The following is a 72,089-nucleotide window of genomic DNA, read 5'->3' as shown; positions in this document are numbered from 1 at the left end:
GCCCTTACCCATGTTGGGTATTGTGGGGGTACTTTCGAAATTGGAATGGTATCGCATCCGAACCCAACCATCAGTTTTATATCAAAAATCACCATCTTCTCTTGGTCATATTCACCTTCAAAGTTATTCAATGGAATGAACCATCATTCCAAGGTTTCAACTTCATTTCAAAGTCACAAGTTCCCATCTAGAGTAGTCCACTTTTTAATTGATTAGCACTAGCGACTATTTCATGAGGGGTGCTAAGTATCTTGGAGCTTGCTAGGCTAAATGTGATTCTCTTGTACTACTCTATAATTCGACCAAGTGAATCATAAACCAAAAAGTAACTTTGATAGATAAAATCAAGTAAAGCTTGTAAAGTAAAAACTTTGGGATAGGTTCGGGAAGTAAAATGTAATGATGCCTTGCTCTGGTAGAGCTTTGCACCATGATGGTTAACAAGTTTATCAGCTTGCATTAGTCTAACTTGCAAGAATATTAGCTTGCCTTGGTTGGTGAGGTGATCAAAGTGTTCTTCTTCTTCCTCTTGGTAGAATACCTCCTCCTCTTGATAGTCTCCGGTACTAGCGTCTATAAACGAGTACGAGAATACAATCACCAAACAATACTTAAGTACTCTTAATTAGCCTTAGTGGCTCACACAATGCTCTAGCATCAATACTTAACATTTATTACAAGATTATGATAGGGTTTCCTTATTTAGTAGAAAAATAATTTCCTCTTATTAAAAATGGAGTTAGGGTTTCTCTTTAGTTTGGGAGAAAATAATTTCCTCTCATTGAATCTTCTTAAGATTTAATTTCTCTTATGAATAATATATGACCTAGGTTGACCAAAGTCAACCTCTTCATACTTATCATTTGAGACAAGGATTTAAATGAGGTTCCATACCTCATGTTATTTAATACTAACCTGGTAGTGATTTAATGCCACCAAATAATTCAATATGAGGTTACATAGACCATGATTACTACCTCATGTTGAATCACTTGAGGACAAGATTTAAATGAGAGGAGTATCTCTCATATGATTTAACACCTAGTTGTAACTAATTTAAAGGACTATTATTGAGGTGATTTAATATTCTCAAATAACCAGGGATGATCCCATGTTGACCAAGGTCAACACTTCACACTTAGTATTTGAGAAAGTGAGTTAAATGAGATTCCTCATCTCATGTGATTTAATTAATCTTTGGAGAATTTAAATATTATTTAGATTTAAGATTTATAAGGGAGCAAGTATGAGCTTAGGAAATTAAAAGTCAATACATTACTTCCTATTATTTGAGAAAGATAATTTAAATGAGGTGAGCACCTCATACCATTTTAATAACACCTTGCAATGGTTTAATATTATTAATTAATCTAAGGTGAGTTTTAATTGACCATGGTATCTACCTCATATTAATTTGGTTGAGGCAAGATTTAAATGAGGCCTAAGTATCTCATATGATTTAATAGATAGGTTTGACATTTTTAAATACTACTTATGAGAATGATTAATTATTTTCAAATAGGAACCTATGGTTCATTAATACATGTGTTATCAATTCTTATTGAACTATTTGTGACTAATGATTTATGTTAGAAACTATACCTCATATAAGTTAAACTATCATCTAAATGATTTAAAATCTCTAAGTAACTAAGCATGAGACTTACTTGACCAGGGTCAATTCCTCTATTTGAATTACTTAAGATCACAATTTAAATGAGAGATAAGCCCTCATACTATTTAAATAATTCTATGTGTATGTATTAAATGAACTAGAAATATCTCCATAGCCATTATTTAACTTTAGTCCATGATCATGCAAGGCAACTATGCTATAATTTTACATAAACAATTCTATTATGTCAAATGTGATTTATTAGAGTTGGAATCAACTAAAAATCATTTCTAGATAATTTCTAATATTTATTTGAAGCCAGAAAAGGTCCTGCCTTGTTATTTTTATCATTTAAAATTAATTACGAATTTGGACATAAGGCCAGTGGCATTATTTAGATAATTTCATGAGCTTTCCAAATATATAAAATTTGTTAAATTTGGTGCAGTAGATTTCCAACTATTTAATTTTGAAGTTGGCACCAGTATTGAATTTAGCTAAAATGATTAAATCGAATTTGAATTACTGGGCTTGGCGGGAAAAAGACACGGGCTAATTAGATTAAACAGACTAGGCCGGCCCAACTAACGCTGACCATGCAGCGGGCCGCCTGACAGAGGGTCCCACGCGTCAGTCTCTTTTTAACCCGAAACGGTACCTGTGAACGCGAGCCGATGGATCAGATGGAGATCGGACGGTCGAGCGTCGTCGTCGTCGACGGGGGAGAGGACCTTGCTGCGCCGGCGAGGTAGGGGGTCGGAGGGCGCGCTAGGTCGCCGGCGGTCGTGGGAGGGGGGTGAGGCGAGGTTGTCGAGGGTGTAGAAGACCCTGGTACCGTGGCGAGGCTCGGGGCTGCTCCAATCCATGGCGATGGTCTGCGAGCTCCGGCGGGTGTGAGCTTGCGATTGGGGCTGCTCCGGCGATGTGGGGCTAAATTGAGGTGAGGAGAGGGATCAGTGAAGGGAGGGGAGCAAGGTGTGTGAAGAAGTTGAGTGCTGAGGTGCTCTATTTATAGCCGGCGAGGGTGGCCGTGAGGTGCTACAAGGGAGCGTCGACGGCGTGGCTTCTCCGTCGATCGAAAGGGCAAGCTATGATGCGCGTGGTGTAGGCGACGGCTAGGAGATGCTCTGGGTGTAGCTGTTGCGTCCAGGGCATGATAGGATCGCTCGGGCGCATGTACTTTGTACCCCAGTACTCGCGGCATGATTCCGGCGAGGACGACGGTGACGAGGCAGCTGCGATCGTTCGAGTGTGTCTACGCGTTAGAGGTGAGGGTGGTAGTGCTCGTTTCAGACGTAGGCATGCAGGGGAAGGACGGCGTCGATCAAGTGCTCGGCGTACTGGCGCGTTCCAGAGCGTGGTCACCGCGTGCCTGGCACGTCCTGGCATGGTGCTGGGCGTGCTGGTGCTGGCCAATGCCGTGTAATCTTTGAGCTAGAAATGGTACTGGCATGTGTAGGAGAATGAGAGCTACCTATTTGACATGGTAGGGCTGGCCAGAGAGAGGTAGAGAGGATGAGTGGCAAAGGGGGTGGCATGGTGCACGGCATGGATGAAAAAGTGACCATGCCCTTGCTTTCAACAGAGCCAAAGTGCTTGGCTTGATGCAGAGAGGGTACAAGGGTGTTGATGATCACAATTGGACAGAAGTTTAGGCTAAAATCTGATGGATAATAGAGTGTAGGCTAAATTCAGAATCCTGCCTGCAAGGTGTTCGATGAAATGGCCGCATGAAGAAAAAGTTAGAATTTTGCAATTCTTTTTGGTGGAGTTCATCTAAAGGTATAATTGTTGCACCCTCATGGAGCTCTCACAGACGTCTGGATTTTCGGCCGTCCGATCGAGCTGACGTGGTGCGATCTCGGCCGGCCGTTCCGTCCAGGGCGTGAGGCCCTCGCGCGAACCCACGTTTTATCCATGGGTCGCGAAAAGCCCCGCTCGGCCCGATCTCTCGCTAGCCCTCCACCAATCGCCACGCCCCCAATCGCTCCCCAATCCCCACTCCTCTGCCCGTCTCCTCCCCTTCCTCTCCCCTCGCGCCCCCCATCCCGCCGCCACCTCCATCTCCTGCGCGGGCGACGGGCGGCGCGGCCGACATCGGCGCCAGCGACGAGGGCAGCGCGGGAGACCTCCGCAGGAGCTGGCATGGCGGGGCGGCTTGGGGAGGAGGAGGAGGTGGAGCTCCGGCGGCCGAGCCGGCTGCAGCAGCGCCGCCAATTTAACATCGCGGTGGGTGATGCCAGCGCTTGGCAGTAGATCGATGATCCCGGAGGCGAGATGAAGGAAGGCGCGTCGCGCGAGAGGCGAGCCTGGAGAGGTTGGGGGAAGCTCCATGACGAGGAACCAGCACCGCCACGGATCCTCCTCTCCGGCGACGCCCACGGCCTCCTGCATCAGCTTTTCAAGCGCATCTAAAGGTGGAGCACGTGCTGATGAACAAGGACAACGAGCCAGGGTAATTTGCCTCCCACCTTGATCTCTCTCTTCTCCCTCTCTCCATTTAATCCCTTAGTTTCTTATCTCTATTTTCGAGTGCTCCTCGTCTCTATTTTCGTGGTCGCGGCGGCCGGGCAGCATGGCGCGTGCGGCGGCAGAGCGCATGGTGCCTGCGGCCAGGATCGCAGTTCCCTGCGCTGCTGGTCCGGTTTTTTGCTAGATTGATTAGCTAGCTAGCTCCATATCTAGATCTGTGGCTTGTAGTGTGATTTTTTTGCTAGATCGATTGCTAGCTAGCTTCATTACCTAGATCCATGGCTATGTGATTCTTTTGGTAGCACATGCTCAAGCTCTTGGCTAGATTAGGTTGCCGTGTGATTTTTTTCCTAGCACATGGTCAGGTTCTTGGCTACATCAATTAGCTAGCAAGATCCATTATCTAGGGCCGTGGCTCTATGATTGTTTGGGTAGCACATGCTCAAGTTGTTGGTTTGCTTGGTCTAATTTGACTCTATATTATGGACAGGTACCAGAGAAGATACGTGACTTCAAGTTGATATTTGGCATGATGGCATCGACACTTGAGGTGATTTATCTTTCTTTTCTAGATTTCCTCTTAGATGACCGCTGCAATGTCACTTGTTTATTTTTTATGCAACTACTAATATCGCTGAATTGTTGTTTTCTTTTTCAGTGTCGAGCTTTCTAATTATCTTTGACCTTGGAGGAATACAAACTGGCAAATACAAGAGCCAGGTGAACATTATTCCTAACTGAGCATTTTTTTTACTTATTTTCTCCCTCTTTGGATTTTCTCCTCAAATGTTATTTATTTCTCTGTGATGAAGCACTTTTACTATTGAATGCAAAGTTAGTTGATGTAAAGGATCTTATTTTCCCCTTTGGGGTCGACGGTGTACTACAAAATTGCTCTAGAATATTGCTGGAATAGTTCTTATTGTTATATAAGAAGTGCAGATTCAGCGACATGTTTTAGCAGTCTGTGGTCTAACATGTTTTGGAAATCTAAATGTTTCTTCTTTGTGGTGTTCTTTAGGTGAGCAACAGTGTTTTAGCAGTCCAATTATGTAGTAGCCTATACAAGTTCTATAGATCAGCAGAAGGTTATGAATTTAATGCTTTGGCATGTTACTGCTAATAGGAAATGCATACGGTGAGATTTACTTTTCCCAACTTCCTTTGCATCTTCGCATATAACTGAATATGGAGTATTTATTTTTTCAACGTGCATCAATTAAATTTGCAAGTTAATCAAGTTTTCAATTTATTCGCAAAAGAAAAATTTCAAATTGTTGCCAAACTGAGGATAGGCTTGGGTACCTTTCATTTCACTGCTGGACATGATGCACATTCCATTAGAGCATATCTACAAATAATTTCAGGCTACTGTTTGTGTTTCCCGTTAATTTCAGGTGCTCACGTGATGGTGCTCACAGGTGCGGTATTGCAATGGTCAGCGGCAACATTCCATGCCGTGTGCAGATAAAAAATCTCCAAGCACCCATCGGTTGGTTCCCTCGAGCCCTGGGTATTGTTTATACTACACAACATGAATAAATTTTATCATGGATATGTAGTATATCACATTATTATTTTGGCAACTCAACCCTATCTCCCCGCTAGGTAATAATCTGTTGCCTATGATCTAGGTTGTTATGATGAATATATTGCTTAGATAAGGGGACCATGCTTTTTCCAGGATATTACTAAATATTTTTCTCTGAATAATTGGTTGTTTTTCTTATGAAAATTAGTGTAGACTATATACTCTGTAAGTGTAGAACTTTGGAACATTGGCGAGATAGACTAAAAAGGAAGTGCTACTTCTCCGTAAGTATATTGTTGTGAAAAATCCACTTACTAAAACAGCAGTTCTACCTTCAACCACAATTGTGGGCGCTGGGCACATCAACACTGACCTTCAACAGCAGTTAGTTAAAATTAATCAATTATATGTACAGGGAGAATCCAAGAATTATTTGCTATGGTAATAATTGTTATATTGAGATGTCAGAAATGATCTTTAGCTTACACACCATAGAGATTAAAATGTCACTTTACCTGGCTGTTTTCTCTTCTATTACAAGTACGTATAGTACAGGTTATGTATACCAACTTGGACTATTCATGTGTACTAAAACTTATGCTTTTCTATTTCAGAGATTAATTGAGACTAGAGCTATGAAGTGTTCTCTTTTATTTCTTGGTCAGATTGTTGGATGTCAGGTAATATAATTTTTCTATTTCATCGATTGTTATGCTTGTTTTCCTATAATGAAGTTGATCAAACATATGCCTTAATATAATTTTTCTGCGTGAGTAATTTTTTGCCTTTGGATAACTTATATTTGGTACCAAATTAAAGTTTTGCTTTACTTTTAGCGGTCGTATTTGAGAATATTGGTGTGCTTTACTTCCAGTCATTATAGTTGTTGATCTTCAATATGCTTTGTGTGTTCGTGCATTAGCCCTTTTGTAGGTTGAATAGTTGTACCCTAAATATTTAATTCTCCTACTATTTCAGCGTCAACTCTCTAGAGCAATCAATGATGTCCTATGTTCATGTGTTTCTCGCCTTTTTGTTCTCACCTTGGCTGGTCCGTAACAAAACTCAATACCTAATGATGAACACTTAAGGTAACCCTTGCCACCATTGAGGAATAAAATAATGAAGATCGATAGTGATTCACATGCTTTTGATATTGAACATTAATTATTTTACTATATGCATTTCCTATAAATTTCCTTACTGATCAATGCTAAATCTTTCTCTCTGAAGGCCTCTTATTAACACCTTTTAAGATCAACGAATGAGCTCCTGAACTGGCTTTCTGTGGTACTGAACTTGCTCGTCTTCAGATAAGGTGATCTTTTTATGAGTGGTATTAGTAAGTATTATTCCTGCATAGTAGCATCAAGTCTATAGAGGAGTTTTTAAATGCTCGTTAGTAAGGGCTGCTTGGTTTTCCTTAGCTAGGTGTGGAATGCTATTGTCGCTCATTCGAAGTTGCTTGTGTATCTCATCATATAGGAACGCCGAGCCTGTTCTGAGACATTGGTCCCATAAGTGCAACTTCTTGGAGGTTTGTGCTTCTTCAAACTTGTATTGTTTCTAAATTTGGTACATGTATTTATGACAAATGAATCTCGGTTCACAAGATATATATATTTACTTGGCAGCTTTAACCTCACGTGTTCCGTTGTTTTTACGCATTATATTACCCGGTAGTACAAATTCTTTGTTGCACTCGCATATTTTGCATCTGATTCAATTAGCATAATGATGGAAGTGCAGGTTCAATGGGGGCTTATGGTTGGTCTTCTCGCAGCTCTGGACATGAGCCTCATGTTCGGTTATCTTAAGAGTATAAACCTCAAATCTAATAGGGATATATCATCTAAAGGCAAAGCCCATCATCATGTGGGATTTTTTTGTGACTGAAACTAATGGTGCATTAATATATCATTAAACTATGGCCAGTCAGCCATTTCTTGGGTATAATGTTATCTCATCTCAATCACTTGTATTCCAACAGGTTGAGGAGATCAGAATAAAGGCCTTAATAATGTGCTTTCTTACTATCCACATGTAGGTATACTAAAGTTTTAGTCTGGCTCAGTTTAGCAATGGCCTTGATGGAGCTTTGTTGATGGTCTTTTTGGATACCTGAATTACTTCTGAGTGATGAGCGATAAGTTTTGTCCATGCTGCAAAAAGAAGAAAAGGTAAATTAGTTGATAGCATGCCTTGAACTGGGGAGTTCATGATGCTAATCAATTCCAGTATGTACGCCACATTGCCTCTTCCCTTCTTTTCTGGTATATCAATCCATTTCGCATATATGCAGCCACCCACTGAAATAGCATATTGTTATTGCAATCCATACATGAAGATCTATAGGAGGTGTGCAGCAAGGACACGCCACATAATTTTTGCTGATCTTACAAAAGGTATCTATGAAAAAGTAACCAATTTGTGATGCAAACACCCATTCTAGGCCTTGAACAACTTCTCTTGAGTTGTTCCATTTCTTAAAATCTGCTCTGCCCTAGGTTGGCCTCAAACTACCTCATTCAGCCTATTCCAAGATCTTATTTACTTTTACCAACTTGCTGAAACTGTAATCGTGTATTTTCCTATGTGGTCAGCCATGTCCTGGCAGCACCAAGGGACAAACCATCGATGACTGCGACCTTGCTGACTTTGCAATATCCTAGGTGTAGATTTTAAGTAGTGGCACGGGCATATGTATCCATTATGAGAGCTGTTTATAAGCAGTTGTAGTTCTGCTGAAAATCATGTTACATATCAGTGTTGCAACATAATCTTCCACCAATATTTATCTCTGGTTAGTACAATTATGTATGTACATGGTGCTCACAGTTCGCATGTTTTCTGCAGGTTTGTAGCTCGCGTGGTTATGACCTATGCTTTTACATTTTGCACGTGCTATGTACTTTTGAAGGAGTATGAAATAGCTGCGACCATGATGCTATGTTTTCTTGCTTCAGAGAAACGCCATGGATCAGATCAGTAAGCATTCACAAACGAAATTAAATAATATATACTTCCAAAGAGGAAATAGTAGTAGTCTGAAAATGATAATGTTGTTAACTGCTGGACTTTGATATGCTTGATCTTATGATGATAGTTATGCCAATGTATTTGTTAGAATTAGTTCATTGTCTTACATATAGGTCTATGCTGAGAGGACTATTCCACAGACGATGTCATTGGTTGTAAAAAAAAGCATGGACCTAGGTAAATGCACACAGATCCAAGGCTCCCATGCATTTTTTATAGACTGGGAATTCTTGTGATTTCATAAAGAAGTTCTCTGTCGTTTTGTACAAGATGCCAAAAATATTAGGGATTCATCTTGCAGAGAGATCTGTTCCAGTAGTTGCCTACTGTGAACCTGAATGAGACCTCAATGTATTTAGTTGTTGTTATCTCGGAATCATCTATAAGTACATCTTTAAATATATTTCCTATTTTCGTTGCTTGTATGTATTGCATTTATTTGCTAAATAATTAGTGTCCTCTTTTTCTAGATTTTTTTGTTTCACTTCATTAATAAACGATTTCTCAAGCAAGCCTTGTATTTTCAGTTCTTTAAAGAGTAATTGCTTGCTTATTTGTTGATAAAAGGTGGGGAGAGGAACTTGAGAGACTCTTGGCACATATATTAAAGATTCGTTGCATACAGTTTTAAGGTAAAACCCTCTTAAACTATTTTCCTTTAGTGGCAAGATATATGATTTTGGTGTCTGCATTACTTTGCGTGCAATATTGTTTGTTTCCTTTTTCTCATAAGAAATATATGTTGCCCCGTTTAAATAATCCATTTTGTATCTACATGGTAAAATTTTAATTTTCTTTCTTTCAATGTATAGTACAACATACCCATCTTCTCGTTTTCTCGTATTACTTTGTTCTCTACAATCCGACAATACCGATCGAAGGATATGTATATAACCTTAAAAAGTTTTGTGCATAATGTATTTCTATTCCAAGTTATTGGCTTTGTTAGATTTATGTTGTGGGTGAGAATGATGGATAAGAGCTTACAGTGGATTCGGTGTATACATTTTTTGGTTCATCATGTCCACTATATGTGATGGTTTTCTAAGTAGCTTCCGAGATACACCGTGAATGCATCTTCTTAACCTGCACTTTGAAGCTTAAGAATTTTCAATTTGCATAAATGGATAGTTTTGTTGTACTGAATTTCTGGTTATGTTGTCATTTACTTAAACGCAGAGATGCCACCGCTCTAAATTCGCATGATTGTTTATCCGAAAAAATATACACCGCTAGGGTTGTATACATGCTCGACCAGCCACTTTATCCTCGCATCAGATTGGAGCTCTACTCTGCATTTAACAACGGACTATTTAAAGTGTGTACATGCCTATCGGCTTGGCGTGGGAAACGGTAGAATCCCTGTCGCTGCCATCGTCTAAAATATGTGTGTATCTAAAGGTAGTGCACACATATGGTTTCAGCATGCAAAGCGAGAACCTCAGATTTAATTTATAGGGTCATATAATTGCTATAACGAGTCATCATAAATATGCAAATTTCTTGGATTATATAATTTTACCTCCTCGCTTCATATATTCTCTCGTAGTTTCATAGTTGGAGAATCTCTCTCGCTTTTGGGCTGTTCTAGACTCGCTCTTTCAACATTGAATTTTCATTCTCATGTATGTGCTTGCCATCTCGTATGATTCACCTGTCGTATCATGTAGGTTGTTGGGGTTCTAACAATTTGCATGCTTCAGGCGATGCTGAAGCCCAACCACAAGTACATGACTCACATGGCTGAGGCAAAATATTGGCCATCATCATGTTCTGCGCGTCAATTCACCGTCCTTATCCTGCTTATGGGAGTCTTTCAGTGTGTTGAAGTCCTATGGACAGTTTGGTGGACGCAAATAGCATAAACGTAATGATTATAAATACTCCAAGATTATAGCTACTGCAAGCTTGACGCAAAAAGGGTTGTGAGAAAACTCTGGTGCTCATCTACTCGCTGACTAATCACCGATTTACGTTGATATGCTTAATATAGCATTTTAGAAATTATGAAAGATGGGTTCATGCGAGAGAAGCTTTTTTTGCCGTCAAACATGTCTTCGTTCTCCTGAACAATTACTAAATATATTGTATTTTGGAGTGGTCTTCTTTGTAACGTTCACGGTTAGTGGTTTAGGTTTATTTAAACATATAGGTGCCTCCTTGGGGAAGCATATAGAGATGAGAATGAATACAATAAATGAATGTTAATTGCTATATTCTCCTTTTTTCCAGGTTGTATAAAAAATGTTATTACTCCGTTTGAAATTTTTCATATGTTTTGTAAGACCTGAGAAAATTATTATTACTTTTTCACTTATACAAGAATTTTACGGGATCGTGCGCCAAGGCGCACATAAAAATCTAGTTTATATAATTAATGTGATGGAATGGTGGTGGTGGTGCTCATTTTGGTGAAGGTTTACAAGAATTCCAAAATGGGGTCATCTTCACATAGTTTCAAAGTCTCCACTTGTCCAAATCATACTGGTCAACCTAGTCAACATTAACCCTGATGGTCAACATGAAAGTTGTTGACCTTGATATGGTCTTGGATGACATGGCCTTGGTTGACTAAGTTAGGTTTGAGAATTGAGAAATACAGAGGGGTAAAGTGGGGAACATTTTATAAAATGGCCAAATGACCATTATCACATGTATGTTGATTTTGAGTTTTGCTTTGATTTGATTTTGGTTTCTTTGATGCAATTGTGTTTATTTATCATATCTAAACATTTTACAAGCAAGAGATCAAGCAATGGTGGCCTTGGTTGAAGATTTGCAATTTGGCATAATGTGTATGTGAGTGAAATTTGGGAATTTTCTCCCCATTTGAATTCTCCCATTTTTATTTGACTTTTGTTGACTCTAGTGTGGTTCTCATTAGTTTAGAAACATTTTAAGAGCATTGAACCCAATTCAAATGGTCTTATTCAAAGATTTGCAAATTTGGCCTTAATACATAGGAGATGAGGTGTCACTTTTTACTAAATTTGTAAATAGTTGATTTTGCTTCACTTGGTCATGGGTTAGGGTCCATTTAGTGTTATATTGGGTTGAGAGATGGTTTCACACCATTTAGTCAAGGTTTAGAGACATAGGTCAAGGTTTGGTGAAATGACCATGTGTCACCTATGCTTTTATGCATATGGTGCATTTGAATTTTAATTTGACTTGGCTTGATTCAAAAGGTGTTGTGGATTTTTTAAATGGTATATGGAGGTGATCCAACCATCCACACAAGTCCTAGGGTTAGTTTTCTTAAATTCCCATATTTACTATTTTACTCTCATATGCCTCCATGGCATTTTTAGTTTCTTTTTATTTTATTTGGTTTCAACTTGGGAATGATTTAAGAAATACTATATAGGGTTTATGAGGCTTTTCCAATCCTCTAAATAAAGTGAAAAGGTCTAGGGTAAAGATTTATAATTATAGCCATAGGCACATATGCCTTTTTTCTCTCTTTTAACTTCCTTTTATTTTATTTTAATTAGGATGGTGAGGAGAGGGGTGAGGTTCTAGGGTTTAAGATTATTCCAAATACTAATAACAAGCAATCATGGCAAGAGCACAAGAATTATGCAAGATTATTATGTACCACTCTTAATTTAATAAAAGTTTTTGTTGGTTCCAAAATTTGGAACTAGGGGAATTTATTTATGTTGAATTTCTGGGATGTTACAGCAATGTGGAAGTATCTCTCTTAGTTGGTTATCTATGTATCCATTGGTGTGAGTTATCGTTATGGAATATTAATGAGAAGTCTTATCATTTACTTTTTGCACACCTTATTTTATTTTGCAATTTCTTTTATATGATTACTCTTGACATTAGTATTTAAATCACTTTGGGAGCATCAAGTAAATCTATTTGGTTTTGGCAAACTTAGCATTGGTCAATAGCAACAACACCATGATGTTTAAATAAAAAAGGGAAATACATTTAGATATATTACTCTATGTTAATGAGTTTAGTATTCTGAAGTTAAAATTGCGTGTGCTTATGAGAAATATGCATGATTGTCTCTATCACATGTATATTTGTTTGTTTCCTTCAACCTTTATGCTTGCTATCAAACCTTGCTAGCCAAAGACCTGTATTGAGAGGGAATGCTTCTCATACATCCAAAACCTTAGACCAAACCCATGCCATTTGTGTCCACCATAACTACCTACTATGTGGTATTTTGCGCCACTCCAAGTAAATACTTCATGTGCTACCTTTAAATAATTCAAACTATATTACTCTTTATTTGTGTCAATGTTTCATAGCTCATGAGGAAGTATGTGGTGTTTTATATTTCAATCTTGTTGGGTGGACTTTCACCAATGGACTAGTGGCACATCCGCTTATCCAATAACTTTGCAATAAGAGCTGGCAACGGGGTTCCCAGCCCCAATTAATAACTTTCACTAATAATTCTCTTCACATGTTTTGCCCTGATTTATCAGTAAGCAACTTAATTTTGCAATAGACACTCCTCCATGGTATGTGAATGTTGGAAGGCACTCGAGGATTCGGTTAGCCATGGCTTGTGAAAGCAAAGGTTGGGGGGAGTGTCATCCACAATAAAACTAAAATACATGTGTAAACAAAAGAGAAGGGGGATGATATACCTTGCTGGTAGAGATGTCGTCCTCCATGGGAGCCGCTCTTGGAAGGTCTGTTTGGCAAGGGGGTTAGAGTACCCGCTACCATTCGTTGACAACAACAAACACCACTCAAAATCTTACTTTTGTGCTCTTTACATGATTTCAAAACTTGAAAAGCTCTGGCACATGATTTAATCCCTACTTCCCTCTGCGGAGGACCTATCTTTTAATTTTATGTTGAGTCAGTAAACCTATTTCCCTGTATCTTAAGCAAGCAATTGAGTTGTTGTGAACCAACCATTTATGCTATGATTTAGTTAATCATGTCTTTTATGCTTTCTTGTTTAGTACAAATTTTATCTGAATGAATATGATTTTGAAAGTTATCAATGATTATGAGGAGATTGTTATGATTGAGAATGAAAGCCCTGCTATATAAATTCTAATATGAAAGCTTTGCTTAGAAAATAAGAGCAATCCGTTAGTAGTTCTCTGACCAAGAACAAAGTTTGCCATAACCATTTGTGATTTCCTATGCACCTTTACTTGTGATTTCTCTTTACTTATTTCAAGTTGAGTTATATGAAGGGAATGTTTACTAGAATGTCTTGTGTGAATCAATATGATGCTTCTTGTCCGTATTTTATTTATCGACTCCTCACTCCATAAACATGTGGTCTTGTTTATTGAGCTCAGTTTCGCTTGGGGACAAGCGAGGTCTAAGCTTGGGGGGAGTTGATACGTCCATTTTGCATCACTATTTTATATCATAATTTGTTGTTATTCATTGATATATTTCATATTTAGAGATGATACTTATGTTATTTCATCTATTTTGCATGTTTCGTGATCATTGGAGAATTATTCACCGGAGCCAGGATTCTGCTGGAAAAAGCACCGTCAGGACGCCATATTTCTGAAGATCAACAATTGACGGAAATTACACAAAAATTCCTATTTTTCCAGAAGACGATGGGAGCCAAAAGGGGTAGCCGGGAGGAGCCACCATGGGCCCCCCCATAGGCCGGCGCGGGCCCTGGCCTGGCCGCGCCGCCTTGTGGGGAGGGGGCCCACAGCCCCCTCTGGCCGCCTCTCCTTCGCGTACTTCTTCGTCCCGAAAACCTAAGCCCCGGGGAGTTACGGAGAATTGACAGAGCCGCCTCTGCGGGGCGGAGAAACACCAGAGAGAAAAGAGCTCTCCGGCGGGCAGGAATCCGCCGGGGAAATTCCCTCCCGGAGGGGAAATCGACGCCATCGCCATCGTCATCGAGCTGGACATCATCTCCATCGCCATCACCATCATCTCCATCATCTACACCGCCATCTCCACCGCTGCATCTCGTCACCGCTGTAACGATTTGGGTTGGATCTTGATTGTTTGATAGGGGAAACTCTCCCGGTGTTGATTACTACTTGTTATTGATGCTATTGAGTGAAACCATTGAACCAAGGTTAATGTTCAGATTGTTATTCATCATCATATCACCTCTAATCATGTTCCATATGATGTCTCGTGAGTAGTTCGTTTAGTTCTTGAGGACATGGGTGAAGTCTGGATGTTAGTAGTGAATTATTGTTGAGTAGTATTCAATGTTATGATATTTAAGTTGTGGTGTTACTCTTCTAGTGGTGTCATGTGAACGTCGACTACATGATACTTCACCTTTATGGGCCTAGGGGAGTGCATCTTGTATTCGTTTGCTAATTGTGGGGTTGCCGGAGTGACAGCAACCTAAACCCCCGTTAGTATATCGGTGCAGGAGGGATAGCAGGATCTCAGAGTTTAAGGCTGTGGTTAGATTTATCTTAATTACTTTCTTGTATTTGCGGATGCTTGCAAGGGGTATAATCACAAGTATGTATTAGTCCTAGGAAGGGCGGTGCATTAGCATAGGTTCACCCACACAACACTTATCAAAACAATGAAGATTAATCAGCCGTATGAAGCGAAAGCACTAGACTAAAATCCTCGTGTGTCCTCAAGAACGTTTGGTCATTATAAGTAAACAAACCGGCTTGTCCTTTGTGCTAAAAAGGATTGGGCCACTCGCTGCAATTATTTCTCTCGCATTTTATTTACTTGTACTTTATTTATCTGCTATATCAAAACCCCTTGAATACTTGTCTGTGAGCATTTACAGTGAATCCTTCATCGAAACTGCTTGTCAACACCTTCTGCTCCTCGTTGGGTGATACGCGTAGATGCACACGTCCGTTGGGAACCCCAAGTGGAAGGTATGATGCGTATAGAAGCAAGTTTCCCTCAGTATGAAACCAAGGTTATCGAACCAGTAGGAGCCAAGAAGCACGTGAAGGTTGTTGGTGGAGGAATGTAGTGCGGCGCAACATCTCTCCTCTCCTCTCCTCTCCGAGCAAGAGTCAAAGTCTAAGTCGGTCGCACGCGCCAGCCGCACGCGGTGGGTGGCGGTAGGCTTCTACTTATAGGAGAGATGTGGAAGGGTGTGTCGGAGCTTGGAGTTTGAGGGGAAAATCGTACGGCGGCGTGGCGGGAATTAAGCTGGCGTTTGGACGCTGGCGTGCATGCAGTTTCTAGTGATGCCTAATTTCGTTCAAACTTGGCGCCCATATTTTTAATCACCCGGCTCCTAATTTTCGTTTCAATTGGCACTCCCTTTGTTTACCTACATAGTTGAAGCACCACACCCAGCCCGGTGATTAGTTGCCAGTCTCGTAAAACCATGAATTAATCAGGGGATAATTTATTGCCTAATTTATCAACCTCGCCTAATTTTTGTTCCATGCATTGGCGCTCCATTCTGTACATGCAGAGTTGAAGCACAACAACCAGCCGGGTGATTAGTTCCCAATCTCTTAAAACCATGAATTTATATGAGATATTTTATTGCCTACTTTATCACCCGCTCCTAATTTTCGTTATCATTGGCCCTCCCTTGTTTATAGCAAATAAACATACCTATAAGTAGGAACTGCTCAACGCATCGCTCCTCCATTTATTGGGTGCCGATAAAAGCGTGATTTGTTTAGCCTATATCAACTCAACATTTATTGGTTTTCTATAGAAGTGGGATTCGCTAACCTATCGCACCCTTGGGGCCATGGATTCTTCTGCATGCAACAACGTATCCCAGTTGATAACATGTCAAAATAACCCACTACTCCCTCCACAATTTTTGGGAGTACTTCCTCCATAGTAGTACTACTACCAGTTTATTTCTCTCAATAAATGACACGCTGGGACCTAGGTGCTGGCTTATTGGGTCAGAAAAAAACGGTTGACGTGTTGTTCACGTTGGATTATCTCTCATTTGTGGCGGTAACTAAGGTATGAAGGCCAACGATCTAGGACGGAGTGGCCCGTGTCGCAGCTATCTCATTCCTTTGCAAGCAATGATTAGTGGGTTATAAATGGGAATAGGATCGGCCGACAGCAAATGTAGGCACATTTCGTATTAACTACCGATAATTAAGGTTGTGTTGAGTCTAACTCTTTGGGATTCAGTTCTCGTTCGGCAAGCAATTATTTTTCACCATCGCTTCGAAGGAAGAACAAGGGACATTGTTTAATCTTTCACAATAATAGCGTGGACAATTCAGTAGAAAAAGCAAGTGGGCACGTATGGTATCAAATCGCTAATTGGATGTGCGCTCGTGGTTATGGGCATTGGGAACAAAACATACTTGTACAGTCTAAGTCGGTCGCACGCGCCAGGCGCACGCGGTGGTTCTACCCCTCTCCATATTTATACACACGAGGCCAATGCCACAGTCCAATTTCATTCAAACTTGACGCCAATTTTTTAATCACCTGCTTCTAATTTTCGTTTTCATTCGGGCTCCTTGTTTAGATGCAGAAATGACGCGCAATAGCCAGGCGAGCGATTAATTGTGGACTTCGTAAAACCAGGAATCATAGGATAATTTATTGCCTAATTTATCAACCGAGCCTAGTTTTCTTCTACCTTGGCGCTCCCTTGGTTACACGCACTTGAAGCACATCAGCCAGCCAGGTGATTTGTTGCCAATTTCGTAAAACCAGGAATTAATTACGAGATAATTTGTTGGCGCTCCCTTGGTTACATGCATTTGAAGCACAACAGCCAGCCAGGTGATTTGTTGCCAAATTCCTAAAACCAAGAATTAATTACAAGATAATTTGTTGCCTAATTTATCACCCTCTACTAATTTTCGTTTCTAGTTAAGCTACCTTGTTTGCAAGGAATGGAAGACATTTGTGCGATTTAACCCCATGAAACCAGGAAAGTATTAAGTGGAGTCGGTGAACTAACATCCCTAAAATAAGAAACTGCTCAACGCTTGGCTCCTCTCGTTTATTGGGTCCCTATAGAAGAAGCTTCATTTGTGAGCCAATATCACCGCACCATTTGTTGGGTGCCTATAGCACCCCTGGTGCCATAGATCAGCCTATCCTAACTACCAATTTGAGCTGATATCAGGCCAAAACAATAACCCACTAATAGGAATAACATATTTGCTTCCATGATTTGTCAGTGTACTATGTAGGCCCTCCATACCATACCATTTTTTTGTCTCAATAGATGACACGCTGCGACCTAGGAAAAAACCTTTTGAGGCTTTGTTAACACTGCATTTTCTCTCGTTTCTGGCGGTAGTTAAGGCAGGAAGATCAACAATCTACGAGTGGCCCACTCTTAGTGGGTTTTAAACACGAAACTTGTACACTGATAGTCTAAGTCGGCTCCACGCGCCAGCCGCACGCGGTGGTTCTACCCCTCTCCATATTTATAGACTAGAAGACACCTCGGATTCATTTTCGTTCGAATTTTCATATTTGGCGCCACTTTTTTTCAACCCTACAACTCGTACCGTTTTGCCGCTATTTTGATTTCCGTGGCCATCAGTTTCAGGAGAGAAGCAAAACGGACACGGAGCGGGCAATTAATCACCCTCCAAACTACTAGCAACTGCCTTATTTGGGAGAACGCAATTTGTGAGGCAATATTCCTTCTCCTTTATTTTACCTGGTTGGTTGTTCAGGGCACATGAAATCAGGAGTGTACTACGGCGGAGTGGCATGCTTTGTTTCCTCTCAAGTCAATACACGTCCAACAAAAGGAGATGCCTTATATCGAATGGTTTCTTGGGATGCGGCTTGCCTGTTGCCTCTTGGTGCGACGAGCCGTGCGACCTTCCCTTCGTTCATCGTGCGGCTGCTCCCAGTTTTTTCAATCCCGCCAGATATTTTTTCTGTATTTACTCCGTATGTCCACCTCCCGCTCCACCCCGATCTCCACCTCCCGCTCGTTCCCATCCACTTCTTCCTCCTTGGCTCGGCGTCTCCGCGGAGTGCAAATGTCGTCATCTTCCTCGCTCGTGAGTTGTGACCCCTGGGTGTGGCAAGACTCCGTCGTTGTGCATGGATGCGTTGCGCATCACGAGTCGGAGGTTGTATCTGATGGAAAGCATAGGTAACGTTGTGCTTGTGGGGTGGTAGCACGGAGCGCGACGAAGATAGACCGGACCTGGAGGACGTGGCCATGGCGGCGGGTGTTTACGGAATAGGAGGGCGGAGTCGTGACTCGCGGCCCGGACCGTTCCTCAGCCGCAGCGGCCTCGTTGGGGACTCAAGATGTAGAAACGGTTCAATCTTGCTACGATTACAAATCAAGATCCCCAGGGCCAACAATCCAGATTATCTTTATGAACCAAACACGCAATCGTTTCAACAAGAAAGGTTTGCAGAAAGACTATCGACACAAGAAATCAAGCATACTATACAAGTGTAGGTGCACAATATCAAGTGCTTAATACATCTACCAAATCTTGAGATGTTCAAATTGTCTTTATGAACCAAGCAAGATTCAAGATAAGCATGTACAGTACTACATAATTTTGTTCATGGGGAAACATCAGGAGTGCATCAAGGATCATGTACGCCACCTTAAGTAAGAAACACCAGGCGTCCAGCACAAATTAACTTCAAACATTGTCAAAAACTTGTATTTGGATTTAAAATTCTGTATCAATACAACTCATGGACCACAGGCAAGTCTGGCTTGCCAAAGTACATGTAGCTTACAAAACTAAAATGGAGACAACGCACCAGGTTCACGACATCAATAAGCTAGCTCATGTCTCTAGGCAACAAACATCAAACACGGAAAAACTGAATAAATAGTTACTCCATCTGTTGAAGATGCTCTAGGTCAGCATTTTGACATAACCAACTGCAAGCAACATCAAAGAGGAAAGCATGTTAGCCGGGCTGTTCCGACGTACATCGCCACTTCACACCTTCACAAGCGGCACGCCAACCTGCTGCTCCGTCGCCTCCAATCGCCATCTGGTTTAACAAGCACACCTCCTTTCTCACCCGCATGACAACGGACCATCGAAAGTAACACCTCCACATAAGGCAACCGGGCATGCATAAGATAAGATGGCGAGACTGAAATAGCAGGAAAGTAGCGAGTGGTTCGAGCCAAGAACCACAAGAAGCTATAACATGTACGAGATAATTTTACAGCCACATCGGAGGTACAGTGTCCGAGTCACCATCTACATGAAAATGCCCATATCTAAAAGGAAAATCATATGCAACTCAATGGCCATATGGTACATTCAAAAGGAGCCCATGCTTAAGCAAGGAAGGCAACTTGTTCTAGGCTTCTAGCCAAGAGTGAACCCGGATGCTTTTCATAAATTCATCTCTTCCAATGTAAAAATAGATGGTTTAAATATAATGGATCACATCGACTCCATAGTTTCTCCTAACGGTGGAAAAGTGCTTGGTAAAGCAAGAAACGGAAGTCACCTGGGATTGTTGCCACTGTCGAGTATTTAGTGGAAATATCCCATCCAGACCTACAGAATATCAATTAAACGTTTCCTCTCAGTACCAAACATACCATCCGGATTGAGAGGAACGAGACACAGATTAATGCGTATATGATGCCAGGGATATAGCGAAATACGGTGAGTAGCAAGAAGATGCAGAACTTCATATGTCTTGAGATATATACAATAGGAAGATCAATATTGATGGTGGTATGCTACCAAGATATAACATGGTACTATCACACTGTTGTTACCAAAAAAAATTGGATCACCAACACATTCCAGACGTCTAAAATGATCAAGGAAAAGCATATGAAGTTTAAAACGGCTGCCGCATCTGGTGGGGAATAAATCTCGCTGGTAGGATAAGTTGTGGTAAATATGCATTACTAGAGCATATTCTTCCAATTGGTACAAGGTGGGTTAAATTAAAAGCTCAATCATACCCATAATGACAAAGCCAAATCAGCCATAAAAATGAAGAAACCCCTGGCCATGCATCATGTATTGATGAACTATACCAGGTGCCAAAAGTTAGAACTATAAAAAGGGGGCCCAACAGACAGCACATAACATAGTATTATTTAAATTAACATGGGAGCTGCACAGTAAAGGAAGTGGAGGAACTATTTAAGGGAAACTATACCATCTTGAAGCCGCAGCGACCTCAGGGTCACCAAATGCAGACACCGGGACCAGGTGCACCTCCATCTCCAGGAAAACCACCACCCATTCCCTGAGGCATACCACCACCCATTCCTCTAGCGAAGCCAGCCATTCCGCATGGCGTGCCTCTCGAGAAGCCCCTGGAAGATGCATCTCTAGATGAGCGGCTTGACAACTACTCCTTCCTAGCCTTCTTATAATCGGTTTGTTGAAAGAACATGTCATGAATTCAGATCTGACCATGAAAAAAGGTACGCCCTGGAGTGCGCATTTTAGTACGGAAATAACCTCTTCCTCAACATGCCGACGAAGCTGGTCACACTCAAATTTCTTTCTTCCGTCTACCGTAACCTTTCATCGTTCCTGTGGTGCTGCACAATCTTCTGTGGATCGGGATACACCTACAAGATCACCAACATCACACTCATATAAAAACATGCAATTTACATACATAGAGAACATAGTTATTGAATCATACTCGACCTTCATAGCTACTGAATACACATAAACCTGAATTGAAAGCAAGACAACCAGAATAAAGCAACCAAGATAAAACCAAAAGTACATGCTAAATCATGCCCACAATAAAGCCAAACAAGCCATAAAAATGGAACTTTGCAATGCATCAAGTACTGAGGTGACTATGCCACATGTCAAAAGTTATAACAACAACACGGCAATCAATAGCCAGTCAATCACGTCATATTAACAACTTCTTCCGTTCTCTAAAACGAACAACAGAACATAATTCGCCATAAAACTATACTATCAACACGTTTAGGAAGGACTGCTGTACTATCAACACATTTAGCACATCGCATTCAAACTTGATTTTCATATTCAAAAAGAAATGAGATAAACTTATCAGCGCGATATACAAATTACTTTAACACAAATACTGATTTTGTAAGTAGTAATACAAACAGAGGACACCAATCACTAGTTCACTCTATTTACCATCATCATACACTTCACGCATATATACTAGTTGAGTTTATCAAACTGCCATGCTGACATGAAGTTAAAATATGGTGGATTTAAGGAATCCGTTACCAACTTTTTTTCAGTTACTCATAGCAATTGCTCGGGGACGTGGTCGTGAGAAGACGCCTGCAGCAGCTCCATGTGGACCGAGGCTGACCAGCGGGGATTTGTGGCTGAGACTGCAGTTGTTGCTGTTGTAGGTGATCACTTACGCCTGGCAGCAGGTTCCATTGGCCTTGACCACACAACGCACCCTTGCAGCAGGAACAACCTGAAATAGAAAGAGGCCAGATAAGGGAAAAAATATCTCTAGGATAGAAATTTGAAACGAATCTTTTAGAAGTACAGTTATCTCGAGCCGCAGATATGTGTTCATTGGAAGTACAAGGAAATAATCAGAGTTGTGATAATCATCTCTAGTGCTAGCATAAGGATAATGTCCATTAGCCTCTAGTGATCCAATATGGTCAAGTCGACAAGTTTTCAAAATCGAACATAATTCAATGGTAGAAGGAGAATAGTCCAACTCATGTTCAGAACTCACAATTAACAAGTACATGGGAGAAATGCAAACATACAGAAAGTGCTCCATGACCAAGTCTTCCTTTACCTAATGTGAAAGAGAAACGAGTAACTTTGTGTATCCGACAAAAATGGACTTCAAGCCAAGATTAGAAGTGGACCCTCCAGTTTCCCTGCCAAGCAACCCAAATAGCTAATGTGGAGGGGGAAACAGTAAGCAATAATGCCAGAGGCCAAAATAGAGAAAAAAAATCTAACCAAATTAGAAGTGTCAAACCATAATCAAAAGTATAACTGACAAAAATGGACTTAAGACCAAGTAAAATTAGAAGTGGAGGCACTCAGTTTAACAATTTTGAATGTTGTGAGTATTCCTTCATATTAGTAAACATCACAGAAGCCACCAAGTATAAGCTTGATCGGACACAGAGAAGGAACATGTCAGAAGTCTTTCTATGCAACAAAAGTAGGAGCTGATCAGTTTAATAGTTTTTGAATGGTTTGAGTTTGTCTTCATTTTAGTAAGCATTTCTCAGGTTAGCGACACCATAAGTACCAGCAAGAGATTCTACAAAAATATAGTAGCAAGAGTAAAGGTTTCTTTGAACGAGAAAAAATTTAGTAGTAAATGGTGCACACACAACAACAAATCTAGTGTGTGTCTCTGTCAAAACTACATGCTGCTGATATCAGTGGAAAATTCTCAACTAGAAAACACCAAAGCAGCTATCCAATAGATGCGTAGCACTACTTGCTGGACATTTTTCTCCTACTCATAGCCATGTCTAGTAATCCAGACTTATCACTTTTACAAGGCCAGTTCACTGTTGCACAACACATACACAGGAGGAAGCACGGAACAATACTAATATGAGGTGAGAAGAATGTACAGTGAACTCATAAGGGCAAACAACAAACCTTTCAAAGAAAGGTTCGCTCATCCAAACAAACCTATGAGAAACAAGTGTGCACAAATGCAAACAAACCTATGATAAACAAGATCCAGCATAATTTCAGAAGAGAAAATGATGTTTCCTCAGATTTCCATTCACCACAAGGTGAAACAGATGACAACAAAGTAGTGGAGATCTGAAAACATGATTGTCTAAAGCATGATAACACATAATAGTTTCTAAAGATGATAGGAAGAACTACTTGATTATTCACTTTTCTGGTTCCTTGATATGTTTTCATATATATGGGGACAACGGAACAACAAGGGAATACAACCTATTTTGCATCAGATGTTTTCATATGGGGAGTATTTTAGATAATAGACATTATCCCAGCGACCTGTACATACAAATTTTCAATTAACATCTGTGTTCGGATCACAATAGAACAGTAATGCAAACAACAACTCAATTTGTAACTCGAATTGGTTGTGAACAATGCAAACAAGATACATACTATATCTTTTATTTGTCCCAAAGATATCAGATTCATAATCAAATACATACACTAAGTGCAAAAAGCATATGCATGCGTAGTAGCAACTTATTACCTACATAATTCAGACCTTGGATTTTCTGCTTCTCGTTTGCTACTTGGCCTAGCATAAAAGTATATTCAGCCATCCATGTTCTATATACATAGCTGGAGAAATCAAGTAACACCGATATAAGATACACATTATGGGAGAAGAGCAACTAGAGAAGACATCACTGGTCAAGTAAAATACCATCAATCACTAGTTCACTTTACCGAAAATACTTATACAACCACTGATTTGTTAGTAATATAAATAGAGGACATCAATCACTAGTTCACTTTATTTATCGGCATCAGACACTTCACGCATACTAGTTGAGTTTATCAAACCACCATGCTGACACGGAGTTAAAATATGGTGGATTTAATAAGGATTACATTACCAACCATTTTCAGTTACTCGTATCAATTTGTTGGGGATGTGGTCGTCAGAAGACGTCGACAAGAGATACGAGTGTACTTGGTTCACCGACAGGATTTGTAGCCGAGGCCGAGACTGCAGTTGTTGCAGTAGGTCCCCTTGGTGCCAACAGCCTGAAATAGAAAGAGGCCGGATAAGGGGGGAATTCTCTCCACCTCCAATAACATCGATCCCTAGGTACTGCTTTACACATCAACCAGGACAATATAATTCATGTTTCAGCTAAGGAGCCTGTAAAGCTGAACATAGCTAACACAGAACAGATGCACCTCAGCAAAGCGGGGTTCTATATATCAGTTATCGCTATATATAGTAATTAGGGAAACTAAACAAAATAACCATTCAATTAAAAAAACCATCCAGTGTCATTTATACCATGTTTAGGTTCTGACAAGAAATTATATAAACCATCCATAAAGCTCGTAACGCTAAATTTTATGGAGCATCCATAGAAGGAAGCAATCTCTGGGTGGCCACCTTGATAGTTAAAAGTACAATAATAGATTGTATATTGTAATGCAACACGGTGGCTTTCAATTATCTGGGTGTATCCAAATATGAGAGGAAACTAGACAATTGTGCAATTTAATTGTTCATAAATGATATAAAACAGGTGTAGTCGTGAACAGGGCCATTTCCAATGGTCAGAGTAATCATGCACTAAAGCATTGACAGTGCGACTCTTGGGCAGCAAAAATGATAGAATTTTTAAATCACATAGCACATAAAGGAGACAGAGGGGAGAAGAAGAATCACACCTATACCGTGCAGCCAGGACGGAGATGAAGCCGGAAGTAGGTGAAGCCGAGGGCCATCCAGGACTAACGCGAGACGAGAGAGACGAAGCCGAAGTAGGTGAAGCCGGAAGTGGCATCGGACAACACAAGCATAACAATAATTAAAACTAGTACGTGATATAAAAAAGTCGTTCCTGGCCATCCTTAATGTTTTCCATCAGCACACGAGACGAGAGAGGTCAAAGGTTTATGCCTCCGGAGTATGTTTCACGAACAAAGACCCATACCTAGGTTAATTCCGATGATAATAGCCTTCCTTGCTGCCATAATCTCAGCTTGGAGTGCACCCTGAATATTGTCAAAGTCCTCCCAAAACGTTGAACAAAGCTTCTCCATCTTGATTCCCAAAGACATGCCCCCGTCCACCAGATTTGTTGACTCCATGAAAAGAGGCAGCAATGTTGATCTTTACAACACAAAATAGGGTGCTAATCAACTTGATGAACATAAAAAATACCGTAAAGAACCCTACGAGATATAAAATTATGGGAAACTTAAAATAACATAGCACAATAGGTGCTCCTTACCATGACAAATTCAATTCCATGTGGCTCGGGTAATTTAACTATCTTGCTTTATCCCTTCCGAATGTATGGGTACTGGTATGACGAATCAGTTTTGATGATGCCTTCTAACACCTGAAATAGCACATCAATAGCTGATTACTTACTTGGGAGGCAAACCCGCAAAAAACAAAGTTACCTACGAGACACACATGTAGAGAGAGGATGAAAGAAGGATATCAGAGAGGAGCATTTCGCCAACTCTATTATCACAACAAAGAAAGGCTTGGTTACACACTCCGGCCAATTCATCGCAAATAACATTAGAGTACTAAACAGACCGAGACACAAGTCAAAAGATATATGGATACTAGCTACAATTTTCATTACACTACACCGCAGACAGGGCAAAAACAACAACAAATCGATCTCTCAGCAGCATACAACAAGGAAGATAACCGATACGGAAATGTGTTTGTTGGAATTAATTAAGAGCATCAAGTGTAATGGCTCAATAGATTCAACATAACTCAAAAAATTATATGAGTTATCAATGATCTAGTGACAAAGGTAGATCAAGTCATTACAGACCATGGTTTAGAAAAGCATTGCGAAGTGTATGCTTAGGCGTAAAACTAAGCGCATCGCTGGGGCAGGGGTAATTTGCACGCCTCCCAGCTGTCAGTATGGGCGGCGGAGAGGCCCGAGCACTAGGGCGTGTAGAGTGGTGTCAACGCTAGCGTGGGCGGCACTGTGGTCGCCACCAGCCGACGAGCTGCTCCTGCTCAGTCTGCTTGCCGCAAAATGTAAATAGGGCTTAATCAAACAATGTAATGTGCACCCGTGGATCACACCGGAACAGCCAACGTTTTCACACAGTAGCTACACACTTGGAATATAAAAATTATATCTTGACTGAAACTGATCATATTTGAGTGCAAATGCATCTCTGCATACATGATCGCATGAACCATTGGCACTTATATGTACACAGCAAGCCAATGAAAAAAGCACATTAATTATGCGCAAAGCAAGCTAGAAGACAACAAGTTTATCTGCAAACACTTAAGTATACAAATATACAATTTGAGAAGATACCTAGATAAATAACATAGTATCATGCCCCTAAACATATAAGCAGTACACCATGGACAATTATCAAAACACAAAAACACACCGAAGATTATCCGAGTAAATGAAAACTAACTTAAAGCTAGCACCCCAATAATATGTAGAGTTGTAACTAAACTGAACAATATAATTCAGTTACTATACAATGTTTCTCTGATATTTCTAAAGACTAGTCAATTTTAATTAAAATTGAATGAGACATGGTTCTCTGAATGCACATGTCCTTGTTAAATGTGAACACCAAAAGTGTATGAGAGTGCAGCATTCTTCAACAACATCTGTTATCCATCTCCCAAATTTCTTGAAGACGAACTCATATTATGGACTCCAGAGTGGCTCCACTTAACCCACAGAGATAAACCAATAAAACTTGTCACCAAGTATCCGACTGAAATGCTGGAAAATTATGAACAATATCACCAACGTTCTACACTGCAGCAAGGGGCAATTCACCTGGTTTCAGGCTGAACTCGTGGCGCTTGTAGACGGTCCAGGCCCCGAGGACGCCAACGTCCGTCAAGTTCCCAGGGTCATGGTTAGTTGGCCGGCTACATCGGCTTCGTCATGGTCCAGCCAACGTGCCACGGCGCTCCCTGGTTGATATGCAGTACATGTGGAGCAAATGAATTTCCACGAGAACATCCCCCTGCGATCAAAACAGGAATTCAGGGCCACACAATGAACACGCAAAAAGGGCACTAATATATTGAAGAGACAATTTTTTGAGAGATGAATTCAGCGATACGACAAACTTGCAGTTATATACAAGCACCAATAACACATCGCGGCCTAAAATCTCGCGTTTTTAGGCCTGGACAGGGAGAGGGGTTCGCAATCGGGGATCTTACAGCGGACATGGGTGAGCTTGACATCGGAGCCATGGATGAGGGCCTCCATCTCCGGCGCCGGATTGAGCCTCGCCCACTGCTTCGTGTCCATGTCAGGGAGTCCATCCCAAGCCAGGGAGGCCAGATCGCGCGTGGTGGTCGGAGAAGAGGAGGATGCCGGCACGCGGCTGGTCGGCCAGAAGCAGGTCGTCGTCGTTGTTGACGTCGGAGGCGAGCAGCAGGTGGGCCTACTTGTCGTTGTTGACGTGCCGCCTAGGATGTTGGGGATGATGGCCAGAAGCCGAGCGACGGCGGTCTGGTTCGTCGTCGACGCCGGCCGGCCGGCCGGCCCGGCAGGGGATATGTCTAGGGTTTGCGACTGAGGGCGGCTGCAGGGAGAAGGAGGCGGCAGCTCGTGAGGAAGGGATCGAGGATGGAGGCGGGGCATGGGTGGCCGGCGAGCAGCAAGGATGGGGCTCCGGTGAGCAGCGAGGCTGAATTGGGCGGCGGCAGCTCGTGAGGAACGAATTTAAGCAATGGCAAATTTGGTAGTTGAGCGATATATACGTGCCCAAACTTTGGCATTTGGCATTTTGGTTTGGCTTTGATTGACATACTAACTAATCACCGAGATTTCCTGCCCGGCCGTGATATGCACCATTTATATCAATCGAATCCTATCACGCTCCTAAAACTAAGCACGATCCCAGGCACAAACATCGCCATCACTCGGCCCAAATTTAGTACTCCTCCGTCTTTAGATCATCTTCTATTTAACGAGTATAAGTAGGCGATTAATTCGTTCCTAAATATTAGCGAGAGGGCTCTAATGCCAAATTTTGGCGGACTGTGCGTGTGTACTCCTCGTCCGTGCTAATATTTCGGTTTGCCGCCACCTTGGCCGGATGATTGACATAACTAATCATCGATGTTTTGCCGGTTTCGTTGGGAAGCTATATATCAGTGGAGCTAGCTAGCATGCCTAGGGTTTATTTACCTCATCTCCATCTCTCCATCCCCCGATACCGATGCAATGTCACACATTGTTCCATTTTTGTTTTGTTTTTGCAAACGAGTAATGCGGCTATCTAACTGCGCCGCTCTTAATCGAGTCAGATCATCTAAAAAATGTACACCCTCAACTACATAAAGGATATCTTAGATTTGTCCAAATTTAGATATATATACACGGAAGCACACTCGTCATGGAAATGAGGTCAAACCACTACACCAAATCACCATGGTAGACTCCATAGCCATCAACCCTAGATCAATCTTTAAACCTCATTGTGTACATCTATAAGACCGTCGAGTTCAACTTCTAAGTCTTGTACAATCTTATGATCCTACCAATAATAAAATCTTACAGAAAACTCTTCATCATTATCGTCGTGTCTTTGATTCGAATATGTTGCTCTGAGCCTCTTGCCGAAAACATAAACCCATCTCCGACCTCAAGATTGAGATTAACTTCGAATTGTGCAAAAAATCCTTAATCAAATAGAGAGTCTAATATTAATTAAGTTTTATAATAATGTAGCGCAAATGAAATAATAGAGGGCATATATTTTTGAATAATAAATTTTATTTTAGTTAACTTTTGTATTAATGTGTCGCACATATAACAATTAATAGAGTGTAATTGTTGTAAGAACCAAATACTAATTTCGAATAGCTAGGTGGGGGTTTCATATGTGTAGGAAGTTCCCTCGCGGTCAATTCCACTACTATTCTACAGGAGTCATGCTTAGAGAAAACCTAGATATTCGTGGCCTTTGTAGTCACCATAATCATGCTTGTAGCATTTATAATTACCGTTGCCGCCACCATTGCCACCCCATATGACTATCTTCTTGCCACCGACACTTCTATTCCACCTCACTGACCCTAACCACCCTAACCACCACCACCACCCGACACACGGGATGCTAGTTAATCTCGGACCCATAGCATAAAATAAGGGCATGTGACGACACATGGAACGCTAGGTGACCTCAGATGCCAACGGATGGTTCTATCAGTTTCTACCGGGCATGGCATCTACAACACCGTCGACTACATCTTCAGCAATGCCGCCGCCGTCTTCCTAGATTGGACCGTCCAAAACCATCTTTGATGGCTAGCTAGAGAAACACCATGACAGTGCAGGGACACACCGACCCGATTCCGAACACGGGCACCACCATGCAGGGCAGCTCCATCGTGGTCGCACTGGAGCTCGCCAGCAACGCAACATTTGCCATGACCAACTACCTTGGACGGACATGGAAGCTATACTCGCGCATAGTGGTCATCGGTTGTGACGCTGCCAACTCCTACGGTGAGGGTGATGATGCTAGAGGCATGACATAGGTTGTTTCCCTAGTAGACATATATCTCGTGTGCTATGCGTGGGCGCGTTGCAACTGGTTGATGGCACACCGATCAATGATGCCCCCTTAGGGAGGCCGCATGCTAGACAATGCATGGGTAGCACATAAAATAATGATGCTCATAATCAAGAGATCACGCACAGATCCGTAGTGGTGTGGAAGGCGATGATCCATATTATTACTCGGTTTTATTAGCATTGTTTCCGAGGTGTCTATCGTGGGCCCCACGTAGTAACCAACGTCTAACCTTTTAATTTGTTAGTATATCAAGATTTTGCGTGTGGAGAAAGACCTTGTTGGTGGTTTAGTAATGGCAAATTCTGTTCACCCACATAAACGTATGTGGGGACTATGGCATGGACATCGTCGAATGAAGACGATCTAGGGAACACCACTTAATATGTTTTGGCCCCTACTTTCGCATGAGCCAGAGTACTACGCTTCTTTCTTTTGCGGGGAACGAGATCACAACTTAGGGTATGATTGGTTGGTTGCATTGGCAGCTAATGATCCACCCGCTCTGCGAGCGAGGACATTGTCCATAATGCATGTCGCAGAAACAAGTGAATAGACACTCTAGGTACATGCGATCTTGCGGCACGTATTATGGAGCGGAGGGAGTACTTTAGATATTATCACCACCAACATATTCACCTAGACCAGTTCCCACCTCATAGGTGTTGCCCCGAGTGGCGGAGCCAGCCAACTTGTACAGCCTGGGCAAAATATAAAGACATGAATCTAACTATCATTTTTTTGCCAATGAAAACCATGTACACAACTATCAAATTTGTTAGTTTTTTCCATTGAATTCCGTGACTGAGCCCGGGCAGCTGCCCCAGCTCGTCGGGGGTGGCTCCGCCACTAGTTGCCTCTTTTGCAGAGTCACATTACCATGTATATACATACATTATAAATTTATAATAGAGTGTAGTAATTGTAAGAACAAGATAATTTGGGATAGCCATGTGGCCCTCACGGTCAATCCGCTACTAATCTACAAGTGTCATGCGTAGAGAAAACCTAGACATCCTTGGCCTTTGTCGTCGCCACAATCATGCTTGTACCATTTATAATTACCGATGCTTGTCACCATTTCCATCCGGCCTTACCCATTTGACTATCTTCTTGCCACCGACACTTCTATTCCACCTCACCGGCCCCACCCACCCCTAATTAACCGCCACCACCCCGACACATGGAATGGTAAGTGATCTCAGACCCCCTAGCATAAAATAAGGGTGTGGCACGACACATGGAATGTTAGGTGATCTCGAACGCCCGCGGATGGCTCTACCAATTTCTGATGATGGGCACATATAATAATTAATAGAGTGTAATTATTGTATGAACCAACTAAATATTTGGGATAGCCCCATGGGGTCCGTGTTGGAAGTTCCCTCACCGTCAATTCCGCTACTATTCTACAAGTGTCGTGCCTAGAGAAAACCTAGACATCATTGGCCTTTTTCGTCGCCACAATAATGCTTGTACCATTTATAAGTACCACTACCGCCACCATTACCATCTAGCCTGACCCATCTGACTATCTTCTTGCCACTGACACTACTAATCCCCCTCATCGGCCCCAACCACCCAACCTCCACATCACGACACATGTAATGCTAGGTTATCTCGGGCCCCTAGAATAAAATAATGGTGCGTGACCCCAACCACTGGGTATGGGAATTCGGCGGCACAATTGACTACGTTTTCAGCAACACCACCATCGTCTTCCCGAACTGCACCCTCCACATCCATCTCCAAATGGCTAGCTTGGGCAACATCATGACGGTGCAGGCACACACCGACTCAGTCTAGAACACGGGCACCACCATGCAGGGCTGCTCCATCGTGGTCGCACTAGAGCTCGCCAGCAACACGAACTTTGCCACGCCCAACTACCTCTGCCGGTCGTGGAAGCTATACTCGCGCACAGTGGTCACCGGTCCTGACTTTGCCAATTCCTCTAGTGAGGATGACGAAGTTGGAGGCATGACATAGGTTGACATAGTGCCCGTGTGTTATGTGTGGGCATGTTGCGGCTAGTTGATAGCACCTCCATCAATGAGTGGCAACACGTATCGATGGTGACCCTTTAGGGAGGTCGCCGACTAGGCAATGCATTTCTAGCACATAATCTAATGATCCTCTAAACGATGTGATCATGGAGAGATCCATAGTGGTGTCGTAGTCGGTGATCCATAGTATTACCAAATTTTATTATCATCTGTTTCGTGATCGATGTGTCTATTGCGAGAAGGTAGCGGATCCACATCGGAGTTGTGGGCTTGTCCGCCGGGCACGGTGGGTTTGTCGTGCACCTAGTGTAGTAACCAACGTCAAGCCTAACAATCGTCTTGCCACCGACACTTCTATTCCACCTCACCGGCCCCAACCACCCTAACCACCACCAACCGACACATGGAATGCTAGGTGATCTCGGACCCCTAGCATAAAATAAGGGTGTGTGATGACAAATGGAATGCTAGGTGACCTCGGACATATGCGGATGGTTCTATCCGTTTCCACCGGGCATGCGACATCTACGACACTGTCGACTACATCTTAGGCAACACCTGTATCATCTTCTGGATTGCACCCTCCATAGAAAGCTCCAAATGGCTAGCTAGAGCAACACCGTGACGGTGTAGGGACACACCTAACTGATCTAGAACATGGTATCCCCGATGCAGGGCTGCTCCATTGTGGTCACGCCGGAGCTCGCTGGTAACACGACCTTTGCCGCGACCAACTACCTCGTCCGGTCGTGGAAGCTATACTCGCGCACGGTGGGCATCGGCCGTGATGCTGCAAACTCCTACAGTGAGGATGACGAACCTCGAGGCATGACATAGGTTGTTTCCCTAATAGACATAGAGTGTGTGTGCTATGTGTGGGTGTGTTGCGGTGGCAACATGTGTCGATGGTGACCCCTTACGGAGGTCGCAGGCTAGGCATTGCATGTCTAGCTCATAATCTAATGATCCTCAGATCACGCAGAGATCCATAGTGGTGTGGCAGGCGGTGATCCATAATATTACCAGGTTTTATTAGCACTAGGTCGTGTTCGAGGTGTCTATCGTGAGAAGATAGCAGATCCATAGCGAAGTTGTGGGCTTGTCCGCCGGGTGTGGTGGGTCTATCGTGCGCCCAATGTAGTAACGAACGTCTAACATGTTTACCAGTAGATCAAGAGTTTGCATGTGGAGAAGGGCTTTGTTAGTGGTTTAGCAATGTCAAATTATGTTCACCCACGCAACATATGTGTGGGGACGACGACATGGACAATGCTGAATGACGACGATACACCTATATCGATCAACATTCTAAGGAGCACCACTTAATACGCCGAATGCGTTTTTTTTTTCTAAAGTAAAATCCATGACACCCTCCAAAATCACGGAAATTAACCCCAGAAATCATTTGAGAGGTTATTCTATCTTCTTTCATATTTAAGTGAATTCTGACCAGATTTATACTAGATTTGGATTTTACCTGAAACTTGTCTAGAAAATCCAGGATAATTATATTTCCTTTTTTTTTGACATGGGATAATAATAATTGTACTACTTCCTAAATCAACGTAGAAGGCCCTAAAATTTTGTACCATGTATGGCTAGTACTACTACTTTAGCTTTCGGAAATGGGCGGGAAAGAGGTTAGCCGAAGTAGAATAATCGTGGGTGGGAGTCCATAATCAAATTGGGCCAAAGTTGTGCCCGTAGGCCTTGTTTGGGTCACACGTTCGGTAATCAACAACCCTAATCCCCATTCTCCACTCGCCAATCCGCCGCCACTCCTCCCTCGCCGGCCGCCGCCACTCCTCCCTCGCCCGCCGCCGCCCCGAGCCTCCTCCCTACGACCCCACTTCCTCCCGCAATAGATCGACCACCACCGCCCCAGCGTCGGCCACGAGAGAGGCGGCGCAGCCCGGACCATGGCGTCGCGGCCTGCCTGATCGCCGGCGTGCGCGTGCACCATTGCGCGCGGCTCCGTCGATCACCTTGTCCGATGCAGTTCTCCACGCTGGCGAGGTGTCTCCGGCCACCAGGACGCGTCGGCCGCCAAGTCTCCTCGGCCTATGTCCTCCACGCGCTGGAAGGAGGGAACGGCGCTGTTCGGTGGTCTCCCCCAAGCCCGCAATTCCGGCAGCAGCTGCACCTGCTTCCTCCGCCTGACCGCCTGTGATGTCCCCGACGGACGGCGTCTCGTCCGACTCCTCCGTCCAGTCCAGAGACTTGCTGCGGGAGACCTCCACATCGTGGAGGATCAAAGCTCGATTTTTTGTCTGTATATATGCCAGCCTAAGGGCTCTAGTTGAGTCCTCTGTAATTAGGATGCACACCTATGTTTAGCAGCATTAGGCCTGTTCAGTGTTGGGTAATTAAACCATGATGCACGAAAAAGAAGAAGTAGCTACATTAGTGTTTGGTAATTAAACCATGATGCACCAACAAGATAAAATAGCGACATGAACATTGTTGATGTTAATTTCCAGTGCCTTGCCCTGAGAAATATGAGCTCTATTTTTTTGTATTATGGTGCTGATATCTTGCCTCATTTTAATTTCCAGGTTCTGGGAGTCTGCACGTGGCCAGGTGATGTCATTGCAAGGAACTGAAGGTAGGCGTCCATGGCATGAAGGAGCTTGCCCCAAGTCGCGAGCTGCGGAAGGCTGTCGTCCTCCATGCGCTGCAAGGAGGGCGTATCGGCGGAGGAGGAGGGGAATGGACCAGAGACTTGGTGCAGGATCAAAGGTCGATCCCCCCCCCCCCTCCTGTATGTCAGCTTAAGGGCTCCATTAGTGTCCTCTGTAATTAGGATGCACACCTCTGTTTAGCAGCATTAGGCATGTTTAGTGTTCGGTAATTAAACCAAGAATCCTAAAAAGAAAACGTAGCTAAGTAGCAGCGGTGATGTTTATTTGTAGGAGAATGTATTTTGTATAAAAGTATTTCCATTATTTTTCAGTGCTTTGCTGTGAGAATATAAGCTCTGTTTTATTATGGTGCTGATATCTAGCCTCATTTTAATTTTGGGCTTCCTGGACGTCTGTGTGTGGCCAGTGATGCTATTGCAAGGAACTGAAGGAGGTGGGTTCAGAGGCGTCCACGGTGTGCAGCAGCTTGTCCAAGGCCCGCCGCGGCTACCTGGAGGATGCCGTTTCCGGAGATCATCGACATCAGCAACAAAGGTCAATTTTTTTCTCTTTGGTCGCCTATGGTTTTGGAAGTGATTATTTTGATTGTTGTTGAGGTATTGTGCCAATCGTTGGTGTGTGGTACAACATGTTGATATATTGTGTAAAACACTGAGCTTCATTTACTTGTTGCCGTACCTTTGTTCTGCCCGTTCATAATTCATTGCATATAGAAATAGAATTTTTAACCTGCTTTACTATTCAGCTAAATGAGTCTGTCTGCCCACTTATTGTATTTGTTGAAATGCAAATTAGCGCAATTGTTTCTTACATATAGCGCAGAAATTTGTAGAGGGCGAGAATCTCTGCATTTTTATGGTTAGCATTGAAACTTGATAAATTATTATGTTTCCGCAATTGTTGTTGCTCTGGCCATAACATTCAGTAGTGTACCCTTTCCTTTTTATTTTAAAATGGGATAAACACAACTACTCTTTCGTGATGCACATTGCAGAGCCATTGTGGTTCTGGGACCCAATGCGCTTTCAACAACTAACTAGCACATTTCTGGTAACTTCAATGTTTTGGTGCAACCCTTAAGCATCTTTGTGATAGTGATGTTGCTGTTATTTATGGTAGGAGGCATCTTATTTCACTCTGAACTTTCTTTTGACAGAAATGCCTGTTGGTGTTGCTTACTATCACGTGAATGCTATTAAGATTTCATACTTCTTCAATACTTCCCTCGACATATACGTAACTTCCTTTTCTTCCTGCCTTTTCAGATTGGTTGGCTATATCTTTCTTCGAGCCGCTGCCTGTTACTGATTTTGTTGGAAAGCTTCAAAACACAGATATCCACTCGAGTTCACTCGCAGATGCTGAACGTGTCAAGGTATGCTTGGCTAATACTTTGTACTACTCATCATCATTCTATCCATCTGCTTTGATTAGAAAGAGCTGGTCTGTTTATTTAGCCAGTCATACCTTTATGTGAAAAGTGGTCCCCCCAGGCCCGCCATTCCGGCAGCTACTGTTCGCCGGACTCCTCCGCTGGTGATGTCCCCGATGGCCGGCATCTTCGCTGGATTCCGTGGACCAGAGACTTGGTGCAGGAGGCCTCCACGTCATGGAGGATCAAAGGTCGATTTTTTTCCTGTATGCCATCTTAAGGGCTCTCCATAAGAGTCCTCTGTAATTAGGATGCACACCTATGTTTAGCAGCATTAGGCCTGTTCAGTGTTCGGTAATTAAACCAATATGCATGGAAAGAAAAGAGGTAAGCCGAAGTAGAATAAAATAGCTCGGTGTAAATAATATGTTCTTGCTAAAAGTCGTTCCATTTTTTGAGTTTAATCAAATGTGCTTGCATGTATGGATGGCAACTTGTTTCAGTCAATGAAAATTGTTGTGCGTTGGCAATTTGGCAGTAGATGTGTAGGAAATAGTATGTGTTCAATTATTTGCTTGATGTTTGATATGCACAGGCAGTGATGAAAATCATGCATAATTTTCAGGTTGAAAGCATGTCGGAGGAGGTTATGAAGGGCGAGAACAGGCGTCGGAGTGGAACCGGGAGGAGGAGGTGTGGTGGCGAACACCATCAGCGACATCCAAAAGTGCAATGTGGAGGCGCTCAGGTAGTTGCGAATGGACTAGTGTACTGAGTGCGATTGTTTTAGTGTACGGAGCTTCCGTTTGTTCTTGTAGATTTAATGATTGAATTGGTTCTGTATTGGTTGGACAATAGTTCAAATGGTACCCTAAATCTTATTTTCTTTTCATGTCCCCTAGTGTTGTTTTTTGTTCATTGACACCATGATGTTCTTCTTATTTGAAGATTTACATCTGATGCACGTTGTTCTGTCATACTTGAACTTTTGCTTAAACTATCATCCCCTTATTATTTTGTCGCATGGAAATGGTGTAGCATGATTCCAGTCTATGCCTAAGTTGTCGAATATTGGATGCTTAAGTTGTGTACATGTGCATTAGCGGCTGTTATTTTGGAGTCTATTATAAATATAAGCGTTTGCTTTTTGTTGAGCTGACCATGCTTTGATCTTACTCGAGGATAACTCGGAGGGCTAAACAATGAGAGCGGTGGCCTTGGTCTGACCCCATGTGTTTAGGCAAGATTCTGGTTCCTCTCTGTGATTTCTTACTCTTGTGCATGCAGTTGACCATGTAGCATCTCCACATGCCCATTGCTGTCCTGGAGTATCCAGTTCTGTGTCAACATAATTTATATGGTCTAGTAGTGTCACGGTTGTTGTTGTTGTTGCGGTTTGTATTCAAGTCGAAGGGGTTTTATTGAAGCGTGTGTTTCATTTTGTTGTTTTGCTACCAACAATCAATGAGATAAGTAGAGCCATTGCTAGGATTCGGTGAAGTTGAGGAAATTTTTGGGTTGATTTCTGGTAGTACTGGTATCATGCCGTTGCAGGTGCTAGTTGATATTCTCAGAATTTAACATGCTAGTCAAGCTGGACTGCGTGTTTGAATAAGATGAGATTCAGGTATGCCGCTTCAGGCTGATCGATCGAGTCGATCGTCAGCGTGGTCTTTAAAGACGTGGACGTGCATTCGGCCGCGCGCGTCGCCAGCTGGCCGGACGGGTGGCTCGATCCGATTCCTCCGGCGCGCGCGAGAGTACTACCTAGCTTTTTTTGAGGGAAAAAAAAAAGAAGAAAAAGGGGAAATGTCGCGACAGAAGTGTGCGCGATCATTCTTCGGCGTACTCGACGTGATTTTTTTTTTTTTTTTTTTTTTTGTACTCGACGTGATTTGTTGGAAGCGCTCGATCAGCACACGAGAGATCATGGCGCCGTATCCTATGAATCCCCTCGTTTCGTGCATCCGTGCATCCAACTAATCTCAGTCAAGCTGGACTGCGTGTTTGAATAAGATGAGATTCAGGTATGCCGCTTCAGGCTGATCGATCGAGTCGATCGTCAGCGTGGTCTTTAAAGACGTGGACGTGCATTCGGCCGCGCGCGTCGCCAGCTGGCCGGACGGGTGGCTCGATCCGATTCCTCCGGCGCGCGCGAGAGTACTACCTAGCTTTTTTTGAGGGAAAAAAAAAGAAGAAAAAGGGAAATGTCGCGACAGAAGTGTGCGCGATCATTCTTCGGCGTACTCGACGTGATTTTTTTTTTTTTTTTTTTTTTTTGTACTCGACGTGATTTGTTGGAAGCGCTCGATCAGCACACGAGAGATCATTCTTTTCTTTGGGTGGATGGTGAGAGTTTGCCCACGCGCGCGCTCCAATTAATGCACGTCTATTTTATTTTTAGGAGAGACGTCTAGATTAGGTGAATGGCCTCTCCGGTGAGGAGCAGGAGGTCCGCGGCAGAGCGGCTCAGCTCGAGCGACCTGTCGTCACCAAGTTGATGTCAGGCGAAAGTTTCCTTGGCGCCATCAACGGCACAAAGTTCGAGGGCCTCGGCGGCCGGTTCAACCTCACCAACGGCGAGCTCGCGGTGCCGGCCTTCGAGGTGGTGAACATCATGGACAACGGGAAGGAGAGGAGCCTCGGGTTCTGGACGCAGCAGCACGGGCTCAGCCGGCACGTAGGCCGCCGTTCCAAGGCACTGAACGGCGAGCTCAAGCCGGTGATCTGGCCGGGAGACTCGACGGAGCGGCCAACTGGGTGGGTGCAGCTGACGATCGCGCGGAAGCTGCGGGTGGCGGTGCCGGGGAACGTGTCGGACAGCTACCGTCCGATCGTGCACCTTGACGTGGACCCGGTGACGAACCAGACGACGGCCGGCGGGTTCGTGATCGAGGTGTTCGAGGCGGCGGTGCGGCTGCTGCCTTACGCGCTGCCGTTCGAGTACGTCAGGGCCAAGTCCATGCCCTACGACGAGTTCGTCGAAGCAGTTGGTAATGGGGTAAGTAGTTAGCTAACTAATCGATCTCCTTCATTTTTCTGTTACAATGTTTACTTATCATTACATTGTTGGTAATTAAGAGTTTTTACAATGCACGGTAAATATCGGGCATAGAACTGAAGTGGACTTCCGTAGCCATCTGATGGAATCATGGAAGCAACTGACCAGCATATAGACCATAGAATAACGGATGTATATGTGTGTGACTGAGCCGAATATTTGGACATAGTATTTTCAAATTTCTGTGCCTAATACTTTGACTAGGAAGAACATTCATAGCCATTAATTAAGCTAGTTGACCGTTGAACATTGACATTGTTGTTATCAACTTGGTTGCAATCATGCATGGACCAGAGGCTAGTTCAAAAAATGTCTCTATCGTAGAAGATCAGTACATGCGCTTGCACCCGGAGGCCGAGCACCTGTACATATGCGCTTGCACCCGGAGGCCGAGCGGGCGCACGCCGAGATGGGATGCATGCTACGCCGCGTGGGCCGTCGCGTCCGCGGCAGAGCGGCTCAGCTCGAGCGACCTGTCGTCTCCAAGTTGATGTCAGGCGAAAGTTTCCTTGGCGCCATCAACGACACAAAGTTCGAGGGCCTCGGCGGCCGGTTCAACCTCACCAACGGCGAGCTCGCGGTGCCGGCCTTCGAGGTGGTGAACATCATGGACAACGGGAAGGAGAGGAGCCTCGGGTTCTGGACGCAGCAGCACGGGCTCAGCCGGCACGTAGGCCGCCGTTCCAAGGCATTGAACGGCGAGCTGAAGCCGGTGATCTGGCCGGGAGACTCGACGGAGCGGCCAAGTGGGTGGGTGCAGCCGACGATCGCGCGGAAGCTGCGGGTGGCGGTGCCGGGGAACGTGTCGGACAGCTACCGCCCGATCGTGCACCTTGACGTGGACCCGGTGACGAACCAGACGACGGCCGGCGGGTTCGTGATCGAGGTGTTCGAGGCGGCGGTGCGGCTGCTGCCTTACGCGCTGCCGTTCGAGTACGTCAGGGCCAAGTCCATGCCCTACGACGAACTCGTCGAAGCAGTTGGTAATGGGGTAAGTAGTTAGCTAACTAATCGATCTCCTTCATTTTGCTGTTACAGTGTTTACTTATTATCTTTACATTGTTGGTACATTTTTGAAGAAGAAAAAAAAGAGTTTTTACCATACACGGTAATTGTCGGGCAATAGAACTGAAGTGGAGGGAACTATCTGACCAGCATATAGACCATAGAATAACAGATGCATATGTGTGTGACTGAGCCGAATATTTGGACATAGCATTTTCAAATTTCTGTGTCTAATAGTTTGAGTAGGAAGAACGTTCCTAGCCATTAAGCCAGTTGACTGTTGAACATTGACATTGTTGTTATCAACTTGGTTCCAATCATGCATGGACCAGAGGCTAGTTCGAAAAATGTCTTTGTCCTAGAAGACCGCATACTCCCACTACAAAAAAAAAAAAAAAAACAATTAAGACTCACAGGACACATCCACTAGTTGTGCATGGTTTAAATTGTAGGTCACACAAATATTTTGGAACTCGAAATGTGGAAAACTTCAGAATTTTCTAGCTTCATTAAATTTAGAGGGTTTTCACTAAAATCGAAATCTGTTTTGAATCTAGACCAAAAAAATGGAATTGGCAAGTATTTAAGTACCCACCAAAACTACCAAAGTTTTGACTAAATTCTGAACCCTGAAAACTATGAAGAATAAGATAAATACTTGGAAGGATTTGTTGGTTTTTCAGTCGACTGATAATTAGTTTACATCTTATTAAAGTCTTGAGCTGTTAGCTTTGCGTTGTAATTGAGAATAAAATGTTCACCTAATATGAAATAGGTGTACACAAATGAAGGCGAATTTGTTTTATGCGTCTTTGTATGCGCACTGAATATGTTTTCTTTGTTTTTCTAAGAGTGTCATTCTGCTTCAAAGTTAATTAAAATTTTGGATCAAGCTAGCAAGATTGCGTGCCCTGCCCTGTAACACCACTAGCCACTTGGTCGCATAGCGACACGACCAAAGCACAATATGACGCGCGACCAACGTGAGTCCACCATGTCATGCTGACTATATCACACCCATACACATACTGAACCTTTACACATCATCTGAACGCATGCTGCACAACTTACCGAATCTGCAGTAGTATACTTACGAGCTTGTAGTAGGTGGCCACTGGCCGTGCATGTTGCTTATTTTAGGAAACGAATCACTCTGATTCATGGCTGGTGTTAAGCGATTGGCTACGTAAGTTCACTTAAGTATATCGCATTAATAAGGTTTATAAATTTAGTTAAAAATCAACGTTCTCCAAGTTTGATCAATATCATAGATAAAAATATAAATAAATACTTACGATACCAAATCATTATTAGTAGATTGACTATAAAATATTTTTTATAATATACTAGTATTTGTTTCAATGTTATAGATGTTTATATTTTCTTCTTTATATTTGATCAAACTTTGTAAAATTTAACTTTCTTATACATCTAAAAAAAGACATATATGCATATGTGAAATATATGGGAATGCAGCCAATGGGAGAAATGACTATATAGAATCCATAGTCTTGTATAATGTGAGAGGGTAAGATCAGATTTTGATGTGTATCCAAAAATCTAACCAATTACCGAGACTCAACTACCCTTTACACGACTATAGCCGTCTGGTCAAAATGATGATTAAAGTGGTTAAAAGTTTCATTTTACGTTTTAAGAATCAAAGATTTTGACTCAACTACCCTTTACACGACTATAGCCGTCTGGTCAAAATGTCACACGGCAGCTCCAGCAACATCTTGCTCAAAGAGAGCTAAACAGAAGTCCAAAAAAAAAGTTCGATCATTACAGGATAACATCCACCATCCAACTAGCATCTTTTCTCAGTTTTTTTTTCTCACATCGGGAGGACACGAAGAAACATCCTATCATCCACTAGCTGCAATGTGGTAGCTTCGCAGTAGTATCAGCCCATTCACCTGCATCTTCAGGGCTCCTTTGATTTAAAGGATAGGAAAAGCATAGGAATATGAAAGGTATAGGATTGGAATGGCATGTCTACTTGAAACCTATAGGAAGATGAAGTTTGTTTGATTGTAGCAAAGGAATTTTTCCATGAGGTATGGGCTAATGCTTTTTTCCTATAGGAATTACACTACAAGATTCCTATAGGAATTTTTCCTATAGGATATGTTCCTATGAATCAAACAACATGTATAGAAATTTTTCCCATAGAAACCAAATCCTACACAATTCCTATGCAGATCCTTTGAATCAAAGGAGCCCTCAGTATTTGATCCAGATTTATCACCATAGATTAGCCAGGGTCGGGCCACAGAAGTAATGGAGGACTTCTCTGCAGACTGTAGGTGCTGAATCATTCCAAAAGCATTGTTCAAATGATCTCTTACAGCCTTCGGGCACAAGATCTCCCAGCGGAAGAGAGTGATATGTACTCTTCTCCACAGGCTCTGCATATTGCGCCAGTCAGTTCTGCTAAAACAGATGTCATTGCACATTTTCCATCAAGACCATAAGCATGCAGCATGAACAATATTCACCATTTTACAACTTTTCACACATCTACCAGCACGCAAACCGTTCATACGTAACCGGGAGAGCAATGACAGTTACAGGAGCAATATTCCTCCACATTTCTTTAGGCGCCACACAATCAAAAAATAGATGCATATGACTGACTCAGGAATCAGGATCATCACACAGGAGACATAAGACAAGACATGTAAATGTTGCTTTTTAGCAAGATTATCCCTAGTGAGTAACTTACTGTTTGCGAGCAGCCAAAGAAAAATATGAATGTGGGGGGGGGGGAATGGATAGCTTCCAGACAGCTGGTATGTGCTTCAATAAATTTGTTCAAAGCAAAATAAAATCCACTAGGTTTTGAACAGATTCTAGATCATTTCTAAGAAAAAGTAGAGGGTATCATCAGCATATTACCAATAGGACAGAAATTATGCAACACACCAGTACTCTATTAACTTTTTCCTACGTTTTTCCATAATCTAGTTTAAAAATAAAACCAGATTCCTTCATGTACAACATCAGGAACAATATCATGTGCCGACACCATGCTCTCAGTTTGATTAGACGAGATAAGATCATTACACACCTTACTTAGACGAGTTGTAGCAAATTTCTAGAAGATTTTGAAATTACAATTAGTTTAGTGCTATGGGTCTAAATTTCTGTATGGTGACACCATCTGGTTCTTTTGGTATTAGAGTTAGGGCTGAACAAAATCAAGTTGGTTAGAGTTCTAATCATTGAATATGCCTAATAAATCAACTTATACCAACTCCCAGACTTGTTGGTTAAAAGGAAACGAGAACCCATCAGGGCCAGGAGCACCTTCAGCATATGAGCCGAAAACTGCATCCTTAACTTCCTACTCAGTAAAATTAGCCTCTGACAGCTTATTATCCTCAGCATTGACTAACTCATCACTATCCCAAAAGCTTTCAGAAAGATCTATGTTCAGTTTTTTTCTCAAAACCAAATAAAGACTTGTAGTATTGGACAACAATTTCAAAATACCTATTGTGTCTTCAACATTTCCTTGTGGGCCTTCAAAAACAGTACTCTGTTTCTTCCTCCGCTGATTAGCCATGGAGTGGAAGTAAGCAGTATTTTGATCCCCTTCGAGAATCTGTCTCTCCTGTGATTGCTTTAATCTCCTCATTTGTCCAAATTACTTGCAGCTCATCTGAAATATGTGTCATTCTGGTTTTAGCACTTGGTGACAATTGTTGCGTTTCAGAGAGTATATCAAGTAAATAGAACTCAGCAATAAGTTGTTGTTTAAGCTTGCGTTCGTCTGGATCAATATTAGCATTCCAACCTTTCAAAATTTTCCTAAGCAAACGAATTTTAAACTCAAATCTGTCAATAGGTTAGACAAGATGATGGGGAGTCCAGGTTTTATGCACCAGTTCTTTAAAACCCTCTTTCTGTAGTCACTAATTTTCGAAATGAATTGTTTGATAGTGGGAACAGTTAGAGCACCGGTATAAAAAACCAAAGGAGTATGATATGTACCAAGTCTAGGTAGGATTTTAACAGCTACATTAGGAAATAAATTTTCGCAAGAAGTAGAAATAAAAACTCTATCTTCGGCCATCACTTTTTATTTCAATAAGGCTCAATTTATTAATCAAGTCATTAAAAAGGTTAGACCAGTGTTGGTTGATATTTCCATTATTTTTGACTTTACTTTCCCTAATGAGATTAAAATCACCCCCAATTAGGGTAGGTCCTGACCAACAACTAAACACACCGTGGAGTTCATAAATGAAATCAACCTTATGCTCATCATAAGCGGACCAATATACAAAAAGAATCTCCAAATTTTTGCATCTCTTTTACATTTAATAATGCAAGAGACAAAAAATTCAAAAACATTAATAATGTCAAACATGTCGGTTCTAACACCAACAAGTATCCCCCAGCAGTTTGGACTGCTGGTAGACAGTTCCAAGTGAATGAATTCACTTCTCTATATGATTGTGGCTAAAACTGACCTTTCGTCTGGTATTTACATTGTGTGATGAATGATTTTGATCCAACATGATTGTGGGTAAACTGACCTTGCCGATCAACTCTCTTTCCGCAGACATTTGACGCAGCGGTGGCAGACATCACCATGACCGCAAACCGGTCGACCTACGTGGACTTCACGTTGCCTTATGAGGCAACGGCCATCGCCATGGTGGTGGCAGTGCGCGACCAGCGGAGCAACAAACGGACGTGGGTTTTCCTCAAGCCGCTCCGTTACGACCTCTGGCTCGTCAGCGCCGTGTTCTTCCTCTTCACCGGCTTCGTTGTCTGGGCCATCGAGCACCGTGACAACGATGACTTCCGTGGTCCACCCTCCTACCAGGTCGGCACCCTCCTCTACTTCGGCTTCTCCACCCTCGTCTTCGCCCACAGGGAGAGCCTGAAGAGCAACCTGTCGCGGTTCGCTGTGCTGGTGTGGGTGTTCGTTGTGCTCATCCTGCAGTCCAGCTACACGGCAAGCCTCACATCCATGCTCACAGTGCCGCAGCTGGAGCCGAGCGTCGCCGACTACGGCGCGCTGCTGAGGGGCACGGAGAAGGTTGGGGTCATGAACAACTCCTTCGTGCTTAGGGCCATGATGGCATCGGGTTTCCCGCAGGACAGGCTTGTGCGGTACCCGAGAGCGCAGAGCTTCCATGAGGCGCTGCTCAATGGCAGCATCGGCGCCATCGTCAACGAGACGCCCTACCTCAGGATCTTCCTCAAGACCTACCGCGACAACTTCACCATGACCGGCCAGCTCAACAAGACCGGCGGCTTTGGCTTCGCGTTCCCGAAGGGGTCACCGTACGTGACGGACCTGTCGCAGGCCATCCTGAAGCTCACCGAGAGCGATGAGATGAATATGATCGAGCGCAAGTGGTTCGGCGACCCCGATGAGGATGGTGCTCAGCAGGATGGCGGGCCGTTCACGTCGGATAGCCTCAGCTTCGGCAGCTTCTGGGGACTGTTCCTCATCACCGGCGTCACCTCGCTCCTCTGCTGCACGGTCCACCTTGTCAGGTTTGTCGCGACTAACCGTGGGGAGCTCGAGCCACACTTGTCCTGGAAGGGCAGGATCTGGAGGTTGGCCAAGATCTTCGATGACAAGGACCCCTCGTCGCACACCTTCAGGATCAAGGACGATGGTGGTTCCGTGGTTGGACGGACTGACACCGTCACCTCCCCTCGTATCGCGCACAGTGAGTTTGGCAGCCCGCTCAGCGCGCCGTACACCAGCGAGTGGTCAGTGGGGACAGCAAGCCCGGCGACTGGAGAGATCGAGCTTGCCGCTGGTGGCGAAGATAGGGTAGAAGTAGCTGACAGAGGACGGTAACTGGATCACTGCCATTCTACAACTCCTTGCGGTCAAATGACAAGTGGTTGTTTGATGCTCTGTGTCAATAGGGGATTGAGATGACGATGGACAGATTGAATGGCATAAGTAAGCAGTGATCAATTACTGTAAACGGTAGATAAACAACTGTGACTGTATAGCAACATAAAAGTTGAGGAGCCACCTGTTTCGCTGGCGCTGTTCCACTTTTTCTAACAGCAACCAATTCTAACTGCAAACCGATTACCGATCAAATCTTGCTAAACAGTTATTCGTCTGCTCGTGTTGTGCGCATTTTCCCTTGCTACGGAAGGGCCTTAACTTTGATCCCTGCAGAATGTAATGAGTAGCTGCTCCCATGATTTGTGAACTTCTGCGGTTAGCAGCTGGTAACTAAGTACGTACTAAAATTGTTAGCTAAATTAATATTTGGGAGACTGCCTGGGGCTTGGGGTATTAAGATAGAACTACCACTACTACAGTGCAGATAAGCCAAAAATGCAAACAATTAAGCCAAACCCATAAAGAAAATTCCACAAAATGCCCTAAAATCTCAAGAGTGACAATTTTATAAAAAGAAGAATTGAATCAGAGGCAAAATAGAAACTATAATTTTTTTTAACATAGACATTTTTTGCGGTGGACACAGATTAAAATCTCAAGAGTGGACGACCTTGACCCGCACGCGCGCGCGTACAGATGAACGAATCCGTCCATGGCTCTTTTCAGTCGTGCGTGGTTGGTTGCAGAGGAAAAGCCGGCAATCCTCCAAATTAAAACGCGTCTAAATATATCACTATCAAATTAATCTATACACGTACCTCAAACCGCCTGCATATCTGCATCTTGTTTTCCTTCTTCTTCTTTTCTTCTCTACTCCGTACAGGATCTGTGGCCTCAATCCATCTCCACTACTGCTTGGCCACACCGTCGTCAGCAGCCGCGTGACCAGATCAGGCCTAACAACTGCTAAACTCATGCATGATTCCTCCAATGAAGAAAACCACGAGAAAATAATCACGCAATGGACGAGTCGCTAATTCGGATGAATTACCTGCTAGCTGCTAGACAGGCCGGGACGGGGCGACATCAATAAATCAATCTCTTTAGGGTGCGTTTACCACCTCCGCACGCCCTCCCAAGGGTGTGTCGGAGCTTGGAGTTTGAGGGGAAAATCGTACGGCGGCGTGGCGGGAATTAAGCTGGCGTTTGGACGCTGGCGTGCATGCAGTTTCTAGTGATGCCTAATTTCGTTCAAACTTGGCGCCCATATTTTTAATCACCCGGCTCCTAATTTTCGTTTCAATTGGCACTCCCTTTGTTTACCTACATAGTTGAAGCACCACACCCAGCCCGGTGATTAGTTGCCAGTCTCGTAAAACCATGAATTAATCAGGGGATAATTTATTGCCTAATTTATCAACCTCGCCTAATTTTTGTTCCATGCATTGGCGCTCCATTCTGTACATGCAGAGTTGAAGCACAACAACCAGCCGGGTGATTAGTTCCCAATCTCTTAAAACCATGAATTTATATGAGATAATTTATTGCCTACTTTATCACCCGCTCCTAATTTTCGTTATCATTGGCCCTCCCTTGTTTATAGCAAATAAACATACCTATAAGTAGGAACTGCTCAACGCATCGCTCCTCCATTTATTGGGTGCCGATAAAAGCGTGATTTGTTTAGCCTATATCAACTCAACATTTATTGGTTTTCTATAGAAGTGGGATTCGCTAACCTATCGCACCCTTGGGGCCATGGATTCTTCTGCATGCAACAACGTATCCCAGTTGATAACATGGCAAAATAACCCACTACTCCCTCCACAATTTTTGGGAGTACTTCCTCCATAGTAGTACTACTACCAGTTTATTTCTCTCAATAAATGACACGCTGGGACCTAGGTGCTGGCTTATTGGGTCAGAAAAAAACGCTTGACGTGTTGTTCACGTTGGATTATCTCATTTGTGGCGGTAACTAAGGTATGAAGGCCAACGATCTAGGACGGAGTGGCCCGTGTCGCAGCTATCTCATTCCTTTGCAAGCAATGATTAGTGGGTTATAAATGGGAATAGGATCGGCCGACAGCAAATGTAGGCACATTTCGTATTAACTACCGATAATTAAGGTTGTGTTGAGTCTAACTCTTTGGGATTCAGTTCTCGTTCGGCAAGCAATTATTTTTCACCATCGCTTCGAAGGAAGAACAAGGGACATTGTTTAATCTTTCACAATAATAGCGTGGACAATTCAGTAGAAAAAGCAAGTGGGCACGTATGGTATCAAATCGCTAATTGGATGTGCGCTCGTGGTTATGGGCATTGGGAACAAAACATACTTGTACAGTCTAAGTCGGTCGCACGCGCCAGGCGCACGCGGTGGTTCTACCCCTCTCCATATTTATACACACGAGGCCAATGCCACAGTCCAATTTCATTCAAACTTGACGCCAATTTTTTAATCACCTGCTTCTAATTTTCGTTTTCATTCGGGCTCCTTGTTTAGATGCAGAAATGACGCGCAATAGCCAGGTGAGCGATTAATTGTGGACTTCGTAAAACCAGGAATCATAGGATAATTTATTGCCTAATTTATCAACCGAGCCTAGTTTTCTTCTACCTTGGCGCTCCCTTGGTTACACGCACTTGAAGCACATCAGCCAGCCAGGTGATTTGTTGCCAATTTCGTAAAACCAGGAATTAATTACGAGATAATTTGTTGGCGCTCCCTTGGTTACATGCATTTGAAGCACAACAGCCAGCCAGGTGATTTGTTGCCAAATTCCTAAAACCAAGAATTAATTACAAGATAATTTGTTGCCTAATTTATCACCCTCTACTAATTTTCGTTTCTAGTTAAGCTACCTTGTTTGCAAGGAATGGAAGACATTTGTGCGATTTAACCCCATGAAACCAGGAAAGTATTAAGTGGAGTCGGTGAACTAACATCCCTAAAATAAGAAACTGCTCAACGCTTGGCTCCTCTCGTTTATTGGGTCCCTATAGAAGAAGCTTCATTTGTGAGCCAATATCACCGCACCATTTGTTGGGTGCCTATAGCACCCCTGGTGCCATAGATCAGCCTATCCTAACTACCAATTTGAGCTGATATCAGTGCCAAAACAATAACCCACTAATAGGAATAACATATTTGCTTCCATGATTTGTCGATGTACTATGTAGGCCCTCCATACCATACCATTTTTTTGTCTCAATAGATGACACGCTGCGACCTAGGAAAAAACCTTTTGAGGCTTTGTTAACACTGCATTTTCTCTCGTTTCTGGCGGTAGTTAAGGCAGGAAGATCAACAATCTACGAGTGGCCCACTCTTAGTGGGTTTTAAACACGAAACTTGTACACTGATAGTCTAAGTCGGTTGCACGCGCCAGCCGCACGCGGTGGTTCTACCCCTCTCCATATTTATAGACTAGAAGACACCTCGGATTCATTTTCGTTCGAATTTTCATATTTGGCGCCACTTTTTTTCAACCCTACAACTCGTACCGTTTTGCCGCTATTTTGATTTCCGTGGCCATCAGTTTCAGGAGAGAAGCAAAACAGACACGGAGCGGGCAATTAATCACCCTCCAAACTACTAGCAACTGCCTTATTTGGGAGAACGCAATTTGTGAGGCAATATTCCTTCTCCTTTATTTTACCTGGTTGGTTGTTCAGGGCACATGAAATCAGGAGTGTACTACGGCGGAGTGGCATGCTTTGTTTCCTCTCAAGTCAATACACGTCCAACAAAAGGAGATGCCTTATATCGAATGGTTTCTTGGGATGCGGCTTGCTCGTTGCCTCTTGGTGCGACGAGCCGTGCGACCTTCCCTTCGTTCATCGTGCGGCTGCTCCCGGCTTTTTCAATCCCGCCGGATATTTTTTCCGTATTTACTCCGTATGTCCACCTCCCGCTCCACCCCGATCTCCACCTCCCCGCTCGTTCCCATCCACTTCTTCCTCCTTGGCTCGGCGTCTCTGCGGAGTGCAAATGTCGTCATCTTCCTGCTCGTGAGTTGTGACCCCTGGGTGTGGCAAGACTCCGTCGTTGTGCATGGATGCGTTGCGCATCACGAGTCGGAGGTTGTATCTGATGGAAAGCATAGGTAACGTTGTGCTTGTGGGGTGGTAGCACGGAGCGCGACGAAGATAGACCGGACCTGGAGGACGTGGCCATGGCGGCGGGTGTTTCTGGAATAGGAGGGCGGAGTCGTGACTCGCGGCCCGGACCGTTCCTCAGCTGCAGCGGCCTCGTTGGGGACTCAAGATGTAGAAACGGTTCAATCTTGCTACAGTTACAAATCAAGATCCCCAGGGCCAACAATCCAGATTATCTTTATGAACCAAACACGCAATCGTTTCAACAAGAAAGGTTTGCGTAAAGACTATCGACACAAGAAATCAAGCATACTATACAAGTGTAGGTGCACAATATCAAGTGCTTAATACATCTACCAAATCTTGAGATGTTCAAATTGTCTTTATGAACCAAGCAAGATTCAAGATAAGCATGTACAGTACTACATAATTTTGTTCATGGGGAAACATCGAGAGTGCATCAAGGATCATGTACGCCACCTTAAGTAAGAAACACCAAAGCGTCCGAAGCACAAATTAACTTCAAACATTGTCAAAAACTTGTATTTGGATTTAAAATTCTGTATCAATACAACTCATGGACCACGAGCAAGTCCGGCTTGCCAAAGTACATGTAGCTTACAAAACTAAAATGGAGACAACGCACCAGGTTCACGACATCAATAAGCTAGCTCATGTCTCTAGGCAACAAACATCAAACACGGAAAAACTGAATAAATAGTTACTCCATCTCGTTGAAGATGCTCTAGGTCAGCATTTTGACATAACCAACTGCAAGCAACATCAAAGAGGAAAGCATGTTAGCCGGGCTGTTCCGACGTACATCGCCACTTCACACCTTCACAAGCGGCACGCCAACCTCGCTGCTCCGTCGCCTCCAACTGCCACTGGTTTAACAAGCACACCTCCTTTCTCACCTGCATGACAACGGACCATCGAAAGTAACACCTCCACATAAGGCAACTGGGCATGCATAAGATAAGATGGCAGACTGAAATAGCAGGAAAGTAGCAGTGGTTCGAGCCAAGAACCACAAGAAGCTATAACATGTACAGATAATTTTACAGCCACATCGGAGGTACAGGTCTGAGTCACCATCTACATGAAAATGCCCATATCTAAAAGGAAAATCATATGCAACTCAATGGCCATATGGTACATTCAAAAGGAGCCCATGCTTAAGCAAGGAAGGCAACTTGTTCTAGGCTTCTAGCCAAGAGTGAACCCGGATGCTTTTCATAAATTCATCTCTTCCAATGTAAAAATAGATGGTTTAAATATAATGGATCACATCGACTCCATAGTTTCTCCTAACGGTGGAAAAGTGCTTGGTAAAGCAAGAAACGGAAGTCACCTGGGATTGTTGCCACTGTCGAGTGTTTAGTGGAAATATCCCATCCGGACCTACGGAATATCAATTAAACGTTTCCTCTCGCACCAAACATACCATCCGGATTGAGAGGAACGAGACACAGATTAATGCGTATATGATGCCAGGGATATAGCGAAATACGGTGAGTAGCAAGAAGATGCGGAACTTCATATGTCTTGAGATATATACAATAGGAAGATCAATATTGATGGTGGTATGCTACCAAGATATAACATGGTACTATCACACTGTTGTTACCAAAAAAATTGGATCACCAACACATTCCGGACGTCTAAAATGATCAAGGAAAAGCATATGAAGTTTAAAACGGCTGCCGCATCCGGTGGGGAATAAATCTCGCTGGTAGGATAAGTTGTGGTAAATATGCATTACTAGAGCATATTCTTCCAATTGGTACAAGGTGGGTTAAATTAAAAGCTCAATCATACCCATAATGACAAAGCCAAATCAGCCATAAAAATGAAGAAACCCCTGGCCATGCATCATGTATTGATGAACTATACCAGGTGCCAAAAGTTAGAACTATAAAAAGGGGGCCCAACAGACAAGCACATAACATAGTATTATTTAAATTAACATGGGAGCTGCACAAGAAAGGAAGTGGAGGAACTATTTAAGGGAAACTATACCATCTTGAAGCCGCAGCGACCTCAGGGTCACCAAATGCAGACACCGGGACCAGGTGCACCTCCATCTCCAGGAAAACCACCACCCATTCCCTGAGGCATACCACCACCCATTCCTCTAGCGAAGCCAGCCATTCCGCATGGCGTGCCTCCTGAGAAGCCCCTGGAAGATGCATCTCTAGATGAGCGGCTTGACAACTACTCCTTCCTAGCCTTCTTATAATCGGTTTGTTGAAAGAACATGTCATGAATTCAGATCTGACCATGAAAAAAGGTACGCCCGGAGTGCGCATTTTAGTACGGAAATAACCTCTTCCTCAACATGCCGACGAAGCTGGTCACACTCAAATTTCTTTCTTCCGTCTACCGTAACCTTTCATCGTTCCCGTGGTGCTGCACAATCTTCCGTGGATCGGGATACACCTACAAGATCACCAACATCACACTCATATAAAAACATGCAATTTACATACATAGAGAACATAGTTATTGAATCATACTCGACCTTCATAGCTACCGAATACACATAAACCTGAATTGAAAGCAAGACAACCAGAATAAAGCAACCAAGATAAAACCAAAAGTACATGCTAAATCATGCCCACAATAAAGCCAAACAAGCCATAAAAATGGAACTTTGCAATGCATCAAGTACTCGAGGTGACTATGCCACATGTCAAAAGTTATAACAACAACACGGCAATCAATAGCCGATCAATCACGTCATATTAACAACTTCTTCCGTTCTCTAAAACGAACAACGGAACATAATTCGCCATAAAACTATACTATCAACACGTTTAGGAAGGACTCGCTGTACTATCAACACATTTAGCACATCGCATTCAAACTTGATTTTCATATTCAAAAAGAAATGAGATAAACTTATCAGCGCGATATACAAATTACTTTAACACAAATACTGATTTTGTAAGTAGTAATACAAACAGAGGACACCAATCACTAGTTCACTCTATTTACCATCATCATACACTTCACGCATATATACTAGTTGAGTTTATCAAACTGCCATGCTGACATGAAGTTAAAATATGGTGGATTTAAGGAATCCGTTACCAACTTTTTTTCAGTTACTCATAGCAATTGCTCGGGGACGTGGTCGTGAGAAGACGCCCTGCAGCAGCTCCATGTGGACCGAGGCTGACCAGCGGGGATTTGTGGCTGAGACTGCAGCTTGTTGCTGTTGTAGGTGATCACTTACGCCCGGCAGCAGGTTCCATTGGCCTTGACCACACAACGCACCCTTGCAAGCAGGAACAACCCGAAATAGAAAGAGGCCGGATAAGGGAAAAAATATCTCTAGGATAGAAATTTGAAACGAATCTTTTAGAAGTACAGATTATCTCGAGCCGCAGATATGTGTTCATTGGAAGTACAAGGAAATAATCAGAGTTGTGATAATCATCTCTAGTGCTAGCATAAGGATAATGTCCATTAGCCTCTAGTGATCCAATATGGTCAAGCTGACAAGTTTTCAAAATCGAACATAATTCAATGGTAGAAGGAGAATAGTCCAACTCATGTTCAGAACTCACAATTAACAAGTACATGGGAGAAATGCAAACATACAGAAAGTGCTCCATGACCAAGTCTTCCTTTACCTAATGTGAAAGAGAAACGAGTAACTTTGTGTATCCGACAAAAATGGACTTCAAGCCAAGATTAGAAGTGGACCCTCCAGCTTCCCCGCCAAGCAACCCAAATAGCTAATGTGGAGGGGGAAACAAGAAGCAATAATGCCGGAGGCCAAAATAGAGAAAAAAATCTAACCAAATTAGAAGTGTCAAACCATAATCAAAAGTATAACCGACAAAAATGGACTTAAGACCAAGTAAAATTAGAAGTGGAGGCACTCAGTTTAACAATTTTGAATGTTGTGAGTATTCCTTCATATTAGTAAACATCACAGAAGCCACCAAGTATAAGCTTGATCGGACACAGAGAAGGAACATGTCAGAAGTCTTTCTATGCAACAAAAGTAGGAGCTGATCAGTTTAATAGTTTTTGAATGGTTTGAGTTTGTCTTCATTTTAGTAAGCATTTCTCAGGTTAGCGACACCATAAGTACCAGCAAGAGATTCTACAAAAATATAGTAGCAAGAGTAAAGGTTTCTTTGAACAGAAAAAATTTAGTTGTAAATGGTGCACACACAACAACAAATCTAGTGTGTGTCTCTGTCAAAACTACATGCTGCTGATATCAGTGGAAAATTCTCAACTAGAAAACACCAAAGCAGCTATCCAATAGATGCGTAGCACTACTTGCTGGACATTTTTCTCCTACTCATAGCCATGTCTAGTAATCCAGCTTATCACTTTTACAAGGCCAGTTCACTGTTGCACAACACATACACAGGAGGAAGCACGGAACAATACTAATATGAGGTGAGAAGAATGTACAGTGAACTCATAAGGGCAAACAACAAACCTTTCAAAGAAAGGTTCGCTCATCCAAACAAACCTATGAGAAACAAGTGTGCACAAATGCAAACAAACCTATGATAAACAAGATCCAGCATAATTTCAGAAGAGAAAATGATGTTTCCTCAGATTTCCATTCACCACAAGGTGAAACAGATGACAACAAAGTAGTGGAGATCTGAAAACATGATTGTCTAAAGCATGATAACACATAATAGTTTCTAAAGATGATAGGAAGAACTACTTGATTATTCACTTTTCTGGTTCCTTGATATGTTTTCATATATATGGGGACAACGGAACAACAAGGGAATACAACCTATTTTGCATCAGATGTTTTCATATGGGGAGTATTTTAGATAATAGACATTATCCCAGCGACTCGTACATACAAATTTTCAATTAACATCTGTGTTCGGATCACAATAGAACAGTAATGCAAACAACAACTCAATTTGTAACTCGAATTGGTTGTGAACAATGCAAACAAGATACATACTATATCTTTTATTTGTCCCAAAGATATCAGATTCATAATCAAATACATACACTAAGTGCAAAAAGCATATGCATGCGTAGTAGCAACTTATTACCTACATAATTCAGACCTTGGATTTTCTGCTTCTCGTTTGCTACTTGGCCTAGCATAAAAGTATATTCAGCCATCCATGTTCTATATACATAGCTGGAGAAATCAAGTAACACCGATATAAGATACACATTATGGGAGAAGAGCAACTAGAGAAGACATCACTGGTCAAGTAAAATACCATCAATCACTAGTTCACTTTACCGAAAATACTTATACAACCACTGATTTGTTAGTAATATAAATAGAGGACATCAATCACTAGTTCACTTTATTTACTGGCATCAGACACTTCACGCATACTAGTTGAGTTTATCAAACCACCATGCTGACACGGAGTTAAAATATGGTGGATTTAATAAGGATTACATTACCAACCATTTTCAGTTACTCGTATCAATTTGTTGGGGATGTGGTCGTCAGAAGACGTCGACAAGAGATACGGTGTACCGGTTCACCAAGCAGGATTTGTAGCCGAGGCCGAGATCTGCAGCTTGTTGCGATAGGGTCCCCTTGGTGCCAACAACCTGAAATAGAAAGAGGCCGGATAAGGGGGAATTCTCTCCACCTCCAATAACATCGATCCCTAGGTACTGCTTTACACATCAACCAGGACAATATAATTCATGTTTCAGCTAAGGAGCCTGTAAAGCTGAACATAGCTAACACAGAACAGATGCACCTAAGCAAAGCGGGGTTCTATATATCAGTTATCGCTATATATAGTAATTAGGGAAACTAAACAAAATAACCATTCAATTAAAAAAACCATCCAGTGTCATTTATACCATGTTTAGGTTCTGACAAGAAATTATATAAACCATCCATAAAACTGTAACGCTAAATTTTATGGAGCATCCATAGAAGGAAGCAATCTCTGGGTGGCCACCTTGATAATTAAAAGTACAATAATAGATTGTATATTGTAATGCAACACGGTGGCTTTCAATTATCCGGGTGTATCCAAATATGAGAGGAAACTAGACAATTGTGCAATTTAATTGTTCATAAATGATATAAAACAGGTGTAGTCGTGAACAGGGCCATTTCCAATGGTCAGAGTAATCATGCACTAAAGCATTGACAGTGCGACTCTTGGGCAGCAAAAATGATAGAATTTTTAAATCACATAGCACATAAAGGAGACAGAGGGGAGAAGAAGAATCACACCTATACCGTGCAGCCAGGACAGAGATGAAGCCGGAAGTAGGTGAAGCCGAGGGCCATCCAGGACTAACGCGAGACGAGAGAGACGAAGCCAGAAGTAGGTGAAGCCGGAAGTGGCATCAGACAACACAAGCATAACAATAATTAAAACTAGTACGTGATATAAAAAAAGTCGTTCCTGGCCATCCTTAATGTTTTCCATCAGCACACAGAGACGAGAGAGGTCAAAGGTTTATGCCTCCAGAGTATGTTTCACGAACAAAGACCCATACCTAGGTTAATTCCGATGATAATAGCCTTCCTTGCTGCCATAATCTCAGCTTGGAGTGCACCCTGAATATTGTCAAAGTCCTCCCAAAACGTTGAACAAAGCTTCTCCATCTTGATTCCCAAAGACATGCCCCCGTCCACCAGATTTGTTGACTCCATGAAAAGAGGCAGCAATGTTGATCTTTACAACACAAAATAGGGTGCTAATCAACTTGATGAACATAAAAAATACCAGAAAGAACCCTACAGATATAAAATTATGGGAAACTTAAAATAACATAGCACAATAGGTGCTCCTTACCATGACAAATTCAATTCCATGTGGCTCGGGTAATTTAACTATCTTGCTTTATCCCTTCCGAATGTATGGGTACTGGTATGACGAATCAGTTTTGATGATGCCTTCTAACACCTGAAATAGCACATCAATAGCTGATTACTTACTTGGGAGGCAAACCCGCAAAAAACAAAGTTACCTACGAGACACACATGTAGAGAGAGGATGAAAGAAGGATATCAGAGAGGAGCATTTCGCCAACTCTATTATCACAACAAAGAAAGGCTTGGTTACACACTCCGGCCAATTCATCGCAAATAACATTAGAGTACTAAACAGACCAGACACAAGTCAAAAGATATATGGATACTAGCTACAATTTTCATTACACTACACTGCATGACAGGGCAAAAACAACAACAAATCGATCTCTCAGCAGCATACAACAAGGAAGATAACCGATACGTAAATGTGTTTGTTGGAATTAATTAAGAGCATCAAGTGTAATGGCTCAATAGATTCAACATAACTCAAAAAATTATATGAGTTATCAATGATCTAGTGACAAAGGTAGATCAAGTCATTACAGACCATGGTTTAGAAAAGCATTGCGAAGTGTATGCTTAGGCGTAAAACTAAGCGCATCGCTGGGGCAGGGGTAATTTGCACGCCTCCCAGCTGTCAGTATGGGCGGCGGAGAGGCCCGAGCACTAGGGCGTGTAGAGTGGTGTCAACGCTAGCGTGGGCGGCACTGTGGTCGCCACCAGCCGACGAGCTGCTCCTGCTCAGTCTGCTTGCCGCAAAATGTAAATAGGGCTTAATCAAACAATGTAATGTGCACCCGTGGATCACACCAGAACAGCCAACGTTTTCACACAGTAGCTACACACTTGGAATATAAAAATTATATCTTGACTGAAACTGATCATATTTGAGTGCAAATGCATCTCTGCATACATGATCGCATGAACCATTGGCACTTATATGTACACAGCAAGCCAATGAAAAAAGCACATTAATTATGCGCAAAGCAAGCTAGAAGACAACAAGTTTATCTGCAAACACTTAAGTATACAAATATACAATTTGAGAAGATACCTAGATAAATAACATAGTATCATGCCCCTAAACATATAAGCAGTACACCATGGACAATTATCAAAACACAAAAACACACCGAAGATTATCCGAGTAAATGAAAACTAACTTAAAGCTAGCACCCCAATAATATGTAGAGTTGTAACTAAACTGAACAATATAATTCAGTTACTATACAATGTTTCTCTGATATTTCTAAAGACTAGTCAATTTTAATTAAAATTGAATGAGACATGGTTCTCTGAATGCACATGTCCTTGTTAAATGTGAACACCAAAAGTGTATGAGAGTGCAGCATTCTTCAACAACATCTGTTATCCATCTCCCAAATTTCTTGAAGACGAACTCATATTATGGACTCCAGAGTGGCTCCACTTAACCCACAGAGATAAACCAATAAAACTTGTCACCAAGTATCCGACTGAAATGCTGGAAAATTATGAACAATATCACCAACGTTCTACACTGCAGCAAGGGGCAATTCACCTGGTTTCAGGCTGAACTCGTGGCGCTTGTAGACGGTCCAGGCCCCGAGGACGCCAACGTCCGTCAAGTTCCCAGGGTCATGGTTAGTTGGCCGGCTACATCGGCTTCGTCATGGTCCAGCCAACGTGCCACGGCGCTCCCTGGTTGATATGCAGTACATGTGGAGCAAATGAATTTCCACGAGAACACCCCCTGCGATCAAAACAGGAATTCAGGGCCACACAATGAACACGCAAAAAGGGCACTAATATATTGAAGAGACAATTTTTTGAGAGATGAATTCAGCGATACGACAAACTTGCAGTTATATACAAGCACCAATAACACATCGCGGCCTAAAATCTCGCGTTTTTAGGCCTGGACAGGGAGAGGGGTTCGCAATCGGGGATCTTACAGCGGACATGGGTGAGCTTGACATCGGAGCCATGGATGAGGGCCTCCATCTCCGGCGCCGGATTGAGCCTCGCCCACTGCTTCGTGTCCATGTCAGGGAGTCCATCCCAAGCCAGGGAGGCCAGATCGCGCGTGGTGGTCGGAGAAGAGGAGGATGCCGGCACGCGGCTGGTCGGCCAGAAGCAGGTCGTCGTCGTTGTTGACGTCGGAGGCGAGCAGCAGGTGGGCCTACTTGTCGTTGTTGACGTGCCGCCTAGGATGTTGGGGATGATGGCCAGAAGCCGAGCGACGGCGGTCTGGTTCGTCGTCGACGCCGGCCGGCCGGCCGGCCCGGCAGGGGATATGTCTAGGGTTTGCGACTGAGGGCGGCTGCAGGGAGAAGGAGGCGGCAGCTCGTGAGGAAGGGATCGACGATGGAGGCGGGGCATGGGTGGCCGGCGAGCAGCAAGGATGGGGCTCCGGTGAGCAGCGAGGCTGAATTGGGCGGCGGCAGCTCGTGAGGAACGAATTTAAGCAATGGCAAATTTGGTAGTTGAGCGATATATACGTGCCCAAACTTTGGCATTTGGCATTTTGGTTTGGCTTTGATTGACATACTAACTAATCACCGAGATTTCCTGCCCGGCCGTGATATGCACCATTTATATCAATCGAATCCTATCACGCTCCTAAAACTAAGCACGATCCCAGGCACAAACATCGCCATCACTCGGCCCAAATTTAGTACTCCTCCGTCTTTAGATCATCTTCTATTTAACGAGTATAAGTAGGCGATTAATTCGTTCCTAAATATTAGCGAGAGGGCTCTAATGCCAAATTTTGGCGGACTGTGCGTGTGTACTCCTCGTCCGTGCTAATATTTCGGTTTGCCGCCACCTTGGCCGGATGATTGACATAACTAATCATCGATGTTTTGCCGGTTTCGTTGGGAAGCTATATATCAGTGGAGCTAGCTAGCATGCCTAGGGTTTATTTACCTCATCTCCATCTCTCCATCCCCCGATACCGATGCAATGTCACACATTGTTCCATTTTTGTTTTGTTTTTGCAAACGAGTAATGCGGCTATCTAACTGCGCCGCTCTTAATCGAGTCAGATCATCTAAAAAATGTACACCCTCAACTACATAAAGGATATCTTAGATTTGTCCGAATTTAGATATATATACACGGAAGCACACTCGTCATGGAAATGAGGTCAAACCACTACACCAAATCACCATGGTAGACTCCATAGCCATCAACCCTAGATCAATCTTTAAACCTCGTTGTGTACATCTATAAGACCGTCGAGTTCAACTTCTAAGTCTTGTACAATCTTATGATCCTACCAATAATAAAATCTTACAGAAAACTCTTCATCATTATCGTCGTGTCTTTGATTCGAATATGTTGCTCTGAGCCTCTTGCCGAAAACATAAACCCATCTCCGACCTCAAGATTGAGATTAACTTCGAATTGTGCAAAAAAATCCTTAATCAAATAGAGAGTCTAATATTAATTAAGTTTTATAATAATGTAGCGCAAATGAAATAATAGAGGGCATATATTTTTGAATAATAAATTTTATTTTAGTTAACTTTTGTATTAATGTGTCGCACATATAACAATTAATAGAGTGTAATTGTTGTAAGAACCAAATACTAATTTCGAATAGCTAGGTGGGGGTTTCATATGTGTAGGAAGTTCCCTCGCGGTCAATTCCACTACTATTCTACAGGAGTCATGCTTAGAGAAAACCTAGATATTCGTGGCCTTTGTAGTCACCATAATCATGCTTGTAGCATTTATAATTACCGTTGCCGCCACCATTGCCACCCCATATGACTATCTTCTTGCCACCGACACTTCTATTCCACCTCACTGACCCTAACCACCCTAACCACCACCACCACCCGACACACGGGATGCTAGTTAATCTCGGACCCATAGCATAAAATAAGGGCATGTGACGACACATGGAACGCTAGGTGACCTCAGATGCCAACGGATGGTTCTATCAGTTTCTACCGGGCATGGCATCTACAACACCGTCGACTACATCTTCAGCAATGCCGCCGCCGTCTTCCTAGATTGGACCGTCCAAAACCATCTTTGATGGCTAGCTAGAGAAACACCATGACAGTGCAGGGACACACCGACCCGATTCCGAACACGGGCACCACCATGCAGGGCAGCTCCATCGTGGTCGCACTGGAGCTCGCCAGCAACGCAACATTTGCCATGACCAACTACCTTGGACGGACATGGAAGCTATACTCGCGCATAGTGGTCATCGGTTGTGACGCTGCCAACTCCTACGGTGAGGGTGATGATGCTAGAGGCATGACATAGGTTGTTTCCCTAGTAGACATATATCTCGTGTGCTATGCGTGGGCGCGTTGCAACTGGTTGATGGCACACCGATCAATGATGCCCCCTTAGGGAGGCCGCATGCTAGACAATGCATGGCTAGCACATAAAATAATGATGCTCATAATCAAGAGATCACGCACAGATCCGTAGTGGTGTGGAAGGCGATGATCCATATTATTACTCGGTTTTATTAGCATTGTTTCCGAGGTGTCTATCGTGGGCCCCACGTAGTAACCAACGTCTAACCTTTTAATTTGTTAGTATATCAAGATTTTGCGTGTGGAGAAGGACCTTGTTGGTGGTTTAGTAATGGCAAATTCTGTTCACCCACATAAACGTATGTGGGGACTATGGCATGGACATCGTCGAATGAAGACGATCTAGGGAACACCACTTAATATGTTTTGGCCCCTACTTTCGCATGAGCCAGAGTACTACGCTTCTTTCTTTTGCAGGGGAACGAGATCACAACTTAGGGTATGATTGGTTGGTTGCATTGGCAGCTAATGATCCACCCGCTCTGCAGAGCGAGGACATTGTCCATAATGCATGTCGCAGAAACAAGTGAATAGACACTCTAGGTACATGCGATCTTGCGGCACGTATTATGGAGCGGAGGGAGTACTTTAGATATTATCACCACCAACATATTCACCTAGACCAGTTCCCACCTCATAGGTGTTGCCCCGAGTGGCGGAGCCAGCCAACTTGTACAGCACTGGGCAAAATATAAAGACATGAATCTAACTATCATTTTTTTGCCAATGAAAACCATGTACACAACTATCAAATTTGTTAGTTTTTTCCATTGAATTCCGTGATCGAGCCCGGGCAGCTGCCCCAGCTCGTCGGGGGTGGCTCCGCCACTAGTTGCCTCTTTTGCAGAGTCACATTACCATGTATATACATACATTATAAATTTATAATAGAGTGTAGTAATTGTAAGAACAAGATAATTTGGGATAGCCATGTGGCCCTCACGGTCAATCCGCTACTAATCTACAAGTGTCATGCGTAGAGAAAACCTAGACATCCTTGGCCTTTGTCGTCGCCACAATCATGCTTGTACCATTTATAATTACCGATGCTGTCACCATTTCCATCCGGCCTTACCCATTTGACTATCTTCTTGCCACCGACACTTCTATTCCACCTCACCGGCCCCACCCACCCCTAATTAACCGCCACCACCCCGACACATGGAATGGTAAGTGATCTCAGACCCCCTAGCATAAAATAAGGGTGTGGCACGACACATGGAATGTTAGGTGATCTCGAACGCCCGCGGATGGCTCTACCAATTTCTGATGATGGGCACATATAATAATTAATAGAGTGTAATTATTGTATGAACCAACTAAATATTTGGGATAGCCCCATGGGGTCCGTGTTGGAAGTTCCCTCACCGTCAATTCCGCTACTATTCTACAAGTGTCGTGCCTAGAGAAAACCTAGACATCATTGGCCTTTTTCGTCGCCACAATAATGCTTGTACCATTTATAAGTACCACTACCGCCACCATTACCATCTAGCCCGACCCATCCGACTATCTTCTTGCCACCGACACTACTAATCCCCCTCATCGGCCCCAACCACCCAACCTCCACATCACGACACATGTAATGCTAGGTTATCTCGGGCCCCTAGAATAAAATAATGGTGCGTGACCCCAACCACTGGGTATGGGAATTCGGCGGCACAATTGACTACGTTTTCAGCAACACCACCATCGTCTTCCCGAACTGCACCCTCCACATCCATCTCCAAATGGCTAGCTTGGGCAACATCATGACGGTGCAGGCACACACCGACTCAGTCTAGAACACGGGCACCACCATGCAGGGCTGCTCCATCGTGGTCGCACTAGAGCTCGCCAGCAACACGAACTTTGCCACGCCCAACTACCTCTGCCGGTCGTGGAAGCTATACTCGCGCACAGTGGTCACCGGTCCTGACTTTGCCAATTCCTCTAGTGAGGATGACGAAGTTGGAGGCATGACATAGGTTGACATAGTGCCCGTGTGTTATGTGTGGGCATGTTGCGGCTAGTTGATAGCACCTCCATCAATGAGTGGCAACACGTATCGATGGTGACCCTTTAGGGAGGTCGCCGACTAGGCAATGCATTTCTAGCACATAATCTAATGATCCTCTAAACGATGTGATCATGGAGAGATCCATAGTGGTGTCGTAGTCGGTGATCCATAGTATTACCAAATTTTATTATCACTGTTTCGTGATCGATGTGTCTATTGCGAGAAGGTAGCAGATCCACATCGGAGTTGTGGGCTTGTCCGCCGGGCACGGTGGGTTTGTCGTGCACCTAGTGTAGTAACCAACGTCAAGCCTAACAATCGTCTTGCCACCGACACTTCTATTCCACCTCACCGGCCCCAACCACCCTAACCACCACCAACTGACACATGGAATGCTAGGTGATCTCGGACCCCTAGCATAAAATAAGGGTGTGTGATGACAAATGGAATGCTAGGTGACCTCGGACATATGCGGATGGTTCTATCCGTTTCCACCGGGCATGCGACATCTACGACACTGTCGACTACATCTTAGGCAACACCTGTATCATCTTCTGGATTGCACCCTCCATAGAAAGCTCCAAATGGCTAGCTAGAGCAACACCGTGACGGTGTAGGGACACACCTAACTGATCTAGAACATGGTATCCCCGATGCAGGGCTGCTCCATTGTGGTCACGCTGGAGCTCGCTGGTAACACGACCTTTGCCGCGACCAACTACCTCGTCCGGTCGTGGAAGCTATACTCGCGCACGGTGGGCATCGGCCGTGATGCTGCAAACTCCTACAGTGAGGATGACGAACCTCGAGGCATGACATAGGTTGTTTCCCTAATAGACATAGAGTGTGTGTGCTATGTGTGGGTGTGTTGCGGTGGCAACATGTGTCGATGGTGACCCCTTACGGAGGTCGCAGGCTAGGCATTGCATGTCTAGCTCATAATCTAATGATCCTCAGATCACGCAGAGATCCATAGTGGTGTGGCAGGCGGTGATCCATAATATTACCAGGTTTTATTAGCACTAGGTCGTGTTCGAGGTGTCTATCGTGAGAAGATAGCAGATCCATAGCGAAGTTGTGGGCTTGTCCGCCGGGTGTGGTGGGTCTATCGTGCGCCCAATGTAGTAACGAACGTCTAACATGTTTACCAGTAGATCAAGAGTTTGCATGTGGAGAAGGGCTTTGTTAGTGGTTTAGCAATGTCAAATTATGTTCACCCACGCAACATATGTGTGGGGACGACGACATGGACAATGCTGAATGACGACGATACACCTATATCGATCAACATTCTAAGGAGCACCACTTAATACGCCGAATGCGTTTTTTTTTTCTAAAGTAAAATCCATGACACCCTCCAAAATCACGGAAATTAACCCCAGAAATCATTTGAGAGGTTATTCTATCTTCTTTCATATTTAAGTGAATTCTGACCAGATTTATACTAGATTTGGATTTTACCTGAAACTTGTCTAGAAAATCCAGGATAATTATATTTCCTTTTTTTTTGACATGGGATAATAATAATTGTACTACTTCCTAAATCAACGTAGAAGGCCCTAAAATTTTGTACCATGTATGGCTAGTACTACTACTTTAGCTTTCGGAAATGGGCGGGAAAGAGGTTAGCCGAAGTAGAATAATCGTGGGTGGGAGTCCATAATCAAATTGGGCCAAAGTTGTGCCCGTAGGCCTTGTTTGGGTCACACGTTCGGTAATCAACAACCCTAATCCCCATTCTCCACTCGCCAATCCGCCGCCACTCCTCCCTCGCCGGCCGCCGCCACTCCTCCCTCGCCCGCCGCCGCCCCGAGCCTCCTCCCTACGACCCCACTTCCTCCCGCAATAGATCGACCACCACCGCCCCAGCGTCGGCCACGAGAGAGGCGGCGCAGCCTGGACCATGGCGTCGCGGCCTGCCTGATCGCCGGCGTGCGCGTGCACCATTGCGCGCGGCTCCGTCGATCACCTTGTCCGATGCAGTTCTCCACGCTGGCGAGGTGTCTCCGGCCACCAGGACGCGTCGGCCGCCAAGTCTCCTCGGCCTATGTCCTCCACGCGCTGGAAGGAGGGAACGGCGCTGTTCGGTGGTCTCCCCCAAGCCCGCAATTCCGGCAGCAGCTGCACCTGCTTCCTCCGCCTGACCGCCTGTGATGTCCCCGACGGACGGCGTCTCGTCCGACTCCTCCGTCCAGTCCAGAGACTTGCTGCGGGAGACCTCCACATCGTGGAGGATCAAAGCTCGATTTTTTGTCTGTATATATGCCAGCCTAAGGGCTCTAGTTGAGTCCTCTGTAATTAGGATGCACACCTATGTTTAGCAGCATTAGGCCTGTTCAGTGTTGGGTAATTAAACCATGATGCACGAAAAAGAAGAAGTAGCTACATTAGTGTTTGGTAATTAAACCATGATGCACCAACAAGATAAAATAGCGACATGAACATTGTTGATGTTAATTTCCAGTGCCTTGCCCTGAGAAATATGAGCTCTATTTTTTGTATTATGGTGCTGATATCTTGCCTCATTTTAATTTCCAGGTTCTGGGAGTCTGCACGTGGCCAGGTGATGTCATTGCAAGGAACTGAAGGTAGGCGTCCATGGCATGAAGGAGCTTGCCCCAAGTCGCGAGCTGCGGAAGGCTGTCGTCCTCCATGCGCTGCAAGGAGGGCGTATCGGCGGAGGAGGAGGGGAATGGACCAGAGACTTGGTGCAGGATCAAAGGTCGATCCCCCCCCTCCTGTATGTCAGCTTAAGGGCTCCATTAGTGTCCTCTGTAATTAGGATGCACACCTCTGTTTAGCAGCATTAGGCATGTTTAGTGTTCGGTAATTAAACCAAGAATCCTAAAAGAAAACGTAGCTAAGTAGCAGCGGTGATGTTTATTTGTAGGAGAATGTATTTTGTATAAAAGTATTTCCATTATTTTTCAGTGCTTTGCTGTGAGAATATAAGCTCTGTTTTATTATGGTGCTGATATCTAGCCTCATTTTAATTTTGGGCTTCCTGGACGTCTGTGTGTGGCCAGTGATGCTATTGCAAGGAACTGAAGGAGGTGGGTTCAGAGGCGTCCACGGTGTGCAGCAGCTTGTCCAAGGCCCGCCGCGGCTACCTGGAGGATGCCGTTTCCGGAGATCATCGACATCAGCAACAAAGGTCAATTTTTTTCTCTTTGGTCGCCTATGGTTTTGGAAGTGATTATTTTGATTGTTGTTGAGGTATTGTGCCAATCGTTGGTGTGTGGTACAACATGTTGATATATTGTGTAAAACACTGAGCTTCATTTACTTGTTGCCGTACCTTTGTTCTGCCCGTTCATAATTCATTGCATATAGAAATAGAATTTTTAACCTGCTTTACTATTCAGCTAAATGAGTCTGTCTGCCCACTTATTGTATTTGTTGAAATGCAAATTAGCGCAATTGTTTCTTACATATAGCGCAGAAATTTGTAGAGGGCGAGAATCTCTGCATTTTTATGGTTAGCATTGAAACTTGATAAATTATTATGTTTCCGCAATTGTTGTTGCTCTGGCCATAACATTCAGTAGTGTACCCTTTCCTTTTTATTTTAAAATGGGATAAACACAACTACTCTTTCGTGATGCACATTGCAGAGCCATTGTGGTTCTGGGACCCAATGCGCTTTCAACAACTAACTAGCACATTTCTGGTAACTTCAATGTTTTGGTGCAACCCTTAAGCATCTTTGTGATAGTGATGTTGCTGTTATTTATGGTAGGAGGCATCTTATTTCACTCTGAACTTTCTTTTGACAGAAATGCCTGTTGGTGTTGCTTACTATCACGTGAATGCTATTAAGATTTCATACTTCTTCAATACTTCCCTCGACATATACGTAACTTCCTTTTCTTCCTGCCTTTTCAGATTGGTTGGCTATATCTTTCTTCGAGCCGCTGCCTGTTACTGATTTTGTTGGACAGCTTCAAAACACAGATATCCACTCGAGTTCACTCGCAGATGCTGAACGTGTCAAGGTATGCTTGGCTAATACTTTGTACTACTCATCATCATTCTATCCATCTGCTTTGATTAGAAAGAGCTGGTCTGTTTATTTAGCCAGTCATACCTTTATGTGAAAAGTGGTCCCCCCAGGCCCGCCATTCCGGCAGCTACTGTTCGCCGGACTCCTCCGCTGGTGATGTCCCCGATGGCCGGCATCTTCGCTGGATTCCGTGGACCAGAGACTTGGTGCAGGAGGCCTCCACGTCATGGAGGATCAAAGGTCGATTTTTTCCTGTATGCCATCTTAAGGGCTCTCCATAAGAGTCCTCTGTAATTAGGATGCACACCTATGTTTAGCAGCATTAGGCCTGTTCAGTGTTCGGTAATTAAACCAATATGCATGGAAAGAAAAGAGGTAAGCCGAAGTAGAATAAAATAGCTCGGTGTAAATAATATGTTCTTGCTAAAAGTCGTTCCATTTTTTGAGTTTAATCAAATGTGCTTGCATGTATGGATGGCAACTTGTTTCAGTCAATGAAAATTGTTGTGCGTTGGCAATTTGGCAGTAGATGTGTAGGAAATAGTATGTGTTCAATTATTTGCTTGATGTTTGATATGCACAGGCAGTGATGAAAATCATGCATAATTTTCAGGTTGAAAGCATGTCGGAGGAGGTTATGAAGGGCGAGAACAGGCGTCGGAGTGGAACCGGGAGGAGGAGGTGTGGTGGCGAACACCATCAGCGACATCCAAAAGTGCAATGTGGAGGCGCTCAGGTAGTTGCGAATGGACTAGTGTACTGAGTGCGATTGTTTTAGTGTACGGAGCTTCCGTTTGTTCTTGTAGATTTAATGATTGAATTGGTTCTGTATTGGTTGGACAATAGTTCAAATGGTACCCTAAATCTTATTTTCTTTTCATGTCCCCTAGTGTTGTTTTTTGTTCATTGACACCATGATGTTCTTCTTATTTGAAGATTTACATCTGATGCACGTTGTTCTGTCATACTTGAACTTTTGCTTAAACTATCATCCCCTTATTATTTTGTCGCATGGAAATGGTGTAGCATGATTCCAGTCTATGCCTAAGTTGTCGAATATTGGATGCTTAAGTTGTGTACATGTGCATTAGCGGCTGTTATTTTGGAGTCTATTATAAATATAAGCGTTTGCTTTTTGTTGAGCTGACCATGCTTTGATCTTACTCGAGGATAACTCGGAGGGCTAAACAATGAGAGCGGTGGCCTTGGTCTGACCCCATGTGTTTAGGCAAGATTCTGGTTCCTCTCTGTGATTTCTTACTCTTGTGCATGCAGTTGACCATGTAGCATCTCCACATGCCCATTGCTGTCCTGGAGTATCCAGTTCTGTGTCAACATAATTTATATGGTCTAGTAGTGTCACGGTTGTTGTTGTTGTTGCGGTTTGTATTCAAGTCGAAGGGGTTTTATTGAAGCGTGTGTTTCATTTTGTTGTTTTGCTACCAACAATCAATGAGATAAGTAGAGCCATTGCTAGGATTCGGTGAAGTTGAGGAAATTTTTGGGTTGATTTCTGGTAGTACTGGTATCATGCCGTTGCAGGTGCTAGTTGATATTCTCAGAATTTAACATGCTAGTCAAGCTGGACTGCGTGTTTGAATAAGATGAGATTCAGGTATGCCGCTTCAGGCTGATCGATCGAGTCGATCGTCAGCGTGGTCTTTAAAGACGTGGACGTGCATTCGGCCGCGCGCGTCGCCAGCTGGCCGGACGGGTGGCTCGATCCGATTCCTCCGGCGCGCGCGAGAGTACTACCTAGCTTTTTTTGAGGGAAAAAAAAAAGAAGAAAAAGGGGAAATGTCGCGACAGAAGTGTGCGCGATCATTCTTCGAGCGTACTCGACGTGATTTTTTTTTTTTTTTTTTTTTGTACTCGACGTGATTTGTTGGAAGCGCTCGATCAGCACACGAGAGATCATTCTTTTCTTTGGGTGGATGGTGAGAGTTTGCCCACGCGCGCGCTCCAATTAATGCACGTCTATTTTATTTTTAGGAGAGACGTCTAGATTAGGTGAATGGCCTCTCCACAGCTGTCAGCAGGGTGAGGAGCAGGAGGTACCTGTACATGCGCTTGCACCCGGAGGCCGAGATGGGATGCATGCTACGCCGTGTGGGCGTACGACGCCGCGCGCGTGGGCCGTCGCGTCCGCGGCAGAGCGGCTCAGCTCGAGCGACCTGTCGTCTCCAAGTTGATGTCGGGCGAAAGTTTCCTTGGCGCCATCAACGACACAAAGTTCGAGGGCCTCGCCGGCCGGTTCAACCTCGCCAACGGCGAGCTCGCGGTGCCGGCCTTCGAGGGACAGACAGGGAAGGAGAGGAGCCTCGGGTTCTGGACGCAGCAGCACGGGCTCAGCCGGCACCTAGGCCGCCGTTCCAAGGCATTGAACGGCGAGCTCAAGCCGGTGATCTGGCCGGGAGACTCGACGGAGCGGCCAAGTGGGTGGGTGCAGCCGACGATCGCGAGGAAGCTGCGGGTGGCGGTGCCGGGGAACGTGTCGGACAGCTACCGTCCGATCGTGCACCTTGACGTGGACCCGGTGACGAACCAGACGACGGCCGGCGGGTTCGTGATCGAGGTGTTCGAGGCGGCGGTGCGGCTGCTGCCTTACGCGCTGCCGTTCGAGTACGTCAGGGCCAAGTCCATGCCCTACGACGAACTCGTCGAAGCAGTTGGTAATGGGGTAAGTAGTTAGCTAACTAATCGATCTCCTTCATTTTGCTGTTACAATGTTTACTTATCATTACATTGTTCGTAATCAAGAGTTTTTACAATGCACGGTAAATATCGGGCATAGAACTGAAGTGGACTTCCGTAGCCATCTGATGGAATCATGGAAGTAACTGACCAGCATATAGACCATAGAATAACGGATGTATATGTGTGTGACTGAGCCGAATATTTGGACATAGCATTTTCAAATTTCTGTGCCTAATACTTTGACTAGGAAGAACATTAATAGCCATTAAGCTAGTTGACCGTTGAACATTGACATTGTTGTTATCAACTTGGTTGCAATCATGCATGGACCAGAGGCTAGTTCAAAAAATGTCTCTATCGGAAAAGATCATACAACAACAAAAACAATTAAGCCAAATTGTAGGTAACACAAATATTTCGAACCTTGAAATGTTTAAAACTTCGGATTTTTCTTGGTCAAGCTTCATTCAATTTAGAGGGTTTTTGACTAAAATCGAACTCTGTTTGAATCTGGAACAAAATATGGAGGTGCCAAGTATCTAAGTACCCACCAAAACAACCAAAGTTTTGACTAAATTCTGAGCCCTGCAAACTACGAAGACTAAGATAAATACTACTTAGTCCCTCCAAGAGACAGGTATATTGGAAACATGCAAACCAACATATCTCTTCTCTTTATATATTTCACCTTCAATAAGTTAAGAGCATGTATAAAATGGAGATAACATGTGGTGAATATTATTGGGTTTGATTTTCGTGCGATGACCGAGAAGCAATTTTTACAACTTTAAAGTGCATTGGAAAGTTCCCCGCAAAAAAAAAAGTGCATTGGAAAGTTAGAAGTACACTCTTTTAAAGATAAAGTTTGAGGCTAAACGTCCACTTATTTATGGACGAAGGGAGTAGAAGGTTTTGTTGGTTCTCAGTCGACTGATAATTAAGTTAGATCTTAGTAAAATCTTGAGCTGTTAAATTCGGCATTGTGATTCCGAGAGTTGCGAGTCACAACTGATGTTCCTCTAGTTCCACATAGATTGCAATCGAGAATAAAATGTTCACCGAGGCAAAAGTCATTTGTTTTATGTGTCTTTATATGTGCAGTGAATATGTTTTTTCTCTAGTTTGTTTTTAAAGAGTGCCAGTCTGTTTCAAAGTTCATTAAAAATTTAGATCAAGCTAGCAAGATTGCGTGCCCTGCCCTGTAATACCACTGGCCACTAGCCACTTGGTCCCATAGCAGCACGACCAAAGCACAATATGACGCGCGACCAACGTGAGTCCACTATGTCATGCTGACTATATCACGCCCATATATAGATCGACATACTGAACGTTTACACATCGTCTGAACGCATGCTGCACAACTTACCGAATCTGCAGTAGTATACTACTTACGACTACGAGCTTGTAGTAGGTGGCCGTGCATGTTGCTTATTTTAGGAATCGAATCGCTCTACTGATTCATGGCTGGTGTTAAGCGACTGGCTACCTAAGTTCACTTAAGTATGCTCGCATGAATAAGGTTTATAAATTTAGTTAAAAATCAACGTTCTCAAAGTTTGATCAATGTCATAGATAAAAATATAAATACTTACGATACCAAATCATTATTAGTAGATTCACTATAAAATATTTTTTATAATATACTAGTATTTGTTTCAATGTTATAGATGTTTATATTTTCTTCTTTATATTTGATCAAACTTTGTAAAATTTAACTTTCTTATACATCTTTAAAAAAACATATATGCATATGTGAAATATATGGGAATGCAGCCAATGGGGGAAATGACTATATAGAATCCATAGTCTTGTATAATGTGAGAGGGTAAGATCAGATTTTGATGTGTATCCAAAAATCTAACAAATTACCGAGACTCAACTATCCTTTACACGACTATAGCCGTCTGGTCAAAATGACGGTTAAAGTGGTTAAAAGTTTCATTTTACATTTTAAGAATCAAAGATTTTGACTCAACTACCCTTTACACGACTATAGCCATCTGGTCAAAATGCCACACGGCAGCTCCAGCAACATCTTGCTCAAAGAGAGCTAAACAGAAGTCCAAAAAATAAAGTTCGATCATTACAGGATAACATCCACCATCCAACTAGCATCTTTTCTCAGTTTTTTTTCTCACATCGGGAGGACACGAAGAAACATCCTATCATCCACTAGCTGCAATGAGATAGATTCGCAGTAGTATCAGCCCATTCACCTGCATCTTCAGTATTTGATCCAGATTTATCACCTGACAATCCGCATAGATTAGCCAGGGTCTGGCCACAGCGGTAACGGAGGACTTCTCTGCAGACTGTAGGTGCTGAATCATTCCAATAGCATTGTTCAAATGATCTCTTACAGTCTTCGGGGCACAAGATCTCTGCCAGCGGGAGAGAGTGATATGTACTCTTCTCCACAGGCTCTGCATATTGCGCCAGTCAGTTCTGCTAAAAC

The 72,089-nt window shown here is 43.4% G+C and overlaps 2 protein-coding genes, 3 long non-coding RNA genes and 1 pseudogene across 10 annotated transcripts; 3 read left to right on the top strand and 3 right to left on the bottom strand.

Moving 5' to 3' along the window:
- Nucleotides 1-20,960: 20,960 nt before the first annotated feature.
- On the bottom strand, nucleotides 20,961-24,158 carry LOC124653305. Its single transcript, XR_006987862.1, has 5 exons — nucleotides 24,098-24,158; nucleotides 23,724-23,815; nucleotides 22,308-22,392; nucleotides 21,771-21,968; nucleotides 20,961-21,114 (listed from the first exon to the last, which is right to left on the bottom strand). It is a non-coding gene; the product is annotated as an uncharacterized LOC124653305 (long non-coding RNA).
- Nucleotides 24,159-25,320: 1,162 nt separating this feature from the next.
- LOC124653306 lies at nucleotides 25,321-27,108 on the bottom strand. The gene is made up of 3 exons (XR_006987863.1): nucleotides 27,016-27,108; nucleotides 25,456-25,566; nucleotides 25,321-25,334 (listed from the first exon to the last, which is right to left on the bottom strand). It is a non-coding gene; the product is annotated as an uncharacterized LOC124653306 (long non-coding RNA).
- A 7,287-nt stretch (nucleotides 27,109-34,395) lies between these two features.
- LOC124653304 lies at nucleotides 34,396-36,918 on the top strand. 2 transcript variants are annotated; one of them, XM_047192376.1, is made up of 6 exons: nucleotides 34,398-34,521; nucleotides 34,804-34,958; nucleotides 35,690-35,799; nucleotides 35,918-36,047; nucleotides 36,422-36,607; nucleotides 36,788-36,918. In XM_047192376.1, the coding sequence occupies exons 1-5, from the start codon at nucleotides 34,452-34,454 to the stop codon at nucleotides 36,569-36,571; spliced, it is 615 nt and encodes a 204-aa protein (XP_047048332.1). In that variant the 5' UTR covers nucleotides 34,398-34,451; the 3' UTR covers nucleotides 36,572-36,607; nucleotides 36,788-36,918. The 2 variants fall into 2 exon arrangements, with proteins under 2 accessions (XP_047048333.1, XP_047048332.1); XM_047192377.1 differs by lacking the exon at nucleotides 36,788-36,918 and having other exon boundaries at nucleotides 34,396-34,521; nucleotides 34,831-34,958; nucleotides 36,422-36,688.
- A 2,220-nt stretch (nucleotides 36,919-39,138) lies between these two features.
- LOC124657059 lies at nucleotides 39,139-45,695 on the top strand (annotated as a pseudogene).
- A 10,758-nt stretch (nucleotides 45,696-56,453) lies between these two features.
- Nucleotides 56,454-58,240, bottom strand: LOC124653901. The gene is made up of 3 exons (XR_006988090.1): nucleotides 58,148-58,240; nucleotides 56,588-56,698; nucleotides 56,454-56,467 (listed from the first exon to the last, which is right to left on the bottom strand). It is a non-coding gene; the product is annotated as an uncharacterized LOC124653901 (long non-coding RNA).
- Nucleotides 58,241-65,538: 7,298 nt separating this feature from the next.
- On the top strand, nucleotides 65,539-68,044 carry LOC124653907. Of its 5 annotated transcripts, XM_047192964.1 has the most exons (6): nucleotides 65,539-65,653; nucleotides 65,931-66,085; nucleotides 66,817-66,926; nucleotides 67,033-67,174; nucleotides 67,548-67,733; nucleotides 67,914-68,044. In XM_047192964.1, the coding sequence occupies exons 1-5, from the start codon at nucleotides 65,584-65,586 to the stop codon at nucleotides 67,695-67,697; spliced, it is 627 nt and encodes a 208-aa protein (XP_047048920.1). In that variant the 5' UTR covers nucleotides 65,539-65,583; the 3' UTR covers nucleotides 67,698-67,733; nucleotides 67,914-68,044. The 5 variants fall into 5 exon arrangements, with proteins under 5 accessions (XP_047048920.1, XP_047048923.1, XP_047048922.1 ...); XM_047192967.1 differs by lacking the exon at nucleotides 67,914-68,044 and having other exon boundaries at nucleotides 65,958-66,085; nucleotides 67,548-67,814; XM_047192966.1 differs by lacking the exon at nucleotides 67,914-68,044 and having other exon boundaries at nucleotides 67,045-67,174; nucleotides 67,548-67,814.
- The last annotated feature ends 4,045 nt before the right edge of the window (nucleotides 68,045-72,089 follow it).

Source organism: Lolium rigidum, chromosome 5 (genome assembly GCF_022539505.1).
Source record: "Lolium rigidum isolate FL_2022 chromosome 5, APGP_CSIRO_Lrig_0.1, whole genome shotgun sequence".
Lineage (NCBI taxonomy): Eukaryota > Viridiplantae > Streptophyta > Magnoliopsida > Poales > Poaceae > Lolium > Lolium rigidum.
This window is presented reverse-complemented; position numbering and strand designations above follow the sequence as displayed.

Excerpts from the sequence above, each read along its gene's own strand:
- LOC124653304 (XM_047192376.1), top strand. The coding sequence starts at position 34,452 with ATGCGCTGCAAGGAGGGCGTATCGGCGGAGGAGGAGGGGAATGGACCA. Across the intron at positions 35,800-35,917 it reads CAGATGCTGAACGTGTCAAG|GCCCGCCATTCCGGCAGCTA; the intron begins GTATGCTTGGCT and ends TGGTCCCCCCAG. Across the intron at positions 36,048-36,421 it reads CACGTCATGGAGGATCAAAG|GTTGAAAGCATGTCGGAGGA; the intron begins GTCGATTTTTTT and ends CATAATTTTCAG.
- LOC124653907 (XM_047192964.1), top strand. The coding sequence starts at position 65,584 with ATGCGCTGCAAGGAGGGCGTATCGGCGGAGGAGGAGGGGAATGGACCA. Across the intron at positions 66,086-66,816 it reads CATCGACATCAGCAACAAAG|ATTGGTTGGCTATATCTTTC; the intron begins GTCAATTTTTTT and ends CTGCCTTTTCAG. Across the intron at positions 67,175-67,547 it reads CACGTCATGGAGGATCAAAG|GTTGAAAGCATGTCGGAGGA; the intron begins GTCGATTTTTTC and ends CATAATTTTCAG.